This window comes from Hypomesus transpacificus, chromosome 17 (assembly GCF_021917145.1).
Source record: "Hypomesus transpacificus isolate Combined female chromosome 17, fHypTra1, whole genome shotgun sequence".
Lineage (NCBI taxonomy): Eukaryota > Metazoa > Chordata > Actinopteri > Osmeriformes > Osmeridae > Hypomesus > Hypomesus transpacificus.
Genome location: NC_061076.1, coordinates 3,745,047 through 3,814,142, shown reverse-complemented (window position 1 = coordinate 3,814,142; position 69,096 = coordinate 3,745,047). Strand labels below are relative to the sequence as shown.

At 42.7% G+C, this 69,096-nt stretch overlaps 6 protein-coding genes across 9 annotated transcripts; 1 reads left to right on the top strand and 5 right to left on the bottom strand.

Moving 5' to 3' along the window:
* Window positions 1-8,814: 8,814 nt before the first annotated feature.
* micall2a (mical-like 2a) lies at window positions 8,815-18,357 on the bottom strand. Of its 2 annotated transcripts, none has more exons than XM_047039158.1 (18): window positions 18,007-18,357; window positions 17,416-17,464; window positions 15,535-15,676; window positions 15,214-15,389; window positions 14,924-15,054; window positions 14,326-14,835; window positions 13,995-14,179; window positions 13,784-13,841; window positions 13,097-13,287; window positions 12,877-13,005; window positions 12,666-12,773; window positions 12,413-12,477; window positions 12,166-12,289; window positions 11,131-11,233; window positions 10,905-10,978; window positions 10,463-10,577; window positions 10,234-10,280; window positions 8,815-10,144 (listed from the first exon to the last, which is right to left on the bottom strand). In XM_047039158.1, exons 1-18 carry the CDS (start codon window positions 18,147-18,149, stop codon window positions 10,062-10,064), a joined length of 2,433 nt encoding a protein of 810 aa, XP_046895114.1. In that variant the 5' UTR covers window positions 18,150-18,357; the 3' UTR covers window positions 8,815-10,061. The 2 variants fall into 2 exon arrangements, with proteins under 2 accessions (XP_046895114.1, XP_046895115.1); XM_047039159.1 differs by having other exon boundaries at window positions 13,995-14,167.
* A 627-nt stretch (window positions 18,358-18,984) lies between these two features.
* Window positions 18,985-22,001, bottom strand: si:dkey-43p13.5 (retinal homeobox protein Rx1). The gene is made up of 3 exons (XM_047038350.1): window positions 21,401-22,001; window positions 20,910-21,067; window positions 18,985-20,765 (listed from the first exon to the last, which is right to left on the bottom strand). Exons 1-3 carry the CDS (start codon window positions 21,633-21,635, stop codon window positions 20,349-20,351), a joined length of 810 nt encoding a protein of 269 aa, XP_046894306.1. The 5' UTR covers window positions 21,636-22,001; the 3' UTR covers window positions 18,985-20,348.
* Window positions 22,002-26,803: 4,802 nt separating this feature from the next.
* On the bottom strand, window positions 26,804-41,946 carry ints1 (integrator complex subunit 1). Of its 2 annotated transcripts, none has more exons than XM_047038229.1 (47): window positions 41,595-41,946; window positions 41,099-41,383; window positions 40,801-40,997; window positions 40,588-40,725; window positions 40,314-40,473; window positions 40,120-40,225; window positions 39,834-40,020; window positions 39,513-39,658; window positions 39,288-39,429; window positions 38,999-39,175; window positions 38,766-38,880; window positions 38,554-38,674; window positions 38,360-38,437; window positions 38,123-38,280; window positions 37,927-38,023; window positions 37,726-37,817; window positions 37,562-37,622; window positions 37,274-37,471; window positions 36,942-37,071; window positions 36,668-36,847; window positions 36,422-36,571; window positions 36,152-36,331; window positions 35,834-35,938; window positions 35,433-35,600; window positions 35,217-35,328; window positions 34,907-35,065; window positions 34,647-34,793; window positions 34,460-34,558; window positions 34,251-34,375; window positions 33,743-33,997; window positions 33,460-33,619; window positions 33,228-33,359; window positions 32,476-32,644; window positions 32,134-32,257; window positions 31,874-31,989; window positions 31,676-31,763; window positions 31,084-31,328; window positions 29,871-30,000; window positions 29,609-29,742; window positions 29,273-29,465; window positions 28,910-29,034; window positions 28,653-28,762; window positions 28,322-28,435; window positions 28,155-28,225; window positions 27,956-28,047; window positions 27,697-27,806; window positions 26,804-27,547 (listed from the first exon to the last, which is right to left on the bottom strand). In XM_047038229.1, the coding sequence occupies exons 1-47, from the start codon at window positions 41,647-41,649 to the stop codon at window positions 27,432-27,434; spliced, it is 6,552 nt and encodes a 2,183-aa protein (XP_046894185.1). In that variant the 5' UTR covers window positions 41,650-41,946; the 3' UTR covers window positions 26,804-27,431. The 2 variants fall into 2 exon arrangements, with proteins under 2 accessions (XP_046894185.1, XP_046894186.1); XM_047038230.1 differs by having other exon boundaries at window positions 38,772-38,880.
* Window positions 41,947-43,228: 1,282 nt separating this feature from the next.
* On the top strand, window positions 43,229-52,954 carry mafk (v-maf avian musculoaponeurotic fibrosarcoma oncogene homolog K). Of its 2 annotated transcripts, XR_006957350.1 has the most exons (4): window positions 43,229-43,436; window positions 49,071-49,149; window positions 49,256-49,797; window positions 49,900-52,954. XR_006957350.1 is itself a non-coding variant. In XM_047037511.1 (3 exons), the coding sequence occupies exons 1-3, from the start codon at window positions 43,249-43,251 to the stop codon at window positions 49,688-49,690; spliced, it is 702 nt and encodes a 233-aa protein (XP_046893467.1). In that variant the 5' UTR covers window positions 43,229-43,248; the 3' UTR covers window positions 49,691-52,954. The 2 variants fall into 2 exon arrangements, 1 of the variants encoding a protein (XP_046893467.1); XM_047037511.1 differs by having other exon boundaries at window positions 49,256-52,954.
* A 79-nt stretch (window positions 52,955-53,033) lies between these two features.
* On the bottom strand, window positions 53,034-63,411 carry tmem184a (transmembrane protein 184a). The gene is made up of 9 exons (XM_047037510.1): window positions 62,966-63,411; window positions 62,401-62,625; window positions 59,789-59,954; window positions 58,529-58,619; window positions 58,110-58,185; window positions 57,207-57,298; window positions 56,860-57,029; window positions 56,486-56,683; window positions 53,034-54,680 (listed from the first exon to the last, which is right to left on the bottom strand). Exons 2-9 carry the CDS (start codon window positions 62,623-62,625, stop codon window positions 54,454-54,456), a joined length of 1,245 nt encoding a protein of 414 aa, XP_046893466.1. The 5' UTR covers window positions 62,966-63,411; the 3' UTR covers window positions 53,034-54,453.
* Window positions 63,412-63,745: 334 nt separating this feature from the next.
* psmg3 (proteasome (prosome, macropain) assembly chaperone 3) lies at window positions 63,746-64,873 on the bottom strand. The gene is made up of 3 exons (XM_047037512.1): window positions 64,779-64,873; window positions 64,173-64,408; window positions 63,746-64,078 (listed from the first exon to the last, which is right to left on the bottom strand). The coding sequence occupies exons 2-3, from the start codon at window positions 64,386-64,388 to the stop codon at window positions 63,926-63,928; spliced, it is 369 nt and encodes a 122-aa protein (XP_046893468.1). The 5' UTR covers window positions 64,389-64,408; window positions 64,779-64,873; the 3' UTR covers window positions 63,746-63,925.
* Window positions 64,874-69,096: the final 4,223 nt, after the last annotated feature.

Here is a 69,096-nt window from a genome sequence, read left to right as displayed (position 1 = left end):
TAAAAAACGTCAATACATCAATTTATTTGGATTCCTTTGTCCCTTTTCTACTTGTAATGATTAACATTTTAATTGGCTTTATTTGTGATGAGTAAAAGAAATCCACACTTTATTTTAGACGGAAAAAAAACAGAAATCGAAGCTTACAAAGATGCTCATGAAAAAAACATCAGAGAATGTCCAGAGCATGCCCACAAACACCCCTTTACAGTTTTAAATGATATGCAGAAATAAACCTAGACAACTTGTGTAGGACTATATGTAGTATTATGGGTTTCTGCTGCAGAGTGGAACCTCTATGATGGATTGGACACGGGATGTGTTTGTGTGTGTGTGTATGTGTGTGTATGTGTGTGTGTGTGTGTATGTTATCAGCAGCCTGCCTAAGTTTTATGTATACCTGGAGAGCAGCTTAATATCCTCAGGCTACCACTACATGGCAGGCCATAAGAAAGATCTGCACACATAAACACAGAGACAGTGGCACATCTCTGGCCCCGGTGGAGCCATTTACCTTTCTCCAAGTAGGTTCAAGATATTAATTAAGATAAATCTACCTCAATTCACACATTCTGCCATCTGCTTATTTATCAGAATTATGGTAATTATTTCTGTAGGGCATGAGAATGATTACCCACTTTGTGTATAATTCATATTAATATTCAAAATTAAATAATTCCTTATTCCAGTCCATATGGACAGTTTTCACCCTAAACATATTTTCAACTGAGTAAAAAGAGGGAAATACAAACACACGTAGTGCGTGTGTCAAGCATTCTCCCCCAAATCTTCTCACAAACAATATGGCAATACATAAACTCTAATCATATGCAACTGCACTGCCTTAGGTCATTATAGTGTAGTTTGTACTTTTCAATAGCTGTTTACCAAACCATTATTCTAATGGCATACCCATTCTATTCCTTTAAATGTCAGAGAAACCAACCAATAAAGTGATCTGACAATGATCCATTCTGCCTCAGTTGCAAATTGTTTGGGACATTTCAAGGCAGCATTTTGGCCGATGGATGAGGCAGTTAATTAAACTCAGAGGAGATAATTAAGACACGATGACTGCTTGGATCACTGGCCACCCTGCCATTCTGTGGGGTGGGCCTGGCAGGTGGCCCTGAGAGCCACAAGGTGACAGCTCACCCACGTGATGGTGCATGCATTTAGTCACAGTGGTTCCCCTGGTTCTTCCCTCACCTTAACCCCCCCCCCCCACACACACACAAACACACACACACACACAAAGTCACATAGAGCATCGTATTAAGTTGTTTGAACTAATCTAGCGATTGGAAATGCAATATAAACCTGAACCATCCCTTTAGTAACGTTGTAGTCATCAGAACCACATCTATAATTCTAGCATCTTGGGACAGCGGCAGAGTGAATGCCTGTACTGTAACAACAGTTCTACATGATGCTGTGGGTGGCTTTGAGCTCCACTTATCTTCAGCTGTTTGGATGGTGGATGGTCACGTGCCCAGAGCAGGGGCCAGAGGAGGGTGTGCCAGAGCTGAAACAGGGCAGATCACACTCTTGCACAAGCCAAGGACTAATGAGGGTGAGGACAGGGCCAGACAACGGCTATGTGATTAAATTTAGATCTGGGGGGGAGATCTTGACCCACAGTGGCCCACATCTAAGTGACATTTACCCAGGATAACCACACTGCAGCCGAGGCTTATTAACCTTTTATAGACCTGAGCTTGTCTGTCTGTCTTAATTGGCAAATGGATTATTAAATAGACCAACTTCAGAATGATTTTACATCTCAAAAAATCGATTGCACAGAGGCTATTTTAGGAAGTTGTGTGACCATCTGTTTATTTGCTTTTTATAGTAGCTACATGATCTGATGTAGCTGGCATTTTATGTTCCTGTGATTATATTTTTAGGGCTGACTAGGACATTGGTTCACAAGCATCAATGGTTCCCTGTAAGGAAATGCTTTTGCAAACTTTCAGGAAGACGTCAGTCCACTTTATCAATAAGAAAAAGTCCTTCCATATCTTTAAGATGATGTTATGTTCCTCAATAAAATGTCAGAGAAAGCATACAGTACAATGAAAACTCACAAAGCCCCAGGCCTGATATCATGCTTATAACAACCATGCTTCGGATGCAGACAGTCTGAGAGTGTCAAATACCTTAATGCTCTTCATAGTCACAAGACTTTTTTTAAGTCAAGTGTTTAAGAGTGCTCTATCCACCAGAGCCTGGGGTGCTTTGCCATGTCAAATCAATGCTTTCGAGTCGTGGAGGACTCAGTCATATATTATTCGGTTCTGCATTTACTAGTAAGTGGATCATATTTTAGGCATTACCATGCTTGTGTGGTAAAGGCTTTCTCATATTCAAATAGGAGATTATGGCACAGCATGTGATAAATGTCACCTAAGAGCAATGACCTACATTATGTATAAGGCTTCTTCAGGAGCTGGTGACTCCATGTCTAACCTTTTCTCAAACAACTGGCCACACACTCGATGTGTGAAACCGTAGCCCTCAGCCCAGTCAAGGCTTCCCAGCAACTGGACAATTGAGCTTGAAGCAACCATTTCAGTGTGAAGAAAGCGATACATGAAAGCAATGAACAACAAAACACACATTTTCAGGAAATGCTCCTGTGAGGCGTTACTTGTTTATCTCCTCCGCATAATTCGGACGGCAGACTTGCGATGCACTAATTCATCTGTAGACCTTGTTTCTCTCTGTAGTCAGAGGAGATGACCGACATGCATTGAGAGCATTAGTTCAGAGCCACAAGTCCCATGCATCAACTGTCGTGCGATGGCTAAGGGAGGGGGATCAACATACTCCAACTGAGTAGGCATAATCCCACTGAATATAGAGTTAAGCCATTTCATAATTAGTAGATTTTCTAATGTATGCCAGGTTTTAATGACCTTTGCAGATGAGAATGGTTGTTTGAATATCCATCATTCCCATCGTTTTCTCCCCTCCATATCTGCCTGATGGAATGAGCACAGGAACGTCTGATGATATGCATGAGCTTAATGAACAACGTGTCCGAGGGTAGGAGACTGCACGAGTGGCTGTATTCAAACTGCAGAGCTCCAAGAAGACATAAAGTGGATTTCTGCACCATACGCATTTCCATGATTTTGTAGATGATGCTCAAACTCCCTAACAATACATTACAAGATATACAGCATATCATATTACTATTTCACTACGACTATGGATGATCCAGTGTAATATCAAGCCAAAAGTTTTGATTTAGCCACCATGAGCCAACATGACTGTAAACGTGTACACTCACCTTAACTGGACTACAGGTACATTTATGGGTGTGTCAATGCATTGTTGAAAAAAACATTGTCCCAATCGGAATTGTCAAAGAGAATGCACTGCACCCATGTAGAATGAAAGTCATTTTACAATGACTGGCAACGTGGTTCATCTCAGAGCTCCAAAGTCAGCCTAAGTATGCCATCGTCAGATGTCTGGTAATAAACCATGCGGACGCCTTCACGAAAGCCATAGACATTCATCTTGGCTTTAAGGCTATCAAACTCTAATTTGCCTGGGATTTCATGTGTGTTAACACAACTACAGATGCAGAGAGCAAACACTTCAACAACACTACAGAAATGTCTAGTATATTAACCAGACAATAAACAACCTATTCAATTCCAGGGATTTGCATGGGAAATGTGAGCATTAGCGAACACAGAGGGGTCTCCTTCTCGGGAGCTACTTTGAGGAGAAGGATGACTTCAAACTTGATCCTACGAGTGAGGGGAGAAGAGAGGGAAGAGGAGTACAGCCTTACAGAGAGAGCCGTGCCACTCAGTTTTGGCATATCTGAGCCTACAATGCCGTAGATTAGCACAGCCTCACTACAGAGCTGAAATAAGCTAATTGCTTAATTAGCTGACCCAATTCGATAAGCTTCTTTTAGCATATTAACAAGAGCTATGAAACAAATACTCTTGCTCTAATTCATGGAGACTGTGTTTATTTATGGCATTACAATTAAAAGGGTGTCAAACACAAAACACATGGTCAACGATGCTCCATTCAGACGTTTGTTTTATCAAAAAAATTGGCACTTTATTGATTATTTGAAATTATGCAAAATGCCTTATCCAACTTTTAAGGGTCTTTGAAATATAGCTTTCACCTGTATAAAACAACACAGTTAACTTCAATGTATAAATGCCTTACTGAGCAAGCAGTTCACAATTTGTACTGGGAAAACCTGAAGCTACTCATACTTTGACAAAGAGAACAGCTTTCTGAAATTACAAATCATAGTCACAACTCTTCCAATTGTGTTAGTGTTCAATGCTTTCCACTTGTGTAGTTACAGTAGGTTTTTGTAAGGGTTAAGGTCTGGTTACAGGCCCAACAGGGTACCCCTTGTGCAGGGGGTAACCTGTTGGGCCTGTAACCAGTTGGGCCTATACTTTACTTGTGCAGTTTGTAGATGCATTGCGTGTAATTAAATTAAATATGAAGACTTTGAAAGGAAGACATTGAACACTTCTCTACACTGCACCCATGTTTATTATGTACAATGTTCAGCATCCAAGACATCATTTGTTATCCAAGACAATTTCTTGCCCTCTGTGTCTCTGTGTTACTATAAAAACCAAAAACAATTAAACTAGGTCAGATAATAATTTGTCTGTGTTCTCAATCATTTCGGACACTGGAGCAATGAAGGATAAATTAGGAAAAGTTCATATTAGATTGAATGATGATTGAAAGGGATTAATTTACATTTTCTCCCAACACTTTACATATGTGATATTTTCTTCAGTGCAAAGAGTTCTGGGCAAAAGAGCACTATTTGTATAAGATTAACTCATCTATATGCTAATTCATTGGCATGTAGACCTGTTTCATTTCTCTGATTCATTCCTGTTTACCCATTAGCTGTTTTAGATGCAAAGGGAATTGAAATATTAAAAAAACTAAAGGCTTAGGGCCAAGAAGCATTAGCAGTACATCACCTGTTATTATATTCATATTAGAGTGCCATTCCTGCCCTTTGTTTAAGCTTTGCCCAATAGCCAAGCTCTAAGAGACTTTTTCACAAATGAAATGAGCCATCTCTTTCACTTAAGTGAGACCTGCTGCACCTGGCAAAGATAATAGGCCTCCAATTGCTCTTGAGGATGTCCCATTGAAACTGGTCAAATGCGTCTCCAGACAAGTAGGCCAAGAGATAGGGGCAGTCTGAAACTGAAAACAACTCAGTTACTCAGAGCATTGCAACACAAAACTGTGATCAACAACACTGACATAAGTAAGAATGCCAAACCCTTTGCTAAACGATGGAAGGCAACATAAACATGTTTAAAAGGAGATGTGTGACAGATTATATTACACCAAGGCCTAAATGCTAATGTAATTTCAGATGAACTAGGCTTTAAGAGATGCAATCAACCATTCCTGATATGCACTACTGTTGTGTTTAAGAGGATGACAACCTCCCTCTTATTGTCTATGTAATTCACCAAAATTGCCACTTACAGCCGCTCAGAGTCGGACGTTTCATCTCCAAGCTTCTTCTGGTCTTTGCAGCTCATCCCATTTCTACTTCTTCCAAAAGCGCCACCACTTCATTAACCTTGCCAGGCATGAGATAAGAGAGGCAGAGCATCAAAGCAGTCTGCCCACAGAGAGAACAGAGCCAGTCTTCACTACACAGCAGCCATCACACACAGGCAAACACAGACACACTCCACAGTCCATGCTACATTCAAGAGGAGCTTTTGTGTTCTTAACTGTCATTCAAAAGCTGAGTTACAATGCAGCAAACCCCTTATGACAGAAAAATGTGTCATACCATTTTTGGATTGAAGAAAGACTTTGGCTGGGGACACTTGCAGGAATTCAGAGGGGTCAGTGGATCTTGTAGGTTCAGCCTGGAGGTGTGCCGAAGGTAACAGGTGATATCCTATCATAGGGTTTAGAGGTGTACACACAGAAGTGCAGTGCCAGTAAGATGACCTCTGACCTTACAGACATTAAAAAGTGAGAAGAAAAACATAAATTAGACGTACCTTTATCTGCTAGATAGGGAACTAAATTATTAGAAGTATGGTGAACATTGTTTTATTTCCACTACATAGAAATATCTGTTGCATTTAATCCTTCTATCCACATTTTCCCAAAAAAGGAGGATAGAAATTATTTCCCTTTTAAGGAACGTGCAAATCCCTGTCTGGATTCTGTTAAAAGGCTTAAAATGTCACTAAATGCCAGGGCTGAGACTCCTGCTAACACGTAGGTCTTTAAGACAAGATGTTAAAGCGTTGAAAGTTACCTGAAATTGATGAGGTTAATATTCTTATCTCAAACTGGGAGCTGTGTGAAACTGGATACTGAAAATGTAGACAGCAAAGTAACCCTTCCTATTAAAAGGTATCTAAGGGCTTATACAGTGTAAACAACAATTACCCACTTAATTGTTTATCATCATACTAAACACATACTGTATTAATACACAAATGCATAATTTTTTGGTACATAATACAATGGGAGCCATCTTTATTGTAGGCTATAATTGTCTTTATATGTGTGGTTTGCTTTTTTCCGATGATAAACAGTAATGTAGGATTTTGACCAGTAACCCACATATCACAAAAAATGTATGGCTTGGTCTAAAGAAGCATAGTGCAGTTGAACATCAATATCACATTCTGCCTTTCTTTTCAGCAAATCTGAGGCTCAAAATGCCAACGTTTTTGTCCACATGTAGGCCAGCAAGCACATGGCAGAATAGTTTTCTGTGGATCCTCTACCATCCTCTGGGTTGTCTGCCCATGTGAATAGGAGGGGAAATGCAATGCTGTAAGTTATCCACAGAGCCAGTGCAGAAGGAGGGTAGAGTGAGACATTCTGCCATCTTTTAAGACTTATTTTATGTATATATTGTGTTGTGAAAGAATTTTACTGATCTACAAAACCAGCAGGAAAGGATAAGTGTGAGTCTCTAAGACCATGTGGTAAGCAACTGCACTGCAGAACCTCAGCTAAGTTAAAAGTTGCTGTGCCGTTGAGTAGAAAGTCAGGCAGAATCCTGCATGCCCGCTGATAACATGGTTGGATTAGGGATGTTTAAGGGAAGTGAAAATTATTCATTTGAGATGGATGAAAGCTGCACTTGTCAAGTCTACCAGTCATGCACTTTATACATTTCATTTCCAGTAGCCAGCATGCATAATTTCCCCTCAATGCAAATTTCTACACTCTGAAATTGTGAGCATATTTATGCCGCTCTCTCAACACATTCTCTGATACAGAAAAGTGAAAAAAATTAAATAAAATTAAGCACAGAGCAAAACAATGCCTTTTCCATTGTTCAATTTGAGTTGTTCAATTAGAATCTAGTTTTAAACAGTGTCCCAATGGATAGTGTCTTTCTCACACAGGAACAATAATGCTTAAATCCCATATCAAATGAATGTGATGTATGGTGGTCACATTTTATCACAGATTACTGTGTTCAAACAGATCATTTTAGCACACTCAATTATTAGAAGTTGGTCCACTATTAAGAGTGTAATAATTGTGTAATTTAACAAAAGACTCCTCTTTCAGCGTCAGTATTATTGCCTACTAACTCTGAGTGCATGTCTGTCTCTGTACAAATATTATGATCTCTCTGATGAGAATTAAGTCTCCAGCCTGGATGGCCAATAAATTAGTGGCACGCTTCTCGTTTACTCATCAGAGCTAATGAGCCTGATAAAATTACCTCGAGGATCATAATTACAGGCTAGTGGCAGAGACTGGCACTGTAAATGAGATGACACACACACTCACACACACGCACACACAGTGGAAAGTTTAAACCAAAAGCTAATATTTGGAGAATGATATCAAATGGACTTACTCATGCAGTTATGTACTTGATGACAAAACAAAAATTCTATAAAGGCAATTTATTAAAAATAAAAAATAAAAATATTTTACAAAATCTACTATGTGAACGATTTCAGAATGTTCCAACTAATCTTAGGAAGAGGACATTTAAATGGCTAAATGCTGGGAAAGGCTGTACAATCCTGCATCCCTTCTATAAAGATGAAGTGGGTAATGGCATATTTTGATGGGAGTGTGGACATGAGAGCTCACCTCCGAGGACTTCATTTCATCACACATTCACAGGATGAATTGTTTTACTTATGAATATTAATGTCCCTCTAATTTCAGGCTGTTGTTAATGCTTGTCGCTAGGAGCTTGGCAAATCAGGTCCCATTCCTGTTAAAACCATGTATTAGACACCCCCCTGACACTAAGCCCTCGCCTGTGATTCTTAATTGCAGAAGCGCAAGCATTCGCAGTAGATGGGGCGCAAAGCTTTAATTAACTCTAATATCACACGTATTCAGTCTTGACTGTCACCCGCATCACGCATGGCATTTTTGCAGCAGTATCATCCACAGCTCTACTCAGCTAGAAAGATGGTGTTCCAAGTTCATGATCACAATTTCATGCATCTTAAATTGGTGATATGCAGTTTCTAAAGTAGCTGCGATATATTGACGTGAGGAAATGATCTTGATGCTTTTTCCTAAAACCCACATAAAAATGGGCTTAGCTCTGTGTATTATCATGGCTGGGTTTTGAGAGTGTAAGAAGGAAGTCCAACACAGTGTACTTTCTGAACGGGGAGAAAGTGAGCACGAGATACAGGTCATGCGTTGTTTTTGCTGTGTACTACATTAGTTAGAACATTCTAGCAACGTGCAAGCAGGTCGTGTTTAACAGAAACTGAAAACAAGAATACTGTATATGGGAACAGCCAAAGTCTTGTTAAAATAATTTATTAAACTTCAAAAAGTAATTTCATTTAAAAACACAATAAATACACACTGTCCAGACATTCATTCAACATTCCATCTACTTTAAAATGTCACTTGATTTGCCTGAAATTCTCACAAACAGACGTTTGTTCATGTGTGACTATGCGAGTCATACATTTTAAAAGAGCAATAATGAAATGGGTTAAAAAACCTATAGTAGTCCTATAGCAAATACATTGTTATACCAATGTTTAATTAAACCAGGTGTTACGATAAAAAAAGTTTAGATAAATAGCTCAATACAACCTAGTTTATAAGCCTTGCATGGCCATAAGCTATTGCTCTACATAATCCGCTTTCATATAACATTATTGCATCTTTCATATAACATTATTGCATCAGAAGACTAGAACATTTTGCTGCATTTATAAAATTACCAAATAAATTAACTGTCTGTACTATGGCAAATTGGATTGTCAGGTTTTTGGACACTATGCCCACGCTGCCACCTACAGCATGAGTGTGAACTTACAGTCTGGTTTAACATCGCAGTAAGTGCCACTGTATGCTGCTTACTATATTCTGTTTTAGATGGAAAATTAAATGTGCAGAGAAAACCATTTCACAGAGGATCAACAGTTTTTTTTGGGGGGGTCAAACATCCATTTAGAAGGAGTCTTAAAATCAAAAACTTAAATATAGCAGGTAAGAACAAAGGATACACAAGTATCAGAATTTGAATTTCAAATAATTAAATAGATATTCGTGAATCAAAGCAAAGATGCATTCATTGGACAAAACCAACTTTTGAATAAAGTTGCTAAAACTAAAGTAACAGTGGTGAGAAATAGTACCCCAAAAAAGTGTGTATAATACTTTGTGACTCAAAAGGAACAAAAAAAGATGATAAATGTGGAAGAACCCGTCAAAAGTCAATTCCAGTGCCTTAACTTAACTATGAATAATTCAACTGAAACGTCAAACAAAAGTGATTCTGAAGCTGAAACGTAATCGAACATTGAACACAACACCAAAGTGATATACATAATTAAACTAATATGTTGACAAATGTGCTCAGATGTTTAACAATATAAAAAACTCAGCCTCTTATGCTTTACCAATATGTTCTCCCACCATTGACACGTGATACAGTACAAGTCCCACTACACCCAGTGGACTTTCATAAATACAGGCGTTTAAAACGTTAGAGGACTTAAACATACTTGTGTTGTAGATCCTACAGTGAACACTTCCCCTAATGATCACTCCGTGGCTGTCTTTTTACTTCTTCTTCTGAACAACTTAGAAACTGAAGACTTCCTCTTGTTTTTTGATTTCCTAACTCCTGTCAACCACAAACAAATATGGACATATTAAATTAGGTACTAAATCTGCGACATGAAACATCCATTTGTGGTAAGTATATACACTCACCAAGACTCTGCATCATTTCATTCAATTGCTGATCCTCCTCTTCTTCCCTAAAATAGTATTTTTTTTTTTTTTTTAGATCAGACAAGATTCCAGACTGTAGCACCTGATATGAATGATTATGTTAATACTTCTTTCCATTGTGACCATCCAGACAACCAAATCTACAGCACACGTCATTTCCCTCCAAATGCAACAGGGCTTAAGTCATCAAGATATAAATGCACCCTACCTCCGCCTGTCCTTGTCTAGCCCCTCCACAATGGCATTTCTTCCATTCACGATGTCCACCAGTCTCTCCATCAGCCTCTGCTCCTGCCAGCACTCCTCCCTGGACTTCAAATGATCTGCCGGGAACACCCAGATATCTGTCAGACAGGGGAGCCACTGTACCAACTGCCGATCTCAGTGGTACAAGCGAGGAAGTGAGTAGAGAATTTGTAATGTTCATTTTTATGTCTTTGTATTTTACATTCCGTTTCTTAACTTCATTAAAAATGTTATGGAATTCTACAACGTCATAATTTTGAAAAGCACTGGGAATTTAATTTCCTCTATTGTGAAGCCCTTTCAGGTGCATTTCTTATTTATAAAAGGTGCAATATACATAAAGCTTATTATTATCCTTGTATAAAAGGGGCCTGCACGCTTGGATGAAACCTGGAGCCTCTAACCTGGTTTCTCTAACAGCCTCCGGAGCTCCACCTCCACCCCTGGCTGCTGCTCCTCCAGATCCTGGGTCTTTACACTGCAAAACAACGCGTTTTAATCAAATCATTTAGCAACGCTTTAATCCAAACGCTCTTCCACTTAGCTGTCACCATCCCCCTAAGTTACAGGGTAAGTTGTGTGATGAATCGACATGGAGTATACTTTAAAGTAAACAGGAGAAGTACTTACATGTACACAAGCTCTGACTCCCTCCGAATATACATCTGCTTCTTTCGGATTAAGTTGAACCAGTCAACCATCAAAGGATCCATCAAGATGTCCCCGTCACCCTCTGAAAAGAGATGCTGATTGAGCCCCAAACATGCATGAGAAACACTTGTATCCTATGCCAACTACCACATCTCCAAAATAGCATCACTGTGTTGAGTTGGAACACAATGCATTACAATGTCCCAGTTCAACACGATCATTTATTTCTACCTAAGGCCTGTTCACGAACAACCACCACATATTCATTAGATAACGGTGCAGGCTAGTCTGGCCAGGGACTGAGAGGCGAGAGTGTCCCATTAACTTCCACTGCCGACTATCAGCAAGACAGGTGTGAGGTTTGGACAGGGAAGGGCAGCAGTGGACTGCAGGATATTACTGTGCCCCAACCACGGTGACCTTGAGCAGAGCAATCAGGCCTCCTTACTCCTACTCTGTAGCCTGTCTCAGGGGATGTGGGCACCCCACCACTCATTTCGTACCACCCCCACCTCTCCAATTCCAGAGAGGAGGAGTATAAGGCAGGAGGCTTCCCTGTGGGTTCAGCATGCTTCTTTTGCTTATAGCTACTGGAGATGGAAGCTGGAAGCTGGCCCACCTCTCCCCTCAAGGCAGTGGTTGTGTGTGTGTGTCCCATACAGGACCAGTGGGATAGCAGCCTCATCGTGAACAACTGTACACCAAGACACATTCACTGGAGTAGAGGAGGAACGTGACTGCTGAAATTGGAGGGCCAATAAGTATGACTTCCAACTAGATGTTCAATTTAAAAGTTTATTTGGATATTGACTTCTATAGAATGAGTGTTAAATGATTTAGTAGTAAGTGCAAGTAGACATTTGGGGCCATAACAGTCCTTGATAGTCAGGTCCATCCTCAAAAAGGGTGCAATTCTGGGAAATCCCATATACAAAACAATTTCACAGTGGGTGTATTTGTGTGCATTACAGTAGGTAAGGAAAGGTTGGTGAAGGAGAATTTCCTAACAATTACCTTCCTCACAGGTGCGGAGATTCTTCTCCATCTCCACTCCCTCCCTCTCCAGATCACTCAAGCTGTTCTCAATCCCATTCAGCTCCTTCACAATGTCATTCATGGGAATGTGATGATTTTGGCTCTGAACAAAAACACAGGAATGAGTGACAAAAGTTTGAATCCTATAACTGACATACATCTAAAACATAAGAAAACACATGAACATTTACGGAAGGAGTGTTTACGCATGAGAATTTAAACTTACTAAGGGTGACCTCATTTCAGACCCCGAGGCATTTGTGAGTGACAAACGCTTTCCATTTTTAGAACCTAAGAGGTCGGTAAAACAGGATTAATAAGACCTTCTATGGCTGTTGTGAGGCGTCATTGTCTCATAAGACTGTTGCCATGTTTTATTTTAAATTAATCCATTACTCATAAAATAGTACAATTTAAATTCATCCACATAATGATTAAGGCATCTGGGATTTGTGATAAAACTCAAAGCTCAGTCTAACCAGAGGTGGTAAGGAGTCTTCTGTAATTGGTTGGAGGAGAGCCGATGGACTGAATAGTTGGCAAACAGGAGGGGGATTGAGTCGGTGACAAGCTCCCATTCTCTTCACCTGACAATGTCAATTAATATGATTAACTCCAAATGTGGTAAATACAGACTTTACCGCAGAAATAGATTTAAAAAAAAAATACAGTTGGAGGTCTTGGCATTACCTGATTCTCCTACATGGAGCTGTGGCTGCCGAGAGGAGGGAGGTCTGTGCCAGATAGGGACAAGGGGAGGAGAGCCCATGGGGGAACAGAAAGAGGAGCTGGTAGCTGGATAGTTGCCATTTGAAGTACCTAAAAAGCGAGGATTTGAACAACAATTACATTTTGATGACGAAAAGAAATGTAAACTACGTTCAACTTATGGTTTTGCAAAAGGTCTTACCCGGTCCTCCAGAGCCTTGTTGAAGCAGCTGGGAAGAGGGAGCTGAGTAACCAGCAGGAGGAGAGCTGGTGGGGGCCGTGGGTGGCAGGCAAGAGGGAGGCTTTACGGCCTTGCTGGTAACAGTAGTGGAGGGGACTTCAGACTTTGGTTTCTTAAGGCTGATTGACTGACCTTCAGAAGAGCATGGGATCCTGGATGGTAATCATTTTAAATGAAAACATTTACAATTATTATTATAAAAACATACCTCAACCACAGTATGTAAATAAATGGATCTCTTCTGAATAATATCATTTTACATTTAAGAAAAGAGTTACATACATCAATAGAACACAAAACCTCACCTCTCATGACACTGAAATGATGGAAGTGGGAATGACTGGAGGGCTCATCAGGGGAACTCAGTAACTATCTAACAAGGCGCTAGGGCTAATGTCAGGCGTAGTATTCCCTGGGGCTCGAGTAGGTGGGGGAGAGGGCTAGCGGCTGCACTCTGAGCCAGTCAACAATTACAGAGATGGGCGACGTGGGATGAATCGGTCTGCTGCAGAGTGAATATGAGAAGCCCACCTGTCAGCTCTTTGGACCAAATATATCAGGCACTTTACACCCAGGTGACTGAGCCCGCTTCCCCTAGTGTGGTCTAAAGTGACTGGGTTAATGGAAAAACTGCCAGTAATTACTTACTGCATTGCTGGTCCATTCTTAACGGACCTGAGGTTGGACCGCCAGTCAATAGGGCCCTCTGTACGGACAGATAATCATTTAATAAACTTTCATACACCAATTGTCATGGGAGTAATAGTTTCAAGATTTCGAAAATCTTTGGGCTGCTAGAAACATCTGCAAAAGGTGAGTTTGATGGAAAAAAAAGTCACTGGAATTTTAGAGATCTTGCCTTTGGTGTTCACAGATACAGCTGTTGGTCCGGAGCTTGCTTTGTTGAAGGATTTTTGCCAAAGTGATTCCTTGTTGTGGGTGTAGTTATTAGCTGGCTGGGTGGCTTGCTGTCCTGCTGTGTCTTGGCTACATTTAGCCAGTCTGTCAGCTGAGTATGGCTCCTCTCCAAACCTAGGGAAACAACTTATTAAAGTTGTCAAAGATTTCAGAATCTACATCAGACAAGTGATGTAGATCAAGCTGAACTGTTAAGATACTCAGCAGTGGTAGCTAGCGTTATTACAGTGGTAGCTAGCGTCATTAAAGTTCTACTGAACTTTGTTCCTCACCTCCTTCGAGATGATCTAATGACAAACGGGCACGAGTTATTATTGTTGCAGTTATCCTCTGACAGTTTCCTGCCAACCACTGAGGTTGTCCTGCTGTTCAGCTCCTTATGACTCATGGACACCCTCTCCCCCGCAGGGACGTCTCTGGAGAATGGCAGCTTGGTCCTGATAGGGGGGGCTTCCGGGGCAGCAGACTGGAAGAACTTCTGTCGGGCAGCCTGGGTCCTCTGGGCTGAGGCAGTCCAGGGCTGGGGAGCTGGGCTGGTATCCACCGGCTTTGGAACAAAAGCCACAGTGGAGGACAGCACAGAGGAGTGGTGTGGGGCAAGGCGGGCTGTGCTGCTATCCGTTGTGGGCCGCTCAACAGAGCCAGCAGGCCCGGTTCTGATCCCAGCCACAGGAGGCTCACTGACGATCTGGGTGCTCTGGTGGGCACTACATATGAAGCTGCCTGGCTCTTTCCCCACTTTATAGGCCCCAGTGAGAAGGATGTTTGAGCATTCACTGCACCTGGTTTGAAGGTTTAACATGCAGCTTTAACACAATTTATTGACATTAGCACTGCCGTTTGATCAAGGTGGTTTGGTCTGATTCTTACTTGAAGCAGCTGCGGTGATACAGCTTCCCTTCGACAAAATGCCTTTGGACCAGGTGGACATGGCTCTTGCACACAACACACTTGCTATTGAGAGTGCCTGTCTTATTAGAGTTCTCAACCAGAACTGTCTTCTGTGAAGGGATGAGAAAGAGAAGAGTAGAATGTATTTAATGTTAAATGTACATACAAAAATAAACCAATTGAACCCAAATAGATTAGCAAACCTGCATATACTGTGAGTAACGTCTTCTAGACAGCATAGAGATTAAAACTAACCAATAATAACCAACCTTATCAGCCGCCCTGGGTAACTCAGGCGAGGTTTCAGCCTTGACACTGGGAGGTGGACGGTTCTCTATGGCCGTTTTAGACACAAAGGATTTGACGACCACTGGGATATTCTTCTTTTCAGACGGCTCCTCCTTTGAGCCCTCTGCTGGCCTCTTCACCCCACCTACACCCCCAGCTGGGAAAGCAGACACGGTTAACAGAATCACAGAATAACTCTGCTTGGTTAAGTTTGTTGTTGAATAGAACAAGCCCAAAGGAATCCGTCCATTCGGATGAAAAAGAACCAGCTAAAGGAATACAACGTAAATGTTATGTCTCACTGGGGGATCGTCCGCGGAAGTAGTTGTGGTACTGAGACACGTATGTGAGGATACTCAGCCTGTCTGGGATCCTCAGGGCCACCATGTCCTCTGCATCCAGCAGCGCAGGAATCCCCAACTGATCTTCTGCAATCTGGAAGGCCTGGTGAGGAAATAAAGATTTGAACAGAACAGATTTTTAAGCAATTCTGAACCCATATATAGATCTAACAATAATTAAGAGGGGGGAAATGCGACTAACACAGAAGAATATTTCTGACTACACCTTTCCTTTTGAACTAAAGATATTTGGCTAATCACTTTTCTTGATGGCCATGAATACAAATATGTATCTGGGTTTTGTATATGCAAAACAGCTACCCTATTTCACAGTGAACAAGCTAGAACAAAAGTATCTACTATAAATAGAGAATGTTCAGCAAGCACCATTCTGTGGCCCAATGCTGGGAAAGTCTGAGCAGGGGCTGAATAATAAATAGCACACATCCTGTGCACACTCAGGCCTGGAAGAGAGGACGGAGGCAGGAGGATAACGGGGCATTGTTTAGGAGCAACCTGGATGTGCTCATTAAAATCTACAGGACAGCTTGGCAGAAAAGGCAAATCCACCAATGTCAGAGCAAAGGAAAAGGAGGTCAAACCAAATATGCATCGGTGAGATAGGCCTGTTCTTCCTCTGTCAACTAAAAAAGGAAGAGACCAGCGACGTAAAGGATAAGAAAAAAGCAACACAAGGCTCTCTAAATGATAAAAAGTCTCTGAGAAACACGACACACGACGAACTGGGGAACACAAGTTCATCAAATATAAAGGAGGTGCTGTGCATGTGTGAGATTACCTCAGAGGCAAAACAGGAGCTGTACATAACCATGAGTTCCTCCATGAACATGTGATCATCCAATTGGTCAAGAGGGAAACCAATCTAATCTGTACTTTAAACAAAAGGTCCGAATGTTGTTTTAAAAATACCAACACAATTCCTGACACAAACGTGTCACTTTACTATCCGATGTTTGTAAATGAACCTTTATTGTTGGGATCAAGTAGCCTGGGATGATAGTACACCTCATTCATAATAAATACTCTGGAGAGCCTCTCCTGAGCTCAGGTTCTTAGGGGATACTGTGAGGGGGAGACGCAAAACTATCAAGAAGATCTATAGCACACTGAGTCGATTTATCCTCAAACTGTGGAAATTGAAATAAAATAACCCCCAAATCATTGACCAGATGCTCTGTGTGAGTCATTCTGGTTCTGTCATTCATTGCACGCATCCTTGCTTAAAGGAAATGGGGGGCAACTGTAAAAATAGGGTCAACTGTGCCGGTCGAGTAAACATGCTTCTCATGAATATTTCAATTATAGAAGGGTTAAAGAGATGTTAAACATTAACCAAGGCAACTCTTTTGTGACATGGAACTGTTGGTTGTCATGTTTTTGTCAAGAAATAGCAAGTGTTACCTTTGCTTCATCTGAATTTAGACCACATTTTGTTCTGCCTTGTGCGTTTAAATGCATTCAACCACAGCAATGTTAACAGAAAACCATCACCATGTTGGTCAATTGCTGTATATGTAAAGATGCTATAAAGTACAGTGGCTAATGTATATAATACAGCGACAGTGCAGTCATACACACAGCATCCCTACAGCTATTTTCAGTTCATCTCATTGGCCAAGTCACCAACAAATACATACAGCTGCAGAGGGCTGTGGGCATATAAACAATGTAATCAGTTCAGACATAAACCAACTAGCTTCCTGGTAATGTGGCCATAAAGTTCAACAAGATCCTGTTAAATAGTTTGGAATATAACTTCCTGCTCAAATACAATGTTCTTCTCTGTGGTTGGAAAAAAGAAATGCTGCCTCATCAACTTACCAAGTTGTTGTTCTCGAAAACATCATCCTTACTGAGGGAATCATAGTCTCTGGAATTAGGAAAACAGGTTTTCATGACTACAAATGCACATTTAAGGTTTTTTGAGAAATAAAGGCAACATTCATAATTATGTAAAAAAAAACTGCTAAAAGCTAGTTAATTAAATAACAATACTGCTTTAGTAGCATGTTACTTGACTCCCTATTTGATATTTAACTCAGCTTATTTTATTTATCCATATACTGTGTGGCCATGTGTGGCCATGACATCATCACCATTAAGGATGCTGAGTGGGGGATTCCCGCCACCATTGTTCAACGTGGAGTTTTAGCCATACTATTTGATAACATATTCAGCATGTGTATATTGCCAACTCATGAAATGAAAAACAAATTTCCTCGTGATACTGCAGTTTATGACATGTCCATTGCATACTACAGGCTAAGAATTAAATTGATTCCAGCTGCACTTTCAATTACAGCAAACATTACTGTGCAAAATGTATTTGTAGTTTCTATTAAGGAGGTTGAATATCTAAACCAAACAGTATTTTAGTAAAAAAATAAAAATAATTGTCAACACCATTCTTACATGAGATCCGGTCGGAATTTGTGTAAAAGTGCACAGAACGCCAATCCATTTTTGAATGAAGTTGTCATGTTGGTTATAGCAACATCTCGGTACCCCTCGCATTGGATTTTGCACCACTGTTCCAGTGCTTTGATAGCGGCCATCCTTCCGAACGTGTTTTGTTTGGTCAATGAAGTAACAAAAGGACAGTAGCAAAGTTGGAACCCTGAACTGCGAAGCCCACTTTGAGGTACTATATTCTAGTTTGAATCACGAGGAGGATCATTAAGTTGTTATTTCTCTTAGCCTTGACAATATTGTTTAAAAACAGACCACTTAAAGATGTTAGTCCATCTGTCAACCACAGCAGTCATTTTCTAATGTGGCACCTGAAAAGGTCTTCTTGTCTCCTCACGCGAGGGGGTGGGGTTTGGAGTTCACGAACTTGAACGCCCATTGTTTTACTCCACCAGTGATAGAGAATATTTCTTTTGTAAAAATGTGATGTGATTGCACTTATATATTTTAGAAATATGAGCAAAGATCAGACAATGCGAGGTAATTTGTGTGGGATAAAGATGATCTCATGACAGCAAAGTTTAATGGCCAAAGTGAAACAGTGACCTGCAACACTACTATGCAAACAAAGCATAAAGCTGGGCTGTTGTTTTGCAACATGCATTAGTGTGTGTGTAAATCAATTCAAATAATGGGAATTGATGTATAGGATCTACTGGAGGTAGTACAATGGTTGAAGACACCGTTACCACTAACCTACTTTGAGTATGTTCTAGATAGACTGACCCATTTTAAAAGGTGGTTTAAAATTTGACCTAAAGCCAACCATCAAATCAAACAGTCTGTGACTTGAGGCTGTCTCTAATTAGTGCTGTACTGGAGAAAAACTTGAGCGTCTGAAATTTGATTGGGACCAGAGAGAAGCTGACCATCAACTGAAGAGATGGCACAAGGAAACATAAAACATTTATTTGGCGCAGAATTATGTAATCATCCCATTATCCCCAAATATATAACTCTACAAGCAAAACACTTGTTTTGGAATACAATACTTAACATTTTTATCTAATCAATATTAAAGTGGAGTAAAGCTACAGTATAGCTGTTGAGTATAAAGTAATACTGGGAAGCACAAACAATTCTGTAGTCTGAAGATTGTTATGATCATATACAGTTTGGGAAAAAGGCATTCTCATTGTCAGAGGGGTGCACAGTAAGGCTATGGAAATGTATTTGTCTGGATTGGTTTCGACCTGTCCAACTACTAATACTCTATTCTATTATAGTACAAAGCAAGCTGCTGTTTTTGTGCATACGTACTTGCTGACTAATTTTCAAATGACCCTGACATGTGGTTCATATCACATGACCCTGACATGTGGTTCATATCACATGACCCTGACATGTGGTTCATATCACATGACCCTGACATGTGGTTCATATCACATGACCCTGACATGTGGTTCATATCACATGACCCTGACATGTGGTTCATATCACATTCTCCACTCCACTCGTCCTGGCTGTTGGACAGGAGCTTGGGCGTAAAAAAAGGATGTGTTGTCTCTGGAAAGCTGCTCTTTCAATTTGCCCAAATAATGTGATAGATAATCCCAACATGCGGACTCTGTTAAACCGTTTCGCTGTAAAACTAAAGATTGCACGGAGTTTATGTAAATCCCAACAATGTTAATTGCCCAAAAAAAAAACAGCATTACATTTCAGTTTGTTTAGGAGTTCATCTCTTGCAGGAAAACAACAACAGCATGTGTCTGCTGTGTTGTCTATAGAGTTTCCTTGTCACAGAGTGCAGCCCTTTCTCAGTCCATTTCCATTGTTTCCTTTGAGGGCTTGTGGTGGCATGCAGACATCCTGCTCCTCTGTCCATAGCAACCGTAACAGGATAGCTCACGGATGGCCTTGTCATCGGTGAGATCATTGAGAAGTCATCAGAGCGTTTCCTCTTTCAGTTTTACCTTGATCCTTTGGCTATCACAAGAGCTTTTAGACACCGAGTAAAGAGAAGGCCACATGAAAAACAAATGCCTATGAAAGTGTAATCAGGAATTAATGTCTGTACAGGAAAATAATGTAAGTGTTCATTTAACACCAGCGCTCATGGGTCCATCTTGTGAGTGGAACTAGAAAAACATTCAGCAAGTAACATGAACACTCCTGGGATTAGATTTACACTTTGAAATTTGTTGTGGTAAAGGCACTTTTGTGGTTTCAGCACCAGCTGCGCATTCTAAATCACCTTACACTCAGGCTAAAAATGTGATTAACTTACATTCTAACACTCAGACAATGGCTTATAATTAGAATCGTGTTTGGAGTCATGCAGATCAGTCACTCTCTCTGTCATCAGTGTCCCGTGTATGTGTTTGTCTCTTGCCGCCTGACTTGGCCACAGTGCTGTGGATCTCAGCCTCATGCTCTCTGGCCTTGGCCCGCAGCTTAGCAATACTGCAGGAGCGGAACACTTCCGGACTGGGCCCCTCCATACCCTCCCATTCCCCATGCACCTGGGCAAGTCTGTGGGCAGGCAGGGTCACTACAGCACTGGGGACTTCAGTCCAGGGGTAGCTGCCTTTCTCCTGCCTTCTCTCCCAGTGCTCGCTGTCAGAGCTCTCTGGCTCCTGGGAGATCTGGTTGGACTTGTCTTCTACCTCTTCATTGTCCTTCTTAGAAAATGGCTCCCCCAGCTGGCCTTGCAATTTTAGCTGCCTCCTCATCTTAGCTCGACGATTTTGAAACCACACCTGTGGACAAATTAAGTAAATGCAGTTTTAGTTCAAGAGAGATGAAATCAAGCAGTGGGTACAGTGTGTTCCTAGTGCTGAATGCCACATTATGATGTTCCATGTGTGTTCCTAAATGGATGGGGTGTGTCAGGAGGATTTGACCTGTACTCTGGCCTCTATGAGGTCCAGTCTCAGGGCCAGGGCTTCCCTCATGAACACATCAGGGTAGTGGGTGGTCTCAAAGGCCTTCTCCAGCTCCTCCAGCTGACAGCTGCTGTAGTTGGCTCGAGCGCGACGCTGCTTCACTGGCCTCTGTTCATCTGGAAAGCATAGCACAACCAACAATTACACAATTGCCAACGGGTGACAAGGAACTAATGGCTCTAGATTGGATAATTAGCGCAGCGTTCATTAGTTCCATTTTAACTGTGCTTGCTTGATAATTGATTGTTAGTTGCAAGCTGTTAGCCAATCTAAATATGTGCATGGCCATCAGATGGTGCTCAATGAATGTCTTGCAGAATGGAGTTCACTAAAAACAATTACATTTTTCTAATTCAAAGCACATTGTGACATCCACAAAAAGTAATGACGTTGGTTCCCATACACTCCTCAGCCTTGCAGTAACTGACAATCTTAGAAGTAGAGCTTACCCATGGTCTCTGTAAGATGGCACATCCTTGCTGCTTGTGTAGCCAAAAGCAAAGCCTCCTTGCATGGCTCCGGCTGTAGGTAACTCCTCAGGGACTCATAGCTAATCAGGGGCCCTGGGAACAGGATCTGAGGAGGGGAGCCCAGTCTAGTGGGGAAGGCAGGGAAGAATTGAGCTGCAGAGGAGTGAAAAACTGCAGGTAGGAGAGTTGACACCAATTGTCCAGGGCCAAACATATCCCAACTCTTTGAGGAGTCCACACAATTCAATCCGGTCAAATCAAAAGTGAATTCTCCAACAGGGCTCGGAAACTATGAAGATCTCGGGAGCTCTTCACAACTCCTGAACGAAGACCTCTGGAGCTGATTCTGCCTCAAAATAAAGTCAGGTGATGAAGTTGCATCATAGTGAAGATGCTGATGGAATGGTGAAACACCTCAGAAGGTTCGAAGTCAAAGACAAAAAGGAGCCGAGCTGCTCTAGTTAAGCTTTAAAATGACAGCTAATCCAGGTTGGGTGAGACCCTGGAGTTGAATAACAAGGAGCTCAGCTGAGATGCAGGTGATGTGTGAAGAGGTAAGTGAGGACTGGACTCAGTAGTGGCTCACCTTAGCCTACAGTGGATCTCTGCTACCTTTCCCCTCCTTCCTCAGTCACATGACTCAATGTTGAGGAGACAGGGCAGGGCTTCAGAAACACATTGAGTCTCAGGAATCCGGCCTAGACCGTTTCACAACGTTGATTGATGACACATAATGTTGATGAGGAATGTAAACGTTTTGTGTAGTTTGTTGTATATTTTTCATCATCATTTTCAAGATTGTGATTGGTACAAAGAGTTCATTTAGAGCCGCATTTTAGTTTGAGTCACAATATAACAAAAGTTGAATGGAAATTAATCTTGTGGTTGATTGCTATTTTAGAAACAATCTAACATTCATTAAACCACTATCCACAATGTCCTCAATCACACTTAATCCCAACTCCCAAGAATGTTCTGCCAACTACTTATACTATACCCCTCTTAATGTGCTCTGCTTATCTTGGACATGTTGTGTGCCTAATGTTTACCTAGGACAAGTTAAGACACCTTTTAGCTTCTGAAATTGCAATCAGTGTGATGGATTAGATATCGAGGTGTGGAAAAAATAAAAGATAAAAACTGTTCATACAGACACCTAGAACATTCAGTAAATCACGTAGAGATACAAATGTTACATATGTTTGCCTGTCTTACTGTCTTAAGTACTTGTCAAGTGTGATATGAACTAATTACTTTTAAAAGGGACATGAATCAATGAAAACAGATAGTTGTAGATCAGGCACCCAACGCAAACCCTTCATCTGCATAGTAAACACGTTCATGCAAATTATACTGCCAAATTGACATCAATTCGTAAGCTCATTTGCTGAACATAAATTTGTTTCAGACTTTTTTCTCTTATTGTACCCATCTTTTTGCAAGTGCTGCTAATGAAGCTATGGTCCACATATAGAACAAATATGCAACACATAACTATTTCAAAGAAAGTAGTTGGTATTCATGTTTCTCCTATCTAGATTAAAGACTGTTTGTGCCCACATTAAGACAACATGATTACTGAGAATTAGCCTGATTGTCTCCAATCTGAGATGAGATCACCTGTACAAATAGGTTGCTTCTTAGAGCTCAACTGGGAACAGAGTTCACTGACAATGGTTGTGGGTCAGGAAACGTCTGGGCATTGAAAAGAGTTAACTTTCACAGATAAGCCTCCACTGGAATTTGGGGTGTATTCAATATCACTTGGATAAATAACTGCTGTTGTTTGTTTCCGATAACCTTAGAAAGACGATACTTTAATGCAGCCACAAGAAGAGCATTAATCTAGTTCTGAAGTGTCATTTGATTCTCTTGTGATCATGCCAGTAGACACTGGGCCAATCATAGAATTTGTTCGTAATAAATGTTTACACCCATAATGATCATACATACCTGCATTTCAACAAACTGTGGAGAGCAAACTTTGTTATAGTAGCACATTTACAGTGAAAACCTCATACATCGGTTTTGATGTACAAATGTGATTAACAGAGTCTTTACTTCTAGACACACTATACTTGTGAAAATTCATGAGAAACTTAATCCACACCTTTCTCAAGGGACCCAGCTGTGGGTGGGTGTTGAATGATCTCTGATGGTTCATCATGAGCACCCTCTATGTGAATGTAACACAGGTGTGTCAATTAATACGGAAATACATATTGCTTGACAACACATCTGTCTAGCTGCTTTTCGGATCAGACGGAGGCAAAAGTACAGCACTGTCATCATTTTCACAGCTAAATGGTGAGTCAAACCGGCTTTGATCAGACCAAGACCTTTGCCGGAGACAGCTGGTTTCAGCCAAGCTCCAAACACCAGGCCGGAATGAATCACTGGTTAGTCGTTCCACACAAAACCAATGAAGAAAGAACCTGTCTCACCTGTAGCGCTTTCATCTGCACCTGTCCAAACACAAAAGATAAGCCTGTGCACAGATAATGAAGAGGTCAATATGCAAACATGAAAATATCTGTGCAGAATCTATGCATGTGTGTTTGTGTGTGTGTGTGTGTGTATAACAAGGGGGTATCTATATTCTGGCAGTCCCTGTCATTTCCTGGCTTCGCTAATCCCAACAAAAAGGCATAATAGATTAAAAGTGTCTAGTTTGAGTGGTGGCTAAACAAACACTGTGTGCGGTAGGGTAGCTGACTGAATGGCCATCTCCTCTGGTCCCTGGCACACAGGTAAACAGAGGGATTTCTGGCACGTCTAAAAGTAGATCCCCCTCCTGCTGTGTTTGGTTTGTCCCTGATGCTGCTAATGCCCATTGATCCAGATAATCATGGAAGAAATTGGTGAAAAACCAGTGGGGGGGTGTCAGGCATCGGTTAGGGACTTGTGAACAAATGAGCTGCTGGGTAATTGAAGGGGGCATTAGGACAACAATAGCAGTGGTTAACACCCGTCTCTATGAGCCTCTCAGGTATTCCTAGTTCCCTGGATCACATGACAGAATCTGAAATCCACAAAAGGCTTAAACAACAATCATAGTGTCATTAGCCAGCCTTTAACAGAAGGGACAAAACTCCATGGGTTTAGAAAACCCACCTACGATGTGCCCATTTTCCATTAGTGGTTTTAGTTTGAAAAGGACTTGTCTAAGCGTGTATCCATCTGATTAAGAAGTAAAAAGAGAGCAAAAGAAATCTTAAGAAAGTGGACAAGAAACATTGTGGACTGCCTTTTCAGATTGAGATTCCTTTGACACCGTTTGATTGGTAATGGTTTGTATAGGTCATAGGCAACCGTATAATAGTGTCAAATTGTTGTATTTTTTCTTGAAGGACTTTTGAAACAGTCTCGTATATCACATGAAAGCATGAATGTGTTCGAACCGGACCTTAGATGACATAGACTGTTGAACAATGCACAATATAATTAATAATCATCCATTAGAATGGCACTTAAGCTCATAAAACAGAGGTTCCGCCACATGTCATGTGAAGATGGATGATTATTGTTAGTTACAGTGTCATGGGAAAGTAAATCTGTCGGGTATAATTTGCGGTCTGGAATAAAAAGGAACACTGATAAGATCAATATTTAATGAGACAGACGTAAAGCTTAAGGGTTGTCACTTGTGCTTCTGCGATTAATGACATGTCACATCATCACGCTCATCAGATAGGGTTAATCTGAGCTGAAATTACTGAGTTCATTTTTCTTCATAATTTATCAGAAAAGTCAACAATCTCACTTCACATCTGAACAATCAGATGAAGAATGTCTGATCACTACTTGCTTCCAGGGGGTATTTTCTTACATTAACCAATACTTACTTTGAATCCAATAGTACCAATTGACACAATTGAATTACCTTCAGTTTAATGTGTTCGTGACATAGAGAAGACAAAGGGCTGGTTGTTTCCTAGCTGAGGAAGCCCCCATGCTTGTAGAATCACTCTCTCTGGTAACAGGATCCCACAGTGAGGAGGCTGATTGGTTTAGTCCTGGATCACTGGCCAGAGGATAAACCTGAGAGCAGAGCCTGCTTTTCATGTCAAAACCTTCAAGGGAAAGCAGCGACAATCCAAGAGCAATCACACTTCAGACTTCAAAGTGTCGGGGAAAAGAGAGGCGAGATCCAGTCCACATTTTTGTTCCACGCCGGCCAAGTGCAATTCATGCGTGGAGGAAGGGGAGATGATCTGAGGGGAAGCTGCCACTGAGAGGAAGACGCCCAGGCAGACAGGTGTGCCTGGGCAGGTAGCAGCACATCAGGGCCCCTCCCAGAGTTGAGTGAGACACCAGGACACCACCACCCTCCGCTTCATGCACTAGCACATATCTCGGCTATAGGATAAACGTTTTCCTGATTCTCATCAACACGCATACTGATAACAAGAAAACTACAATCGTGCTGCGAGGACAAATGACACGAGACATCTCATCAAGCTAAACTGCACCGAGAGACAGGCACCTGCATTAGGGTGTAAGGCTAGCGTGATGAATAACAACAGAGGTTGTTAGTATGTCAGTGGCTCATCAGGGCAACTCAATGACAGCCCCGCCTTCTCCCTCCTCATCTTCGCTACCTGTCACTCATCTCTGTTCCACATCACTGCCCACCAGCCAATGGTATGCTGGCGCCTCACCAAGAGCCCAGGCAGCTATTAGAAGCATCTGTTGCAGGCTGACGGACAACCACAAACAGAACATTGTACTCTTGATGCAGTGAGTTAAAAGACACCTTACAGGTGCGAGGAACACATCCGTCCCAAAAAGCGGCGGGAGGACAGCGTGGACAGGTAGGTCTAGAACAGTGAATGGGATCTATTTGTGTGTGTGAAATGTGGGCAACAAAAAAAAATAGCTTGAGAAATTCCTTCCCCTAGCTTCAAATCAATTATGACATCTTAAAAGGAGAGTGGGACGCAGATCACTGGAGATGCATGGACCTCACTGAGGGAGGCCGCTTTCATCGGTCCTGAGTGAGCAGCGTGGTGAGTACCCGACAGTCCTGATGGAGCCCTGTTTTCCCTGACCCACTGGTGCGGGCATGCCTCACCCTGACACATGACCCTCCTCTCAACATACAAGAGCTTCCTCTCCATGTCCCCACATGTAATGCAATACCAGTAAAGTCAGTTCCAGTATTGGGCCAAACAGCCTGCCCGCATACAGCCTTCAAAGGGGCCCTTTGGTCTTAGTGATTGAACAATTACGGCCTCGGTTAATTTCCCATAAATGGGACAGGACACTTCCCTGGGTTACCTGCATGCCTGCATGTCGTTACCCCTACCCACTCTGACTCCATCAAGAGGTTTTCCGATGAAGTCAGTGGCACTGGGCAAAATAACACACTTTCATGGCAAATTGGTTTCCATCACAGCATTTGCAGCATGCCTTTAATTTGTCTGCTACAGCTCAGTGAAAAGAGAGAACACGTATGACAGCTGTTCCCAGCTTTATCAGGATTCAGGAACGACTGGAACGAAATGAAAGGGCAACAAGCCTTGTTCTATTAACAGGTTCTCGGTTCCTCTTGTTAAAATGTGGTGAAATATTGATATGAAAAACAATAATTAGGTCTACCGGATTCTGAAAGCTTATTCGATACAATTTACTGCCATACAAAATTGGTTCACCATGTTTGGTGTAGATAATTGGCAAAAGTGAGAACTTCTAGGGATGCCTTGTCCTTCCTAAATTCACTTTGAAAATATTTTTTATTCAAAATACACTACAGTGATTACTAGCCGAACTTCTAAACAAGTAGAAAGCAGAACCTGAAGATTTTTAATCATATGAAAGCACATGAGGCCAATCTAAATTCAACACGTATCTTGCATATACAATGTTGATTAAATGAAAAGAGCATGGGATGTCGCACCAAGCAGTAAAACATGAGTCATACAACAAAGCATACATGTAACACTGCAGTAGCAGTAACAGCTCCAGTCTTGGTATTTTGTGATGTATTTGTCTCCGTGTTGTTAGGTTTTTATGTTGTTGCATCCATGTGAAGGACCTTCATGGACTCAGAGATCATAGAACTGGTATCAATCTGTCCATAGACCCCCACCAGGAAGGCCTTGTGGAGCAAGATGTCTGCATGCTCTGGAGGAAAAAAGCATAGTCAAAACACACAAAAACATGTGACTTGGCCATGATCACTTCCGTCTTTAATCTGTTCACACACAAAGACAGGAGCCTAGAGCATGTAAAGAAGTATGGTCGAAAGAACGAGCAGTCAGAGAAACACTCACCTTGACAGAGCAGCACGAATTCTGGAAGGTTTCTCAAGGCTGTCTGTACCACATCAAAGTTCCCGCTGCCCATACAGTACATGAAGGTAGGAAGGAAGTCTGCTGCCATGCTATTCCAACGAAACAGACAAATGTTGCTCAAGGACAACATACATTTTGTGGACTCTTATCTTATCAGACAAGACATAAGCACTTCACTCTTTGGCTCAACACCACGGTGAAGGGTGAAGTGCTTGGTCTGGCGTTAGGGCGTTCTTACCGGGGGTTGTTCTGGATGCAGCGCAGGGCCAGGCTGAAGGCCATGTTACGACACAGCTCTTCAGAGGAACTCATCAGTCTCTGGAGGTCGTTCTGAGGACGAGACAACGCAGGACATTTTAACACACAGTTCGTTGCCTGTACTTACAATGAAAGGTTTTTATTAATTTACTTGTTACAAATGTGTCCACGTGACTTACAGCAAAGTACTGGATGATCTCCGGGCTCCGCTTGGACTTCTCGTCCACCTCGGCCAGAACTTCCAGCATGTCTGCAACACGAAGTAGGAGGAGACAAGTGACGGAACGGTGATCAAAACCTTGTTTTTAATTGGTTGAACCGTCTGTTGTGACTGACGGTTACCTACCTTCCACTGCTTCTCCTCTGGAGATCTTCTTCAGACACATGGTCATGTCAGCAGCAGTCACAGGAGAAGAGGCCGATATACTGACCATGGGCAGCGACCCCGCTGAGGAATCATCTGAAGAAGAAAAATCTGATCAAGTCACAAACCACTAATATACCTACCCAACCATCTATTTCCATTGACAAGGCTAATGGTGAAAATGTCTAGATTTCTATTTCTATTCAAGGACAGATGATGTTGTGTAAGGATCGTATCTTTCAAGAACACCACTGACGAGGTGTTGTCGTCAGCACTGGAAGGTTGTGGGTTTGGTTCTGGGGCTTGGTCTTACCCTCTCTGTCCTCCTCAGAGACCTCAGAAGAGCCTGCCTTCACAGGCAGAGTGAGCCCGGCCAGCAGGGACTTAAGCTGACCCAGCTCTGGGTTCTCTGAGGAGAGACCCCTGGTGGGACACACAGGAACAAACCACAATACTTAACACACTTCAGCTGGGAAGAAAAATACTTTGTTTATGATGCCACTACTTTTTGCCACGTACATTTGAATAGACATGTGTATTTCTGTATTTTTACTCAGCTATTCGACTTACTGCAGGATATCAGAGTGCTTCTGTAGGTAGGGGATAGCTGCAGCCCCGTTATGGATGATGTACTTCTGGATGAATTGCACAAACTTATTGAGGAAAACCAGTGGTGAGCGAGTTCGCAAGAAATTCTGTAAAGGAGACAAAGGATGAAATGTATGATTTCAGAACTAAAAGATGGATGGTGTCAAGGAAACAATACAAAAGGCATATTGGGCCATGTGACAACCAAATAACAGGTAAGCATCCTCTTCTGCAATGCGAAACATACCGAAAAGCTTGAACAAACATCGGATAAACACCGTCCTTAACCATGAAGGTAGCTCGGTGTATTTGTCGTCACCATGGAGCTAACAGGCTGTGCCTCACCTGAAGAACCTTCATGAAGGAGAGCAGACAGTCCTGCAGCGCCCTCTGGTGGTCGCTGTGGAACACCAGCGGCTGCAGCAGCTCGAGGATGGCCAGCACGTTGAGGAAGAAGGCCAGGTGGTTCTGCTGCCGGAACTCCTGGAAGTTGAGGTGGATGCGTCCATGTAACAGTCCTGCGACCATGGGCAGGTGTCTGGAAACAAGCACAGACAGAGAGTTACCAGCGAGACACAAGCTGTCCTCAAAACCTCTGTTACATCAATATCACACACACAGAAAAACGGAATCCAATTCATCATTCGTGATTACATGAACCGTTTCCTGAACAATCCTCACCTTAGGAGGAGGACTGGGTGGGACACAGCCAGCTTCCTACAAGCTAGGTTAGCATCCGACATGCTGTTCTCGGCCGACTTGGAGTCTCCCGTATCGGACAGTAACGTAACCAGGCGATGGACCAGGATGTCCATCTGAAAAGCAGCAAATGAACAGGCAGTCATTATAAAAGATGTCCATCACCTTACCTACATTAACACTGCATGGCTGGAAGGTGAAACGGGTGCCCCCCCGGGAAGCGTGACGCCAATCGGAGCTGTACCTTGCAGGTGCTTCCGTCCGCAGCCCCCTCGCTGCTCAGGGTGGCTTCGGGCAGGGTGACGTGCTGGATGACCTCAGGGAAGTGCAGGTAAATCTGGAGCAGGAGATTCTGACAGCGCTTACTCATCACACTGCCAACACAAGAGAAGTTTAACAGGAGAGATGTTCATCTCTATTCGTTTCAGTCCCAGTGAAGGAGAAGGGGCACACTATACGGTCGATGAGGGAATACTAGATGGTGCGCCATCTACCGATTTAAAAGGTTTAAGTTGATCCGTATTGGCAGGAGGATATTTGGTAGAGAAGAATGACCTTGACCAAGAGAGTCAAGACTCAAAACTGCTTTTTCAACAGTCGATATGTAATCGTGGCGTAAACACCAGCTTATCTGCCTATGAGCCTAAAAGAGGTTGCTGTAAAGAGAATCCCATGCATACAACAAGCACATGTTTATCCTATACAAGGCCAGTCCATCTACTTTGTAGGACGGTTTTAGCAAACAATGTTTTTACTACCAACAATTTTACCAGACAGCTTAGCTGTACTTAAAATATTGTAATTCGGAAGCTAATTTCACTTGACCTTGGCCAAAGTTTCCTCATTAAAGTAGTTTAATAACCAGAGACATATTCATGAAAGAAGGTTTTGCCGCCACAAAGAGTTGCACCCTGATCTCTGACAGCTAAGTCGAAGCAGGAATTCACAACACAGGGAAGTTTAGAGCTTCAGCCTTAATCCTCTTGGCTTCATTATAATACATTGAGCTTTTAAAGAGATCACAGCACAGACGACTTCTGCTGGTTTTAATTTCACACCAATAGACCTAATTATCGAGTTTTCCCTGGTCCACGGCATTGTGCTTGACAGAGACCGTTCAGTCTGAAAAATTTCATCTGCTCCATGTGGGAGAATCTAGTGTGATATGCCCCGAGTTTATCAGTACATTCCTTTTAGAGGCCAAAGACCAAGTTCAATACGTGGGCTAATTGGAAAGAGAGAAGAAGAAAAAAAACGATGTTTAACTCCATGACCTGTGGGCACTTGGGGGAATTTCATGGGACAAAAATATACATATTTTTCTCAGTTGGTCTAGGAAGTGATGGGATCCAGAAGAGAGGGGGACAGATGCACAGACAGAAAAGAAGAGGGGGGCAGACGCATGAACTGACAAAACAGCAGCAGCCTCGTTCTCTGACAGCCCCTCTGCTCCATACCTGTCTCCCCATTTCTTGGAGTAGTTGATGAGGTACTGGGAGACCTTCTTGACATCCTCCAGGTCCTGGCAGCAGGAGTGCAGCAGGGGCAGGCGGGCCTGGATGAGGGAGCAGGAGGCCTGGTCCAGCGTGCCGCGGCCCTGGGGCGAGTCGCGGCTGTCCAGCTCGGACTCGGACAGGATCAGGTCCACCAGGCTGATGAGCTCCTCGGGGCTCAGGCGCAGGACAAACTTCTCTGTCCGCTTCTGCGGGGGGGGGGGGGGGGGGGGAAGGGAAAGGGGGAAGTTTGGGGTTTTGGGAGGAAGCGATGGGGTTTCCTTACTATTAATATATAATATAAACTATTCTACGTTAGTTTAAATGGGACTTGAGGCCAGGCGGAGCAGTGTGGTTTACCTGCCATACATTTATATTTACTCATTTATCAAGAGCGATTTACAGTAAGTACAGGGACATTGATTCCCCTTGGGCAAGTAGGGTGAAGTGCCTTGCCCAAGGACACAACGTCATTTGTCACGGACGGGAATCGAACCAGGAACCTTCTGATTACCAGCCTGATTCCCTAACCGCTCAGCCACCTGACTTGCCATACCTGCGGAGTCTTCTGGTCGCGGCCCTGCCAGATACGAGGGATGTGGCTGCAGGCCCACAGGAAGTCCAGGGCCGAGGAGGGGTCAAGTCTGAGGCAGAACAACGCATCGGGCTATTAGAAACATCTAGAATGCTATTCAGTCCACCCTGTGCTAACACGTTTCCATAGGGGGGTGTTGGGGTGAACTGCATGTCCCACCTCTGGTCTTTGGGCTTGCCGAGGAGAGCACTAATGCACTGGTGGAGAGTGGTCCAATTGGACTGGTGAGTCAGCAGAGCCAGAAGGTAGGGCCTGTAGGAGGGGGTTCCTCTCGCCTGCAAGACAACACCCAGAGGGACACGATGAGCCGGACCACTCGATTTCAAACAAAGGAGTTATGAAAATGATAACGCCACACTGATTAGGGTTAGCGTTACCACAGAGCAAGCAAGCGACAAACAATGACAGCTGAGGTTCACCTTGTTGAGAGCAAAGAGTAGCTTCTGCTGAAGGTCAGGACACACTGAGGTCACCTCCGGGTCAAGGTGTTCCAGCCAATCAACCAGCAGACCTGAGCAAGACCCCGTCTTTGTCTCTGAGCGGCTGGGGAGGAGATACACAGCATTAAACACACGACTGGTGTCCACAGGATTCTCTGGAGAGACACTCAGTTTCAAAAGAACCATACGGACCAAAGAGTCCATACTTGTTTTAAAAAAAAGGTTGCACAAATAAAAGGTAATTTGATGCACATGACAGGTCTATGATCAAATCTATGCCAGCTCTATGTCTCCAGGGGAGCGTAGAGGCGCTTTGCTCACATTCTAGAATCCGCCTCCATTTTCACGGCCTGCTCCTCGCTCCCTTGGAGGAGCAGAGATATCACCATGGTAACAGGGCCCGCTGTTCCCGTTTGTGTTCCGACGGTCATTAACAGGGACAACAGCTCCTCCAAGTACAGAGACTTCACCTCCAGCAGCCCCTGTAACACTGGCAGAACAAACAGCATGTCTCGGTGATCGTCAGAGGGGGTAGTGGGGCTATTTCAAGGGGATACGGTGGAATACTTGGCAGTTCCAAAACAAACACCGAAGACAGCAGGCGATTGGGTGAAGGAAAAATCTCGTGATTTAAATGGAAAAACAAAGACTCATGGGAGCAAGGAAAGCCAAACCCACACACCAAAAATACAGACTACCATTATCACATTTTTTGTGTAACCTAAGTCACAAGCTTTGCCACAACCAGATGACTGTTGCGACATCTTTCATCGTTTTTGATGGGAACTTGAGAACATTGGACATAAACAAGGTCAGAGTGGCCAGACCTCACTCTGGAGATTGGTTGGGTTTAAAGGAAGGAACGTTCTTCAAAGATAAACAAAATCGAGAAAAAAGAACAAAAACTGACATGGGGGCCTAAAAACAGGTCTGGTGCTATTGCGAAACACCGTCCGTGCCTTTCAACACGGCAACAACAAGGGGATAACATTTCCACAGAGCCGTGATGGGTTTCATTTCCAAACTGAACAGACATTTTCAAATAACACATAGCCCAACACCCACTGATCTACCTTTGCCTATGAGTTCAGGCTCTGCGTTACACCACTCCCCTGCCCTCAGGGAGGCGATGATGGCTCTGACTGCCACCTCAGAGTCCCGTCTGTAGGCCAGGTCCTTGTCCAGGTGCAGGAAACCTGTGCGAACTGCAGAGCAGAGACACGCAGTTATCGCGACTTGAAAAAACGCCATAGCGACAGTGGAGCGGTAGTAGCCGGATGTCGGACTGAGGCGATAGGTGCCCACCATCGCTGAGCCGATGTTTGTGAGAGAACTGTCCAGCGAAGGACTTGACCAGGGTCTGCATTGGCCCCGCCTCCACAGAGGGGTTCTCCAGCCAGGTCAGCATCTCGATGATGGCTTTGAAGAAGAGCGAGGAGAAGGTCACGTCCTGGGTGACCAGCCGCTGGGGGGGAGGGGGGGGGGGGGAGATCACAAGGAGAGAGACAAGGAGAATAAAAACAAGTCCAAAAATGCCACAATCGACAGACAGATCTAGTAGAAGCTAGCACTGCCTGGTTGCACCGACCTGGTAGAGGTGAAGCTGGCGCAGCAGCGGGCAGGAGAGGGTGTGGCTGCGGTGCATGGCCAACACCAGGGGCCCCGCGTGGGCAGAGCTGAGCAAGGTAGCGAGAGCCTGCAGGAGACGGACCGCCACACCGCCCAGCTGGGGCTGCCCCTGCCTGGTGCGCATCAGCTCCTGTGCCAGGGCCTGCTGCAGCCCCAGGGAGAGCTGGCGAGGCGGCGGGCCGGGCCAGCGGGGGTCCACCTTCAGGGGGAACATCTGTGGAGAGGGGAAAACAGATGAGTCACACAGAAGGTCTGCAGACTACACTACCCCACCACACAGCTCTGTTAGCAGACAGAATCAATTACAGTGTGATTTACAAGGGCAATGTGGTGAACAAAACAAAAGAAATGCTTTGATCTTTATATTGGCTTTTTATCAAAGTTTATGAGAGAGAATCCTAGTCTGTAACGGTCAAATTGAGTGACTTCAGACGGGTTTTCGTGAAACTTGAGAAAAATGCGCCTACCTGAGCAAGTATGCCAGTGAGGTCATCGTCCGGACCAATTGTAGGTATCTGATTGGCTGCTCTCATCTTAACAGAACTATGAGGGGTTTCCACGGTGACCTTGGCCCGGCTCACCTCCGCACTGTCTGTGAGGGGCGACAACACAGTCACTGGTTAACTGGCACAACCCAAAACGTACGAGTCGCACGCCGGGGGTGGCCCCCACAAACCTCTCCGAGCGGGAATGGAGGAGCTGAGCAGTGTGTGGAAAGTGTGCCCCCCGGTGGCACCTCGCTCACGCTGCACCTCAACCAGCTGGGCCATGTACGCTGCGGGGGAGACACACAGAGCTATAAGCAACCCTCCTGAGGTAGCCATGCAGAGGGGACGTGAAGGCAGCGTAGAGCGGAGGCTCACTCTTGTCCATGATGTTCTGCTCCAGGGCCTGCGGGTCGTGGGACACGGCCTGGTCCAGGTACTGCAGCAGCTTGCTCATGCTGGACACTGGGATGCCGAACGACTGGACGAACAGCAGCAGCTGCTGGGGCTCCAGGTCTTGCAACGCTGCGGAAACACACGCCAGTTATACGAGCGCGTGTTTTTCATATCGCCGATGCATCGCCCGCCCCCCTTTTAAGAAAACGGACGCCGCAACGTCGGGATCGTGGGACTCGCACCTGCATCGACCAATCGCGCGACCTCCGAGCGGATCATCCGCAGCTTCAGCCAATCGGGCAGAAGGAGGGCCTCCTCGGAGGTGTCCACCAGGAAGGCCGTGGGGAGGGGCTTCTTGTCAGGGAACCAGATGTCAAGCAGGTTGTAGAATTCATTCTCCCCTGAAACAAAAGCACAGATCATGCGTGAACCCCCCAACGTCCGACATCGCCGCGCATTTCCAGTACGACGTCCACAGTGTGACAGCAGATGTTTGTAGTAGCAGAACTAGTTTGATGGAGAGAGTGCTACCCTGACGCCTACGCTCCATACCTTTCGCCGGCCCTAAGGTCAGCAAGATGACCATGGCGTGCACCACCAGGATGTGCATGGTGGCCGTTTCCCCCGTGGTCCAGCGCAGGAACACCTGGTCCTGAGACTCGGACTGAGGCAGTCGAGAACACCGACACACGTTACTACACACAACTCTTGAACGACAAACGTAGCGACACGTAGAGACACGGGCCCAACGTCCGCGCGAGTCCTTACCCAGCTGTAGAGGTCTTCTCCCTCCTTGGTCTTCCTCATCCTCCGGATGTAGGTGGAGAAGATGGTGAGCAGGGCGGAGAGCACAGCGTGGGACTCTGGCCTGTAGGAGTGCTTGGAGAACAGACTGTTCATGATAGTGGAGCGCTCCACGATCAGCCGCGCTATATCCTGAGACACGACGACAACAGCAACACAGCAGTCAGTGTCTCACCAGGAGCGGGACACGAGCGCTACAGGACGGCTGTAGCTCGGTGGTGTGAGAGCGTTTGAACGCATTTTAAGAGGTTGGCAGGTTCAAATACACCCCTGTACATCGCTTTAGACAAAAGCGCCTGCTAAATAAAGGCATTCTCAAGTACAGGGGGACGTGTGACTGAGGACATGCAGTAGTCATGGGTTACCAGCGCCAGGTCGTTGTGAGATGACTGCTCCTCCACCGGGGCATGCTGGGATAGGTAGATGAGGTAGGCGCTGATGGTCTGAGGGTCTGTCTCCATGTGTATGGCCTGGGGAAGATCAAACACACCCATCAGCTGGCCTGTTCCCCCTCCACTAGAGGTTGGAGTATTATCAATAATACATTAAATAAGTGGTTAGGGTGATGAAAACTGGTTGGGTGACTTATGTTGTATATAACCATAACCTAAGGTATTCGTATTCTATGTATTATCTGGCCTCATGGCATGACACTACTGAGAGTTGTTCTGGTGAACACAGACCTGCTGTAGGGCAGTGGACGTCATGCCTCGCACGCTGTCAAACAGCGGCAGTTTGGGGAGGTCTTGAAGCAGCCACTGGTAACCTGGCAACAGCTCACCGTCGGCCGAGTCTTCCTCCATGGGCTGGTCCCTCTCCTCTCCATCCTTCAGCCCGCCCTCCGTCAACACCAGAGACAGGCCCTGCGACGTCGGACGGTTAGCCGCTGCCCATACCATATAGGCATTGTGTGGTTGTGTGTGTGTGGTTTACTGGCGTGTGAGACACCATACCTTCATGGCCAGTACTCTTGAAGCCACCTGCGAGGAACTGAGCCTGCGCAGGAAGTAGTCCAACACCTCACACGTGGTCTGCTCATCTGCTTTAGGACCCAACAGCAGGTCCTGCAGCCTTCCAAGCAGCTGCCTCTGTTTCTGCTGCCTCTGGCAGGGGACACACGCAGCCATTGGTGACTTGTCCTGACAAAACACTCAAATATGCAATGGATCTGGCTTGGGGGACACAATATCCCTTCATACTTGTCGCTTTTTGGCTCTCTGCTCTTTGCTCTCTGCCTCGTCCTCGTCTTCGATGGGCATGGTGTCGTCTGCAGCATCGTGGAGCAGGAACTCGCACAGGCACTGCACAGGCAGCACATCCAAGGACCCTTCACTGGACTGCACCAGGTCAGCCAGCCAAGGCATCGACTGGGACGAGGCCTAGGATGACCGGGGAGGAACGGTTAGACGCCGAGCCCAGGGGGATGGAGACTTGGTGAGCCAGTGCTGAGCGAGGGTGCCACCGCATGCTAACCTGTCTCTGGATGATGTTGAGCAGGAAGTCGGGGTTGCGGCTGCGACAAAGCAGGTGGCCCAGACGCAGGGACTGGTTTAGGGTCTTCACTTGTTCCTGGACCTGGGGAGGAGGTCTGCGAGGAGGGCCCCTGGACACACACACAAACACACACACACACAAACGTGTTCAGCAAGTCACAACACCACTTCAAGTCCAGTCAAAATCAAAGACACTTTCCCGGGAAATCCGACTGATTGTTCAGGAAATACCAAGCCAGATACCTAGCATTCAGACCCAAAAGGAAGGAGTGCCCGGGGGCTAGGATGCGAGTAGTTAAGCAGGGCTCTTACTGTGGGTCCAGACTGGTGAGCTGGCACAGCAGCAGACTGTTGCTCTCTGTGATGGTCTGCTTGGTGGAAGCTGCTGCCAGGTGGCTCTCAAAGGCCAGAATTTCCTGCTTCTCTCTCTGGGAGATCTGCAGCTCCCGGCTGATCATCTCATTCTTGGTCTCCTCGTCCGCAACCGTGCAGGGAGGATAGGAGTAGTTACTGTCCGGGTAAGTGAAAAGGATGAGAACACGTTTGTTGGGTTGATAACTGATATTTTGAGTTTAGGCTTGTGGGTTTAAGCATGCTTACTTGGTCATGACCATTTCCATTAGCATTTTCAGTGTGGGATAGCCATCCCAAGCTGCCAAGCCTGACGAAACAAAAAGGAATATTCAGGTAAAGAGTACTGAAAACACATTTGTATAATCCTGCATGTGAAGACTTAACAGAGACTTGCAGGTTATCGGCCATACCTATCTTCTGAGGATTGAATGCAGCCACAACAAGCAGTAGAAGCCACGCCTTCCAATATAGAGTAGATATGGCCAGGTTTGGAGGTTGATACCTACAACAACAATTTGGTTGACTTTCCGAAGAATAACTACTAGTTCTGCTACTGTAGTAATCCAGGACTTCCCTAACGGTAAAAATTCACAGAGAAGCACTGGACATACCCTGCAGGCAGCTGGATGTTCTCAGGGTGGTGATATGTACACAGGTTCAGCACTGCATCGATAAGCTGGATCCTCTCCACTTTCAGCACATCCAGATCTACAGCACAACATCGAGTCAACTCAGTGTCACGTCATGTCACGCGGCTCGAGCGATACGGAAGGTCGCATCGAGACCCTGTCTGGGTCAAAGACGTACCATCCGACTGAACCCCGGCTGCCCTCTTCACCAGGTGGTCAGCCAGCTCCATGGCGTCAGCGGGGCCCAGGGGCAGTTCGCGTGACAGGCCGATGACCAGGATACGCATCAATGTGTCCTCCAGCAGGGGCACTTCAGAGCACAGACGAAGGAAAAAGCTAGCGAAGAAAAGAAACAGTGTAATTAAAGACCGGCACAAACAGAGGGAGGGAGAAACGCTGTCGTAGAAACGCTCACTTCCTGTCGCTCTCAGGGGGCCAGTTGTCCCATTTGTAGTAAGTCTCTGGCTGCTCTGTGAAAAGCACCTTGTGAAGGCTAGGGAAGAGAATCAGAGAAGAAAAGAGAAGTGCATGAAGGACACGTAACCAGTATTTCATACCAACAGTGTTTCATCAACTAACAAACGCTCAATGTACTAGTCCATTACGTACCAGTGGACATAGTCCTTGGGACCCGTTTTGCTGATAGTGGGCACGACCGTGTGAAGCCACCACACAGCATCCCTCTGGATGGCTGCTATCTGGTTCTGGAAGGACCTCAGCACCTCGAGATCTGACACAAAGCGGGGTGTTAACTGGGGTGTTCAAATTTGGCCGGAAAATAAACGTCCACATGTAAAGCGACGGTTGACAGGTCAATTTACACGCACTCTTCTTCTCTCCTTTGTCCCAGGCGACGCCGGCCTCCTTGACCTGAGCGGTGATGCCCAGCATCATGGACACTGTAAGGAGGTCAGTCACCTGGATGACAAACCGTTCCTGTGGGACAGACAGACAACGTAAGACCCGGCAACTTTCAAAAAGCTGTAGGTAAGGCACTGGAACAGGACTTTAAACTGAGATTGCATTGGTCGTCAACAGTCTGCACGTTGCTCACCTTGAACTCCAAGTCTACATAGGTGGCCTCCTTCCTCTCCTGCATCAGGCCCAGACAGAAGGACTGGAAGTTGATCTCGTGCTTGGTCTGTTTGACGATCTCCCTCAGTAAAGCCCGTGAGGCTCGGAGGTAATCGTCCTTGTTAGTCAGCAGGTCTTGGAACACCATGGCAAGAAACTGGGGCCAGGAGAGAAACAAGAACAGAGAGAAGGCAGGTGATATAGAAATGCACAGACATGATAAGGCGAGCTTGTTTATTTCCAGGTGTTAATATGGGGTATTCTCGTACCTTGGGAGCCTGCTCTGGGCTGTGTTGGAGAACCGTGTGGAGAACCTGCATGTTGTTGGGGTTCCTGGCATTGGACAGCTCGTTAAAGATCACCAGCTTCACCATCGTGCCGAGGTTGTCTCTGTGTGCGTTCAGAAGCTCTCTGGAAACCAAACGCAAGCACAGCACAGCGGTTTGATTTTTTTTTCTTTTTTTCTTCCTGGATCGAAAAGACAGCCTACGCACCTGACACAGAGCATGTAGTGATTGAGCAGGACTTTGGGCTTGAGGCGGATCTTGATCAGGTTAGAGATCACCTCCATGTCATCCGCTCCGTGAGAGTTGCAGTTCATACACAGCGACATGAGGAGGTCCTGAGCCGGGCGAGTCAACTGCCGACACATCAACGCACCGTTAAACAAGAACGATTTTGTGGAATAACAGAGCGTACAAACATCTGAAATAAGCAAGGAATTGAAATCTGCTGAAGAGGAGCAATTCCCAACTACCATGTATGATGGTTGATGGGGGATGCGTTGTGTAAAGTGGCTGTGTTGCACCTCTCACCTTTGGGTTCTGCAGCCACATCTCCAGCCTCTGCACAGCCATGAGCCGCACCTCCTTATAGCCACAGGTGGCAGTGAGCAAACGCAGAAGGTTCCGGGAGACGTTGTCCATGGGCTGCCTGCGGTTCAACTGATCCCTCAGGACGTCCAGCACATAGTCCTCCACGCTCTCAGCCAACTCCTCATACCTGTTTCACGGCAAAGAGGAGAATGAAAGACAAAATGCTTCTTAAAGCGATATCATCTCAACCAAGGCAGAAGAGACCAACGTCTTCAGAAAACAATACCTTGGCATAACTTGACCATCGTCCTCAGGGCTAAGCTTCTCTTCGGCAATCAGCAACTCAGTCTGGCTATCGTCCTCATCCGGGGTGGACGGATGAGGACTGCTGCCTGGAGCACGACAAGTTAGACGTCAGTTCACGCTGAAGCCTTCCATGGCAGGATGTCTAGATGAACAAGCTGGCCCACACACTCCTACCTGCACTGAGATCCCCTGCAGAGCGGCTAGTGTCTGTCTGCAGCAGCATACTTTTAGGGGGCATCTTGGTGCCAAAGGCAGTCTGAATGTTGTCCACAAAGTTCTTACAGTGGGAACTGTCCACCCAGATTCTCTCCCCCAGAGAGTCCTCTATGTACACCTGAAAATCATTATCATCATCATCAAGAAGTTCCAATTAGTCTAAACAGATTTTGGATTGTTTTCATTGGATTGTTGTAGACAGCTGACACAATTAAACCCAAAAGATGCTCACTTTGACAAAGATCTCTGGCCAGTTCTCATCCTCCTCATAGGCAGCCATCAGCAGATTGCAGGCGAGTACAGACACAAGGCTGTTACCTTTGGCTTTGAAGTTGATTGAGGAATCTCGCCGCAGAAGACTGCACAACGCCTGTCCACAAAAACAGTTATGAACATCCCGTGAAACTGAATGGAACTACATCGAATAGTTTGTCTCAATTCTTACCTCAATAATGCCTTCCGTGGCAAAGACGTTGGGCTTAATTTTAGCCAGAAACATGAGGCTGAGATACAGTGTGATGTCAGGCTTGGCTCTGTTCATTTTCAGTTGTTTGACGGCCCCACACAGCACTCCCTCGATGCGGTCGTCGTTTCCCTCTGATTCTGCTGCTTCGATCTCATCTAGCAGCACAGCTGGGGGGACTATAAGAATGGCACGGTGTTCAAAGAGAATCAGATACAGTTGAATATGGCGGGACTTCTACCATTTCCGGTTAACAAACATAATAATCTAAGTGTCTTACCTTCTAAAGGCACCACTGAGGGTTCCTTGATAGAGGGTGATATAGCTCTCTTGTCCACTGCAACCACGTCAGCCAGTCGCCCCAGAGCACTTACGGGAGGGGTAGAGGATAATTTGGGGCGCTTCACAAGGCTGGACAGGCCAGAGGAGGAGGGGAGCGATGAAGAAGCCTCTCGTTTACGGTCAGAGGGGGTGGATGATGGCTTCAGAAGTACCGCAGGTGCTTTTGACTCTCCACCCTGGCTCTTTGACCCCAGTGCTATGAAGTCCCCCGGGGGAGGGTGCCCTGGTAGAGTAACAACATCATTGATAGTTATCCACTACAGAAAATGAGTATTTATCTAACACTACATCTTTAAATTCTTTCCAAAGTCAGCTAAGAAGTAATGCGATCGGGCTGTCGCACAAAGCATAATAAAACATGGATTGTTAGCAAAGTTGATACAATGTTTTAGACTATGTGTGTCTAGACTTTACAACAGTTGATTGCTACATACCTGATGGTTTTGCGGCACTGGGACGCCTTAGTGCTGTGGGCTTTGGACGATTCATCTTAACTTAGATCATGTACTGTACCTGCTTCTTTGTATGGGATTGGCTAGGTTAACAAGCAAACGAGATAGCTATAATCAGAGCGGAATATAAAAAAACGCCATGTAAAGCTCTCTTATTGAGCAGTAACAATAAGTGGAGTTCATACGTAACTGTCAAGTTATCTATTTGTAGGGCAAAGCAAGCTATGTCATTTTTAAATGTTTTAGGTTGGGATCAAAATTAGTTTAGCATTGGAAAGCTAGCTTGCTAGCTAGCTTGAGGGCTAAGATTGTTGAGCGGAACTTCCTCCTCTGCAACGTATTGTATTCAAGAACGTTAAATATGCGCAAGATGCGCACGGTGTGCTGCCCCGTATCTTAGAGGTGCGTGTTCTGCTTTCAATCATGAGCTTGAGGAATGCCTCGATTGAGCGGGGATTTCATCTGTCTGTGTGAGTTTCATGGGATTCATACACGAGCCAATGTCTGGTTGTTGTGTTTTACAAGCTTGAATAGCTTTTCAAAAGCTATTCATATACACAAATTATGAGTATGATAATGCTTTTCTGGAAGTTTCATTGTAGGCTACCACACCTCTTTTTGTACCACACCACACAACACAAACAAAAATAACTTAAACTGCAAGTAGCCTACTAACCAAGCCAGGGTTAGACTGTCTTGCGTGAATCATCTACATTCTTAAAAAGTGAACGATAAGAAAGGAAGACCATACTTTATAGTAATAATACACAGCTGGATAGCATGGAGATTTCTTAAGGTCAACGGTAATGGCAAAATATGAGACTTAATAAATATTGTGCCTATATAAACATGTCCTGATCTGTTTACAATAGGCAATGTAAGCTACTTTGATTGGACAATATTTAGTTTAGCATGAAAACTCAGAGATTATATGATTATTTATTAGATAAAGTTGGTCCCAGCACACCGTTCATGTGTTCAGTCAACCATGTCGCATTTTCAAAAGACGTAGGGCCTACTCTGTATCCTATAGTTCAACTAATTAAGTTTCAGTCATGTAAAATATATAACCTTTCGTGATTATTTATGTTTAACATCTTTGTTTCCATGCAATTAAAATGTAAATATTTTACAACCGTTTACACACATGCACAGAATGTTGTTTTGTAAAAACGATTTCATTTAATTATTGTGAGAAGTGCAGTTCTAAAAGAGAAAATGAATTGAGTGTAAGCCGGGAGTTTATAACAAAATAGAGCAATCGTTTTAAGCATTTAGGCAACGTATTTTTAAAAAAAAAATTATGATGTAAATATTGTCCATGAGGGACTGATGGGGACAGGTGGCGCTGTTCACTCCTCATAGAATACGTTGTGTCTGGAAGGCTTTAGTGGATGAGTGGACAAGTGTAGCCAAAAAACACTGTATTTTGTTTCCTTGCAGCCTAAATCCAATAGTCGTCATCAGCAGAATGCCTCTAATCTACAGATTAATTTCGCAAACTCCCTAGAATCATGCATTTGCCAGCTGCGTCTCATTTCTATTTCTGGCCTTCCCTAGTTTCCCACTTGACTCACGTCAGCAGAAAGTTATTTTCATGAATGGAGGGGGCGGTCACGAGGAATTGGTGACGTGAATGCTGTCGGAAGCAAAGCGTGGAATGTTGTTACATTGTTGTTGTTTTGTAGTTAATTCAGAAGGGGGATACATTGCAGTCCGACTGCTGGACACATTTGATAATTCGCGACAAGTAACTTCAAACCACTATTGGAAAGCAACTTCTAAAGTTGTACGCATCCTTGGAAGAATATCCGCGCTCACAAGGTGAGGAAATATTTTTTTCTGGGAAGTTTTTTTTTCCTGGGAAGATATGTCGACATTCCTATCTAAATTGCTGATGTTACGTGACAGATTGTAGGGTACGCGTGTGAGACTTCTTAATTCAAACGTAAAACATGTTTTTAGATTGTTTCATTACAACGTTTAAAATACCATTTAATAGTGAAGCTTGAAGATTATTTAGAATTAAGGATTTATTTTAGACACGTGCCAGGGAAGACTTTGCTATGCCAAAAGCCAGTTAATTTAGTTAAGCTATATTTTAAAATATGCCTAATGGTTTAAACTCTATCATAATTTGCCAAATACTATATACTCCGTCAATTTGTCTTCTGATTTAAAGGCTACATTAGGTATTTTAACTATGTTGGGCTATAAACTTTCAAAACTTTGATATCATAACCAATTGTTGACAATCCCCCAACGTAGGTTAGAAGTTTTCATAGTATCCTACTACGTATAAAATAACACGTGGTCTATAATTTAGAGTTCTAGGACAAAGGGCAAGATGTCAGGATAGACCACCAGGATAATTCAAAAAGGGGCCGCAAAAAGTGCCGCTTCAAAGGGACAAAACAGCATCGCCCTAGACAAGGCTACAATTCAGCAGTTTTTTCTTCGACGCGTTAAATCTGTGTCCACTAAAGAGACGGTGACGTGTTTATACAATACGGTTTTCTTGTACACCTGAACTGTAAACATCTGTCAGCTTCATTGTCCGTAGCTATTTTATTTTCGTAGCTGCATTCGTATATTTTGCTAGTATCACCAGACAGTAAATTGCATGACATTTGATTATCCTACTTGATATGAACTCAGTGTTGTTTTGTTTAACTCTCCCAACTGCTTAATATGACAGTACAGTGTCTTGCAGTGGCCCTGGCTCAGCAAAAGCACTTTGCTGTCACAGTATAACACATCATCCAAGATGAAATCGAATCTACTTCCAGACCTACAGTGAATGCAATCATTTGAACGTCAAAAAAAGCTTGTTGCTGGGTATGCTTGGCCAAATTGTGCCTCCCCCATAGTAAAAATAAATAAGACGTTAACAATATAATTGTATATTTAGTTTACACAATTTCTATGTCTGGACTCAGGACCTTTTTACCTTTAAGGGCATTGTGATTTTGATGGAAAATATGATACAATCTCACTTACTTACTTAAAAAATAAACATTCCATAAAGGGCCCAAGACCTTGCCCGAGGGGCTGGCTGAGTCATTATTGATGAGGTATCTGTGGTTAAGACCTCCTACATCCAATTGTGCTGGATCTCTACTTTTAGAAATGCAGGAGGAGTGTGTGTATTGCACTGTCATGGGGATAACGCGTGGCTCAGTGACTGATGTGATGATGTCAAAGTGAGAAGGAAGCTAGATTCCATTTACTTACACAATATGCCTTCTCAGCCTTTTCTTAATGCAGTGAATAATAATCTGGTTATATTTCTCAGGATGGGATTAAGAGAAATCCGTTCAATTCATAGACAAGGGGACTTGCATGTTTTATTTTTCTTCTTTTCTTTTTTTCTTCTGTGTTTTGAAAATGAAAAGCTATGATTAGGGAAGGTATGACTCAAGGCAGTGGCAAAAATCTGCTATACATTTTGGGGGGACAATTGACATTTTATCCAGAGTAATTCCTGAGGAAGACACCACTATTACTGTTGTTACACATAGCCTACATTGTAATATGTTACATATATATTATCAATATTATTGACATTTCCTTATGTTTACAGTGATTTATTGGGGGGGGACAAATCACATGTTTCCCAGGATGGGGGGGCCGTGTCCCCCCCGGGATTTCAGCCTATGACTCAAGGAGCACAATTGATGGTTTCATCATGTGTAACATCCTTTTTTTACTGGAAAACAAAATTGATAGTGTTCATACCCACAAATTGGAACTTATTGAATTTATTTGAAATTCAGGATTGGGCTTCACATTAAAGTTATTATGAAGCACTTTTCCCAAGATATGAGTCATAAGCATTTTTCAAACACATGACAGACATACTAGTCTGTACACAATATATTGCATGTTGAGTCAAAAATCAGTTCAAACAGGTTTACACTGCATGAGGTATACATTTGCCACCCACAGTGATATGCTCTCTGCCCATTCCTGCTTCTCAGTAAGAATTCCTGGTTCCAGACCAGAGTTTACACCACTCTGTGGTCTGGGGTCTGGAGGAATCATCTGGAAAGGAAAGTTTCTTGTTTTTCCTGATTTGGTGATTATAGTATTAACGGGTGTACAGTAAGAAAGAAAAATGTATTGTTTTAATCAGAGGTGGTATTATCGAAATAAGAGTTACTCAGACGGAATAAAACTATTATCGACTTAATAGAGTGGCAGGGTTGGATTAATGTGCGTAAAGATTTTTCTTGCTGATGTCATCTCAAGTCTCTTGCATAAACTAATCCCACACCCAGTCTTAGGAAATGGAAAACATGATCAATTGTACTTTCACTGCACTGGTATTCTTATGGATGATTGTTCCTTCTGTTCTATGTCATGGCTTCCGCAAGGTGAAATTAGGACAGGATTGTCTTTGTTTTCTTTTTTAAATGTTAAATTCTTAACATTCCTTCAAATCCCTGAGTCTCAAGTTGGAAAGTCGCTTCGCTCAGATATCTTGCTACCTCTCCTCCCTTTCCGCTGAATGTTCCTGCAGTCATGCCAGTTGTTTCCAAGTTTCCCTGTACTTTTCCTTCCTCCCTGCGAAACAACGGGATTTTCCAGGAAACGTCAGTTTCGGGAGGGTGTGATTCCCTACTGCCTGTCCTCATTTTTACCAGTAAACAGCATGACTCACAGCACAGTTATGCTCTCCATTTCCTTTACATAATATCCCACCAAATGTGCTGTGCTGGAGAGAGAGCTAAGGGCGCCCCAGTCTGTAGCGGGATGTCTCCTACACCCTGAGAACAGGGGACACAATCTTAGGAAAAGGAAGCTTCCATCTTGCCAGAGGAACGTAGAAGTGGGGCGTGGAGGGGAGAAGCAGAGTAGAGCTGCTCACTGCTGAACCCACACTCCAATGGAGAAGAAAAGAGAGGGAAAACAAACAGCAAGCACAAGACAACACTCCATATATTACCGGAACACAAGAACTTAGGTCTTTGATCTTTTTTTTTGTCTTGGTGAAAGGTTGGGGCCAAAGCATTACCTGTTGTAAATGAAGCACAGGCTTGAATTTGAGTCGATGACAACAAAAAGTGGCAGTTATATGTGAAAATCACATAACAGACGTTCAAAAATAGTTGAATAGCTAATAAATGTGCATTCTGTTTAGTTATCCCAAACCTAAAACAGCATGAAACCCCTTCATGTTATGTACTGTGTAACCTAAGGTAACAAGAGGATGAAATCATCCCTCTCCTCTTGCCAGCAAATAGTTTATTTTTCTTGCGTTTTCCCCCCACATACCATAGTATAAGAAGTCATGAACTCCATAGTGCTCTCTCTCTTTATGCTTTATCACTCTTAAGTCATTACATGTGAGCTAGTAGGGGACATGAGAAGCATCTGAATTCCAGAGATTTTGTAGTTTAGATCAATGGTTTTACAACTGGGACTGTAGACTTGAGTTCCATTACCAGTACATAGTCTGAACGCATTTATCTGCCCAAATGAGAAGAGGGGCCCCTTTCCTTTCTCTCTGTGTGTGTGTTTAGTCAGGAATGTGGTTCAGTTATCCACACTTCACCCACCTTCTATGGTTTCTCCAAGACAATGTTTATAGGAGTATCAGTGTTGCAGATACATCCTGAAAAACTACCATTGTACCTTTTCATAAGTATAACTGAACCTGAAATAGTTTGTGACTTCCAGGAACAGAAAACTGTAAAACAGAGCTTGAGCCCTGTCCCAGCTCTGCCTTTTCTCACTGAAGAAAGCCAGATGGACCTTGAGAGTCCATCAGACTAGCATTTCTAAAACCAGAGAGCACATTAAGAAAGAATTTCAAGGAAACAACGTGGCCTCTGAGCTCAGAAAATTGTGGCCCCTCTGTATTTCCACCTCACTACCGTGATTCTTACAAGGAGTACACCCAGGGTTTCCCTGTGATGCAATAGTGCAAGCCAACTTTCTTCATGTTTTTCTGTCTTTCGTTGCATTATGCGATTCTTTTCTGCTCAATATTCTTGTACGTGGTTTACCAAAACACAACGTCCTTTATTGTTAGGTTGCATATACCTGCATTAATATATGTTTAGATATCTCAAACATGAGTGAACTCCAGTTAAAGCTATCAGAACCTGCTACGAGGCAGTGTTTATTTTAGGGACGTTTAGAAAGCGCCGATATTCCAACACAACCGCACCCACTGGTTTCTTGCTGGAGATAGTGCAGCCCAATGGGCTTTGGAGAATATGTTGCCCCTTAATGGGGTATCACTTATCACCAGTTCACTTAAATTGTTTAGTTAGCAGAATTTTGTGTCAGCACGTTGGGCTAAATATAACCAGCAGAGTTAAATAAGGGCATGGAGCAGCTTAGGAAAGCCCAGTGTAATAAGATCCAACCAACCAGACACAGGCCTAAACCTGATAGAGTACATTGTCTCTAAGCAAAAATACACTTGTGACTGTAAGGGAAACTATGCCTCTGTGACATCCTATCTACAGGAATTTTCCACATGCGTATCTGCTAGACTGTAAAGTTCAGTATAACCTTAAATGCAAGCTAATGCTTGTGAGTAGAGCACGTTTTTCTGCTGATGGGTAATTTCTAAGAACTGGGCTATTGTATATCAGAAAAATATATAGTTTGTGTGCTCAGAAGTAAGAGGCAGATAATTGTTATAGTGAAAACATGTCGGGTTTGCACCTGTAATGCACTAACTACACAGTTTGTTCATTATATTCACCAAGTGGTTCAGACTGGATCGGCTCTTGTAATTTCTACCATGTGTAGGTTATGGCGGGCTTATGAATGAGGCTTGTTTACCCTTTGGCAGACCATGTGACTTGCACTCCCACGCCCAGTTGCAGGGCGTTTCCATGGCAGCAGTCGACTACAGAGCAGTGCACTCACAATCAGGCTGTTGGATGGGGCCTAAAATGGAGCCTTGGGGACTGTTTTTGTCTTTTCACCAGTTCACAGCAGTGTCTCTTTTTTTGGACCATATGGCAGTCTCAAAAGGCATGCATTTCACTGTAGTGAACAGATATGGCTTTCTAAAAACTGCTTTCATAAAAATAGCCCCAGCAGAGTGTCTAAGCAGAGAGATCAAAAGCTGTGTGGGGAGAGCTGACCTGTTTCTATTTTTGCCGTCTTGCTACGGTCTAGTGAACTACATTGTTACGGCTCGCCTCACTCAGCACGTAAACAGGGTTGCCCAAGAGTTCATCCAAGCATCTCCCAGCAATATACTGACCTCTGCTGGTGGTGACTGTTTTTAATATTTCCAGAGCATGGTACAGTGACGTAACTCTGGAATGTTGTTTTGGTATTTATTCTGTAGGTTTTTTGGAGAAGGAAAGTGACTCTTTGCTTCTCTAATGTCACCAATGTCAATTCTACACCATTTAGGATTTCTATTTGAAGTAAATATGTTGATTCAATTGTAAAATATCTAATTTGTTTTTCTCTTTTTTTTTATAGTCTAAATTTTGTGGGAGCCTGGTCATTTGTATGCATGCAGGGTATGATGACTCTTTTTAAAGCAAGCAAAGCACTAAAGGTAAGGTGTGACCAAAGAAGAATTTGCCTTTAATGTAAATGGTCTATCAGAGTATTGTGTGTTGTACAGCAGTGTCAGTGTCTTATTCCTTGTGCCTGTGCTGCAGGTTAAGAAGGAGGCAGGCGAGAATGCCACGGCGCTCAGTGACGACGAACTGGTGGCCATGTCAGTGCGTGAGCTCAACCAGCACCTGCGGGGGCTGACCAAGGAGGATGTGGTGAGGCTAAAGCAGCGGCGACGGACCCTCAAAAACCGGGGCTACGCCGCCAGCTGTCGCATTAAACGTGTCACCCAGAAGGAGGAGCTTGAAAGACAAAAGACAGAGCTGCAGCAGGAGGTGGACAAACTGGCCCGCGAAAACGCCAGCATGCGGCTGGAGCTAGACGCCTTGCGCTCCAAGTACGAGGCCTTGCAGTGTTTCGCCCGGACTGTCACCCGAGGACCCCTCTCCCCCGGCAAGGTGGCCACCACCAGCGTCATCACCATTGTCAAGTCGACAAAGCACGGCTCCAACCCAGCCCCCTTCTCAACTCCCTCCTAGTGCCAATAGGACTGGTCTCTTCCTGGTTCTGGCAGGTTCTGACCCAGCCCTAACCCACCCCGTCTCCATGCTGAGAGGAAGCTCAGTAAAAGGACGGGGGAAATGAGGTGGGGTGGCTTGCTATGTGTGATAACATTATGCTGCATTCATCACTTTCTTTCTATCACATAATCAACATTGTCTGTTGCACTGTGCTACAACCCCCCCAGCACCGGCAGAGCTGACCCCTCCCTCCATGACTGAACGACAGCAGAGATGAGCTCTTACGGCAGTGAGATTGAGTACTTGATAAATCCAGTCATGGCAGCACTGGTCTGAGACAACTGATGCCTGTGGTATCTAGGATTTGCATCAGAAATTAAAGTAATATATAATCATTGTAATACAGTAAAATAGAGCTATTTATGCAAACAAATGCCAATCTAAGCCTGACAACACTTGTTCTATATGTAAAAGCACAATATTTACCATGTCTCAGTGTAAATTGAGCCATTGAAGCATTTGCCTTAAAGTGATCTATAAGTGATCTCTGTAATATTTTCGTTTGTTACACTCTTTGATATTTCCTTTTTCAGTTGCGATTTTATATAAAGCTTGTTCATATTTAATTTTTGACCAAGGCAGGTTGGATGGTCCATGTCCAGGGCCAGAAGAACCTTTTTGTTTTGGTTTGTTTATTAAGATTCAGAATGCATGTCTTGAATACAGTACATAAACTTCCTTCTCAAAGTTATGAGAAAGTAAAGCTAACATACGGGGGAAGTCAGTCCATTACATTTTTGAAAACTTGACAAACATTGCTGTTTAATAAATAGCACTTATTGTGAAACTGTCAAGACACAGTATAAAGGTAACAGAAAGCACTTTCTGTGCTGCTGGACCCATGCAACTTCGAAAAAGAAATCAGAAATCTAAGGACACCTCAAGCTTTTGATAGGGGGATACCACCCATTCTAGTGTTAGAGTAGGAATGGGGGATGGTTTTATAATATGGTGTGTGGATCATATTTAGTGGTCAAACCTTTCATTGCTTAAGGTGTGTTTAGTTTATTACTTTTGCCAACAAAGGCACATTTATGATGTTCTATTGCGATGTCAAGCACTTATCTATGATCTTTTGCCTCTAAACCACCTTCTACATGTCATTTCATGTTGGGTAATCCATATTGGATCAAGTGATAATGTGAGCTGTCCTGACTAATGAAATGCAATTCACTTATTTCCTGTATATTACAGAGTAAGACTTAAATCTCTATATTAATTTCAGTGTAACAGAAGGAAAAATGAACCGGTCAACTGCCTCCTTTGTAACTTTACAAGAGAATCCGTCCTTAGAAATCATTCCTTCTATTAGGTTAATAGAATGTGCTGCTGCCGGTGTTGGCAACTCTGAAACAGTATACCTTGAACATAACCTTTGACACAGACTCTTAGAAAAGAAAAATCCTGTCCTCAAACACAGACACAAGGAGAGGTCATGACCAAATCCAGTGACTCTCCTTTCTCCAAATGTACTGTTTGTTCAGTTGAACCGGCAGTTTTAAAATTTAAACTGCCGTTTTAAATTTAGTCAGTTTCAGTTTTATTTGGGATGAAAGTTTCTGGTGTCAGGATTTTCTCTTATTTAAGAGAATATGACTGTTCTTACCCTGTTTCTTAGCTGCAAAGAGCACTAAGAGGTGACTTTGCTGCTGTATGGCCCTCAGAGTTTTCAAGCAGGGCCATTGCTGTGCTCTTATCATTCTCATTTTGTATTTTCAGCCCATTTATAACGTATGTTGATTCACCTGTTATTTCCTCATATTTAGTTTTACTGTATGTATATATGTTTGTGTGTGTATATAGATATATAGCACGTGTGTATTTTCTACATGTGTGTCTTTATTATTGGGACATTCAATACCTGGGAGTGGTGTGATCCTGTAATAACTTTTAAAGGTATATGTAGATACTGCAGTGGGATGGTAATGTTTCACCTACATATCATGAATCAGTTCTGGTCACTTTATAATCATGATTTTATAATTTGGGACCAGATTATGGTTTTCCGTGAGAATCAGGTTAGTCAGTAATCTATTAGTAATGGGTGACAAAAACACTTGAATTAGACAACGATTGGCCCCTTTACTAGCTGTTTGGTGACCTCTGGTGGTAGTTTGTGTGTTGTGAAAAGGAGGGACATGATCAATTCTTGGTGACACGTTTCAAATCAATTTGGATATTACATTTTGATTTGTATTTTTTCATTTTAAAACGCCTCCCATTGCATATAAAGAAAATGGAGAATTCAGTAGTGGCTAATTCATCTATGTATCATACTGTAACTTTATTTACAGTAAGAGATAGCAAATATTATCTTACTTGTTGGGACTATACATTTACAATCATGTCTATTTATAGGGACAAGGCACTCTAACAGCAGTACATTTCTAACATGGGCTGTTGCCAATTTTTCTAATGCCAATTACAATGCAATGATAAAGACATTGGTGGATGTTTTAATTACTACGTGGGTACTACTTAATTACTTTAGGTTTGTTAGTTTTTTCCCCTGTAGGAGGCCTTATAGACAGATAAGTTAGGATTATTATATAAATAGCCTACCCTTAGTGTATCTATGTTTTAAGCAAACCTTATATACTTTAACTTCTAAAACGCTAAAGTTTTACGCACAAAATACATTTTCCACCCTTACTGTTAAAACATTTTTAAAGCTCTAAGACATATGAAGTATGCTGCTCCAAAATGTTACTTTGTACGTGTCATGTTAAGAGTGAACCCGTAAGGTGGTTGGTGAAACTGATCCAGCATCCTACATTAGTTATTAAACTACCAGTCGCTGTCTTGTATCTTCTGCCATGTTCTGGTTAGTTATCTAAGGAATAAGTTATATTGTTGACTGTCAATATGAATGGGATTTTCACTTATGTAGACTAGCAAAACACAATCTACAGGCCAAAACTCTGAAGCCGCTACCCTTCCTCACGTCTTTACTCTGCTCGTTAATTTGCTCATATGTATGTTGTTTTAACTTCAGTATTTATTTGATTTTCTGTGTTTTATTTTCAACATCTAAATTATTTTAATTTACATTCATATATTTACATATTTTCTCAATGAACTACCCTTATGTATAAATACAATGTTATTTCAGTTCTCATTGACAATAAGGAGGTAAATTATTCCTGTAAATAGGTCTGCTGTGTCTGTTTTTGTACTTTTAAATAAGTCTTTCTCATAAATAAAAAATTCAGCTAAGAATAATATTTCTCATTAATCCTTATACTGTTAAACTGAATGCTACCAATAGGACTCACACACAAATCCTATAACCCTCCAGTTTATATAGGTGCTTCTTTGACCATAAAGCTATGAATCTCAATTGTTTATTTTGACATGGGTGCAAAATGTCACAAGGAAAAAGGACACATTAAAATGTAATCTGCAAACACATACAAATCTAGCAGTCAACATAGCTTCATAATAACCTTACAACGGAAGGGTCACTTGGTACCCACCTCGGTCTGTTTTCCCTGTAAGGCAGCAATCATTGGCACATGAGGGCATCAGTGAGAAAATGATCCCATGTCTCCAAACAGCTAATAAAAAAGTACAATTATTATCTGAGCCCACATCTAGTGGGTTATGTTCCTCTATGCACCATATCTGGTACAGTATATACTATACAGCTGTTTGCCTTGAAACAAAAATAGAATTAACAAATCATAAACCAACAGTGCTCTATATAAATCTGGCTTGTGGAAATTACACAAACAATACTACTGGAATACCATGCATTTACATAAATATCAAAAGTTTTAACTTAAACAGCTGCTAATAATATAACTGAATCATGCAAGTAATTTCTGTACAACTTTCCACCTCAATAAACTGAAATATCAGACAAAAGTTATTATAGAAAGTATTTACAATAATGCAGATGTTGCATACATTTAGGATTGTTTTAAAGGCTGTTGAACCATTGTGTGAGTCAGCTTGATTATACACTCTATTGCATGCTGAGAAAATTAATGAGAATACCATAACCTTCCAGTTGGTGGGAGCTTGGCTTATCCCCCAATTTGTCCATTGCATGTTAGATACAAAGGATTTCAAAGCGTCAAAGTCTACAGTTTGAAGTGCTCGCTCCAAAGCCAGCATGTCTTTGAAAGAATTCTTCCGTTCGTTGGGGAATCCAACAGAGAACTGCTGAGCAAATAGTTCAAACAAGCAAATGCAAGAGACAGTCCCAGAAGTGTCAGTCCCAGCCATCGCCTGCTTGCTAGGCTCCCTCCTGAAGTCTCACATTAATCAGCCTTTCTTTGAAACAGACATGAATCAGAGAGGACTACATACTTCAGTGGCCAGAGAGCTCATTCACAGCTACTGTGATGCAGAATCAGGATCACGACACCCTTGAATAAACTTATGGAAACAATTGCATAGTTACAGCTATACCTGATATGGTTCAACAGACAGGCTGCCCTCCTGTGGAATAACTAGCAGGCAAGAGACAAAACCCACCTCATCATAGGAGCCAATTAAAAATCCTCATTTCATCCACCTCTTGATCCCATCTTTGGGTATTATTCATAAAAACAGGACAAAAGTAAAGAGTTCATTTTCCCAACTCAGATGAAACAAGATGGAAATCGAGCACACAGATTCTACCTCATGTCACGTCCTGCACAGGTGTTTACCTGGGGTGGTGAAGAAAAGCAAAACAAACAAACAAGGACACCACTGGGCAGGCAGACGGCTCCCTAGAACTCGTCGTCGGAGGTGATCAGCATGACTTTGTCAGACTTTCTGGAGCCCTTGCTGTTGCCTGCCTTGCCATTCTGGCTGGGCTGCACCACCTCTTGTGTGGATTGCTGAGTATACTGCTGGTAGGCTGGGGAGAAGTTGTGGATGGCATCCTGGACCATATCTCCAGGGTTCATTGTCTCCTTGAGGCCACTAGAGATGCTCTGCATGGGGGCGTTGTTGTCTACGAAACAAAACATGAACAGCACATCGAACATCACGCCAATACATGTACGGTGTTGGCAACAGATTCAATTTATACACGGCGAGACCATTATTCTCAGTGCATTTAGAAGAAAAATCCAACACAATATTGTGATGACATGCAGCTTTGCAGAGACTTTTTTTAGTTGTTGTTGCTGCAAATGCTTGCCATACAAACTTCTAGTGAGGGAAGCCCCCTTCTGGGAGGTGATGAATGAGTGTATACACAGAGTTGACAGGGGAACGGCATAAGTGGAGAAGAATATGCGTTCTCTCCTCCTTACTGTGTTGTCAAGGAAACCGTCTTCATGATCTCAGTGCAAAGAAGCCACAACCCTACACTTCCAAGGTGCCTACACCCAATCCCAAAGAGTGCTCTGGTGCAAGCAGGCCAGCGCAAACAGACACAATTCAAAAGGTTTTAGGGTCAGCATGCGGTGCGTAGCATACTGCAAAGATCCCCTGGAGAGGCAGCAGGGAGGGTAACGTGTTCTTCTGGGTCAGAGTAAGGTTAGGCATGCTTCTCTGAGCTTCTCTTCATAGCTGGCCTGTTCTGCAGGGGCCGGACTCCGGCAGGCGTCTGAGAAAGGACAGCCTGGAGGGATGTCAGCCTCTCTGACCTCTACAGTCACAAGACACCTTTGCACAAGGCTGACATTTCTAGACGGATGCGGGGGTGGGGGCAGTGATACAGCAACCCTGACCTCAGTGTCAGCAGCTATATGGGAAGGCAAAAGACTTTAATGACGGGCATTCAGGTTCAGAAAATAGCATCCAATATAATTACGGATCATCACATTTTGACCGTTGCTTCTGATATGACAATTTGTCTAAAACCTTTCGGTAAAACACAATCAAAATTGCTATATTACTTTTCAGCAGCCGCATTAAAATGATCATTAACCTAACCCTAACTGAACACCCAAATTATAAATGTTTCGGGGCTTACAGAGGGAAAAAAACTCAGAACATGATAAATCACGTATTCGTTCTGTTATTTTTTTTTATCTTGAAGCCAAATGAAAGCAATACTTTTACCGCTCAAAAGAAATGGAGAACGGACACATTCCACACTTTATCAGCACTTACACATTCCCTTTCTCTCCACACGTCCTTTAGCTGCAGGCCACAGCGGGATTGCTATTGAAGGGAAAAGCGAGCACCAATGATTGATATCTCTGCATAAGGCTCTTTCTTGGTCTCCATTTGTCTTCGGCTCATGTGAACGGTATTGACGTCAGAGGGCTACCTCTCGCTCTTTGCTATTCACACTACACTGTAGGCTTCATCTTCCAATCCTGTGCTGTGCTAGCAGCTGTCCTATGAGCCATGAGTAATGATGTATCCCCAGGGGATTGCGGCACCCTTTGCTGACCTCAGGCCCGGCTCAATGCACTGTTCAAAACACTGTTCACCCTGGCCATTCTTCTCCTGCCATTCCCCCCTGACAGGCTGGAAATGTAGGATGTGGAATCTAAAAGCATGTACTTTCAGCTCCACCTCCCATACAGAGAAACATCATCCTAATTTGGCTTGGTGTGTGACGGTGTACTATATGTGTCATTATATGGTCTCTAGCAATGTATGCATGGCCCATTGTCCTACACTGTAGCAGAGAGTATTTGTGAATGCAGCAGGTGTCCATCAACTGTTATTTGTCCTGTGGCTGAGGGACCACTGCTTGCTGTGTAACATTTCAACCTAATCTTAAAGGGTAAGGTTTATTTAAGCAGCTCATTTTGCATTTTATCTACCCAGCAGATGTGAAGGAGAACCGCAAGTTACCTGGCACTTCGTTCTTCTTCTCCTGATACACCGTACAGGTGAAGGCGTAGCGCAGGGCAATGGCAGCGAAGAACATCTCGATACAGATGGTGAAGTTCTGCCAGCCTGCTGCCACCGTACCAGCGCCCACTTCCTGTCCGTCGATGAATAGGGCGTTGGGGATTACCCCACAGCGCTCCAGGATGGCCAGCACCATACCTACACGACATTCCAATGTTTACATCATGCTATGAGTATTATGCTAACTGACGTAGCCCGAAGCTAACTCCGTACATGGATTTGTATCTTTACATACACAAAGTACAGTGCAGGAATGTTGCAATCCGTCATCTGGATATTAAATGTTATACGTGATGATTGATGTACAAGCTTACCTTGCCAGAAGGACAGAAAGATGACAGATTTGATAGTGAGGAACTTGAGCACGGGTTCGTAAGGCCTCAGCAGGTCACTCGTAGCAAAGAAGAAGAGGAAGAGAGCATAGAGCGACAGGCTGACAGAGAAGTTATAGATAATGGTTATGTAAAGGTAGCCTCCAGTCACACTGCAGAGAAGAACAGAATCAGGTATGATGGTTAGAAGACATCTTGACTCAACCTGCTGTGTTTCATAGTCTGCCTTTCATCTACAGTAGAACCAGTGTGGCTTCCTGCCTGGTGACAGGACAAATGTGAACAAGTCAGATGAAGTGAAATGATATGAAATGAAAAATGCTGCTCACTTAAAGTCTCCGTCATGGTATTTGCCAAAGGCCTGCAGGAGGATGGTGATGACAGCCATGATGGGTTTGACAACACAGAACTGGAGAGTTGCCTGGGTAACAATACAGGATGAAATGCAAAATGAACACAGACACAATACATAAATGAACACAGACACAATACATAACATGCTGTTATTCGGATAGATTTGTCTCCAAGATTAAAATAAACAAGACTATTCTTGAAGCAGAGCAGTCATTAACGGAATTCTCAAACCAATAGGTCTTTAGACAGAACTGATAAAGTTTCTAACTTGTAATTGTGCTTTAAAATTGAATCATTTATCCTCCTCTGGGTAAACTCAAGTATTGATCCGCCTTGACATCCATTCCCACAAAGAGAGAAAATATTTCCTGTTACTTTGGAACTGTGCCGTCAAAGGAACAGCCAAGTTGTGCTTTAAAAACACCCCACGTAGGACTGTCAAAGCACACCAAGTGTTTATCACTTTCCATTTTGGGGGAAAATATATTTTCTTCGTCTAGTCACTGTTTTGAAGACATACTGTTCTGATTCAATTTCCATCACTGTTAGACTCAGAGTTCATGCAGCATCCCAAGACGCTATAGAGGCAGTTCGGAACTGACAGCTCCTATTATTTCTCCATGTTCATTACAGAGCTGATTTTACCTGGCTCAGATTGTTTTTGTTTTCTTTTCTAACCACAGAATGTGATCTGTAGAAAAGTGGACAGCCAATTATAACGGTTGTCATTTTGTCACAGGGGGTAGACCTAGATAAGAAGCTATACAGGATATTCCTTTAAATTCTAATTTAAAATCCTTATCTTCAACGTACATGAATGCATTTGCATCCAAACTGGGAAGTGTCTAGCATGTTAAGGTTAGGGAAACTTAACTCACCTGTTTACAGAATCTTAAAAAGCCAATAGAGTAGCTCATTCCAACCAAGCAGCAGGTACCGTACAGACAGCTTGACCTGGGAGAGGGAAAAGGGTAGAGGAGCTTGAACAAAATCTTCAGCTGTGAGAAACACTACTTCTAGTGGTATCATTCTTTTTATACAGCCCTTTACAAGGTGGACGCTTAACAGATGTTTCAAGTGGTGTACATTCATGCTGAAAATACAGTTTCTTTCAAACAGTTTAAAAGCCTGACTGAGGGCTTTTCTACACTAACTTTAGCGCAAAGAGAAAAGTTCCAAATGTCTGAATGGGACTTTTTAGTGGAACTTACATAACTAGTTCGATGCCAAAGGTATCAAGTCATGGTAAGGACTAATACATTATTTTTTTCAGTAGGATGGGAATGAGTGAACTCACTGAATGTTCTTCCCTCGGATCTCTGACATGATTGCACTCTCTCCCCCGAGATATTCAAAGGACAGGCTCAGGAAATTGTAAATGACAAATGCTGCAATGAAGAGGGAGGATTACTCTAAAACATCATGTTTAGTTTCAGAATCAGAATCAGAATTGGTGTTTATTCGCCATGAAAGTTTGCACAGACAAGGAATTTACTTTGGCAGGAGAGCCTACCCAGGCAGCCATTTTCAGCGCCTGGGTAGGTCCTGGGTAGGTGATTCCTTGTACATACACTTCAGAACTATGTGCACACATTTCAATAGGCTTATTGTTTAAACTTTTTTGCATAAACTGCCAAACAGGAATATTTTTTATTAATTCTGTTTTCCCTTCCCAATGCTAATAGGCTTAAAGCTTCTGTCCTCGATATCCCATCTAATCTTTTGTTGCTATTTCAGGAGGGCTTAGACAAAGCTAATGTAGGTGGTGTCCACTCAAGATTCACATCAATGTCTTGCTCTAGGCACTGAAAGTCACTTTAAGAGTTATCCTACTGTCTGAGACTGCAAGCAATTGTCATCGACCAATAACTTTTTTTCTAAATATGAAATGAATTCCTTAAATAATGTACTTGATTTACAGCTCACCATCTTAAATTACATTCACCTCTGCATCTGTGAAAGTTCTGTGGCATTTTCCTATTCCCTCAGTACATAATGACTATTAAAAAGAAGGAAATTCTAAGAGCATCTGACGGTACATTCATTATTCAATGGGGGACGACTTGTAGCTAGAAAGACGAACATTTCCATTAAGTTTGAATTAAAAGACACAATTCTTTTATATTGCTCCATCACTTAAATGTATTCCTTCTGCCATCTAAAAAAGACACACGATTAAAACCCCCTCCTTGTAAAAGAAAAGTAGAAGGTCTGAAAATAACACCTGCTAGGAAAAACACACCCTGAACAATAGGTCCTCTCACCTAATGGAGAACCACAGAGAGGTGAGAAAAACAAGTTTGACGAGTTACTTTTACTGTTGAGTTTTTCCCCCCTGTTTTTGGTATCAGAGTGTACGGGCTAGATATCAGCTTTGCTTGTTTCCTAAACTCACAGAAAAAAACCCCTCACAGACTAACCACCATTACAGAACCAGACGGCCCCCTCCCATTGCATGCCTGATGCCGGCTGAGACGGCCTATCGGGAGTGGGAGAGGTTTGGGGAGAGGGGAGGCTGGAAGGTTGAGGTCAGGGTGATGGTGCATTTTTACCATACCTTCATAGCAATCTCGAACGGAGTCAAAGTAGACGTAGTACTGGTCGTTGCTGATGAAGAGCAGGCTGAGCCAGGAGTCGAAGGCGTAGACTGGCACGATGAATAGAATGCGAATGATGTAGCGCTGCTCGTTGGGAACGGTATATGACCTCAGGTGTGTGTAAATCTAGCAGGGCATCACAAAGAAATGAAATATAATACCCATGAATCAGACAGGTAAACAAGTACAAACCCATTCTCCAGAGTTGGGGATTAGTAATAAAGCTCATTCTTAGGCTGTCTAAAACAGAGGGACATATAACATATATCATTCATAGTTTTATTTGAACACAGCACCTGTCTGTAACCGGATATATAAGGTAAAAACACAGTTGGTGGCTAAAGAAAAATTGTATTCCTGATCAAAGAGTGTAACAATCAACTCTGCACTAACACTTTTTTGTCAATGTGCTTTTGGTCTCATGCTTTCTATTGGGCGTTAACTAGTTTGACAGGTAATGCTAACTGAATGTAAAATCTCATCATCCAACCATCTATAAAACACGAGCAACATCCATACTAAAATAAATTAAATCTAGCAATTTTGAGCAGCATCCTGGTGTTTGCTGGAGTTCTGGCCCACTCGAACAAATGCCTGTACCATGATTAAAAGCCCATTAAAGGTTAGCCTCTAGGGCTGAATCACTAAGGGGCAGGGTCATGATGCATTTGGTCCTCTTCAGAAGTGAAGAGTGGCAGGCTGCAGACTGATGTTCTATATTTCATCTACATGGCTGAGAAAGAGCTGTGATCCTCCAGGCTCCATAATGCTGACTTGACAGTAAGACAGAACTGTGGCATGTGTAATGGCTCGAGTCAGACTGCAGCAGAGCCGTTGGCCCAGTTGGGCCCTGGCTGCCTCAAGTCAGGCTGTGCTAGGTTATAACTCTGTTACCCCTTCATTCTGACAGCTCTGAGCCTGTACGTATCTGTGTCCAAGCCTGTGAGAATGTTGTGGTGTCACTGTTTATGATGACTGTGCCACAGACAACATGGAGGAGACGTAGGGGTTATAAGTTATAATGATGATTTGAATGATTAATTGACTAATTTCAAATCACACGAGGTCTGATGATCTATGTAACCTTTTAATACAATCAGTGCCTTCCCTCACCCTATAGCTCTACATTTCTTGCAGTACTTGAAGCAAAGGAACATTTAAGGTCAAGGTATATCAGAGTTCACGTACTGAAACCGAAAAATACCACCCCAGAGAACATCTTGAGGAGGAAATCAAAGGAAGTGGCGAAACACTAAACCTTCTTCTGAAGGGTATTTTACTCATCTTAGATGCATATGCACGTCTTATGTAAATCTGCCAGCGCTTGCTGGGACTCATGACATGTAAAACAGTTCAGGAAATGCATGGAAATGTTTTGCGTATTGCAGAGGAAGGAAGTGTTGTTTCTGTTCAGCTACAACACTGTACTGCCATGGATGTCAGTATCCCTGCCAGGTAAATGATAGCACATCCCTGGTTTCAAGATAGTTAGTTGTTGTAAGCATCAAAACATGACCCACTCCACAGTTAATATAGTGGCCACATTTAGGGTGGAATTCCATAATGAAGTACTCAAGAAAACAACGATGAACAATACAGAGGACATCCTTGTATGGGGATGTGACCTTTTGAATGCAATCATATTGAACTCAAGCCAACACAAAAAGATTCCCTGGAGCCCTTCTGTCTATCCGGCTTGGAAGGTTGAAGGCAAGCATATTTAGCAGGCAGGTTTATCGGTTCATCAGCACAATGTGAGAGCCTTACCGACTGCTGCATGGCATCAAAACACAACACATTCATCTTCTGCTGATAGGATCGTGTTTTAGTAGGACTATCATTTATGGCGATGCTGTAAATGTGAACTCCCTATTGCATGAACTTCCTTGCTGATAAAAGATCACACGCCATTCAACAGTGCTGATGATAAGCTATCGACATTGTCTCTCAAACAAAAAGGACTCTCTTGTAGCAGTAATGGAAAAACAACCTTGAACATATACTTGGAATCATAGTGCTTGGTTGGACCTATGTTCGGGCTAGCTGCTAATCGTTTACTGCTCTGTTTGCATTGTGCTCTTATCAGTTAGAATGGCATGAGACGCCCTGTGTTACAGTCATAGTTAAAAGGAGGAGCTTGTATTAAACCACAAACTAATGGCTCTAGTAGTGACAAGAAACAGACAACATCCTGTAAAAACAAACAAAAATTAACAAAGGACATATTTTAACTCCCTATTGTGGCCGTTGGTCTACAAAGTTGTAGCACCAAATTTAGGTAACAGTGAGGATAAAGTATTTATGTCTGGTCATTATCTGACACTGACACGCAATACTGCATTAAAGTGAAAATCATGATATTGTTTGACTTGTCCTCCGGCAAGGGTGGAGAAAGAGAACCAGAGGTTCCCTCCTAGCTCCTATTACTCATTTGCATTTATTTAAGAAAACTTTACTGTTGTTAAAGGCTGCTCCTTCCCAAGCCATTTGCCACATGGTTGTGCTGTGATTTCTGATTGCAAGCAGACAACCAAATTCAGAACATTGAAAGTTGAAGATGAATGAGGCCTACCTGATGGCAAGTGATCATAAGTGCGGACCACACAAATATCCCTGACAACACTTGAGCGGCTGTAGTGTTGAGAAACATTTGATCCACTATTATTGATCCATTCCCTGTCCGGATAATAGTCATGTTGGAAATGTCTGAAATGTCTGGCAGGATGGGTGCTGCTAGATGTACAATTGTATCATTTTCTGAATAACTTGGATCCATGTACTTCAAAGAGCTGTTCATCTGAAACGATAACATTGTTTTGGTGAAGTAAGAATGTCATAATTGCATTGTGTAATAATATTTTACAATTACTGTTAATGGCAGAGACTTTGCCTTAAGGGACACCAAGTCAACACTCAAATAAATTAATCTGTTAGGATAAACTCCTAACTGTTTGGATAAACAATAGCTCTTAACAACCAGTTATTCAGAAGGCTTTACGGCTGCGCACGGCTTCCATACCTAGCTTTCACTACGCGCACCACACCTGTTGAACATTTAACTTCTACATTGGCAACATATTAGGAGTTTTCGTACAATAGTTTATACATTTTCTTTTTCACAAGCATATACAGCTTACCTTGCTCAGATTGGCTTCTTAAACAGATTGTGTCCTTTGAGTAAATTCAACTTTGAAGAATACAATTTAATGGCACGACAAAGTGACTGTTGAGAATTTGCCACCATTAAATAAACATTATTTGTTTTTCGAACTAAAACTCAAGTCGACTGACAGTGTGAAAAGTCGGCGTTGTCATTAAGAAATGGCCACGGGTCGATGGAACCAGAGAGAATGCAACACTTCCTTCCTTGTTCAGTGCACAGGTAGACACCGCTGTTTTGAGGTCGAAGTCCACTACCGATTGGATAGTCACACACGATATAAGTAATGTTCAGACTAATATCAGAAAAAGGGATACATTGTCCTTAATGTCAACTCGTATACCAAGACTGCATTATCAATTTCAAGTAAACACATTGAGGTAGATGGATGGATGTCACGTCATGTGACACTGGACGTAAGCGACATAAGTAGGCTGTAATGTAACCGCCTCCTTGCTTGTAGGTCTATGTGCACCAGATTCTACTCAGCGTGACACTGAATTAAGAGGTCAATGAGATTTCCGCTTGACTGTAATCCTTTAAAACATGATTGTATGATCACCAGGAGCGGTGTAGGCTAAATCTTACATTCTACAGAATGTAATGATACTTAAGAACAGTACCCTAACCCTACTATACAAAATAATGATCATGTAATGATTTGATGTATTTATGTTTTATTATTAGTCTTTGTGTGGATGGTGGAGCATATGCCATACATTCAAGTAAATGCTGAATCATAACGTGGAGACTGAAATACAAATTAAATACATTTTTATTCCTCTGCAACAATGACAATTGCATGATGCTCTTCAGCCGGCATGTGCTTCCCCACTCCTAGAAGTATTCCCATAGCTTACTAACCATACCATCTGCATTATACAACTAAATACAAAATAACCTTTCGGTTTAAAGTGAAAACGTTATTTTCCCTATGTCACCAGACTTTACAACATTTTATAACATCCTTCATGTCCTTTATGGAGTCAATGGAGCAGTCCTTGAGTGCCAATCCCAATAGAACAGGTCTGTTGCCAGCCTCTTGAGCCACAAAGGTTGCCAGGTTTTTTGCACAAACATGTGTCAAAGCCTGCACAATGACAAAAACAAACAAGAAAACCACACTGCTGTATTAAAAATCCAACTGAAAATTGACAGTTATCAAACATCTAAGAAATTCTTACGTCATCTTTTCCAAGCAGGACTTTGGTGGAGAACATTGAATTGCTCAAGTCATTCGACTTTGAATCAGGTGTAACTGATACTAACGTTCCAATCTTTCCGTACTGTGTGAGAACTACAAATATGTAGTTACTGAATTCGGTGCAAACAACCTGGGTGGAAATCCCATTAATCGTTTTTTCTGTCTGCTTTGATTTGATGAGAGGTTGGCTTGTCATTTTTCTTGTCACTTTTCACTCTGAAAAAAACCCAAGCGTGTACTTTATTACCTTGGCATACATGTTGTTCTGTATACTTCCATTTACGTTTAACACATGCTCAAGATAAGCGCAAGATAAGCAACTACAGTCTACTGATAATCGTTACTTATTTGAACTCCAAAACCGACACCTTTCTTTGTTTAGAAAAATATCACAGAGCGCACATGCACAAATGGCTTGTTTGATACAGTATTAGCTAGCTAGACTAGCATGCTCATTCTCATTCTCAACGCATCTTGTTCGCTAGCTAGCGGTAGCATTTTGTTTCCTGTGACTAAGTCCGTAATACACTCCCTCGGTGATATTGTAGCATTAATAGGTAACCGGTAAAATCTAGGATACACTAACCATCAGACATGAAATAATCTCCAACAGTCGTTACTTTAGAAATTCCTCGGTTGGAGTCTAGACATGCCACTTCCGCATACAACTTCCGCGCACACTTCAGCAGTTGCGCAGAATGAGCTTTACAAATCGACGGGCAGACAATAATATTTCGCAATTAATTTGCATCTTTATGTTTTTGTTTAAGCTACATTAGGCTACTGGAGACATGACTTTAGTAGAACTTACATTTCTATACTTCACTAACTAACAACCACTTACAAGACACGACTCACTGTCTATAAGGACGAACAAATTAACTTGATTCATTCAAATGCCTTTTGGGAAATCAGCTGTTCCGAAGTTTCTCTACCTCTCAACTCTATGAGGCTTTCACATGTTCATACTGTCGCCTAAACACTTTCGCTGAGTGTGGTATTTATACATTTTACATTGTGTGTCATGTTCACTGAAATATATCAAATATGCCTGATGCTGCACTGGCGTAAAGGGGACACACTTGTAAACGATTACAAAGCTAGCAGTGACCAGGACAGGACAAGCTGGTTCTTTTCATTTGACTAATGATGTGTGCCAGGCCTTCCAGTCAGAATCCCTTTTTTCTATCCCCGTTACAGTACCTGTATGAAAGTTATTTTAAGAAAGGCTATTTAATTTATCAATATAGTCTATAATAGAGCCCATATAACACATATCTATCTTCCCTTTTATAATGTAGAAATTAAGCTATTTTCAAATGAGCTTGTATCTCTTAAACCCATCTTTACCCTGTTACATAGCAAATCCATTTATGACATTATGGATTTTACTTGCTCCAGGAAGGCAGAGAAGTAATATCTTAGAAGCCCCCAATCATTCATATCAAAACGATTCATTGTTCATGAATACCTGCTGTGGTAAGCCCTATCTCTTTAATATCTGTTTTCTGTTCTTGTAGACATTTGAATGGTTCTCAACCCTTTATTTGATAGGGAAGATAAGCGCGATTATTTGGCAGAATTTAATTAAAAGTACATCTCATCCTATTGTAACTTGGAGATTACAGCATAGGTCTACCTACTGTGACTGGCCTCAGTTCTTAGCTGTACATTCTAATATCAAGCAGTTGTAAAGTTGTTTTCTAATGATACAGGAATTATTGGCATGATTGAGGTTCGGAATCCCCTGAATGACTCTATTCATGGGTGAGAATACTTACGGCTGGTACTTAATTGTCTCCTTTATTTTCCAGGGATGCATTGTTTATGCATTGCGTTTACTAGATGTCGTGCAAGTTGTCGATCACTGGTAAGAAAAGTGACCCAGTCTATTCCTTTTACTCCACATGCAATGAACTCTAGCACTTATTGATCCCTGGTGTGAAGGTGGTGTCTGTAGGATATGGAAATATAATAGCATAAAATACAATATAGATATACAATATACAGTAGTGGAAGTGTATGTCTAGTAAGTGTAAATATGCCTAAAGTGTGCCACACAATAGTGAACTCACTAATTCAATAACTTTACAACTGTGTTGTACTAATGGCATGTCATACCCAGTCCAAACATCTCTCTCTGTCTCTCTCTTTCTCTCTCCCCCTCTCTCTCTCTCTCTCTCTCTCTCTCTCTCTCTCTCTCTCTCTCTCTCTCTCTCTCTCTCTCTCTCTCTCTCTCTCTCTCTCTCTCTCCCTCACTGCCACTGCTTTATGCTCTCTTTCCCACTCTGATAAACAGACACATACATAAACATGACGGTTTGACATGTCAAAATGTCATCCTAAATGTGAGTAATTATCTCTTAATTGTAGGACTTCACTTCCTTCCCATCACCACACAGCATTTGAAATTTACATTTAAAATTGTTCTCTTCGTGTATATAGCTCATCAAGTCTCTTCGATAGGGTATGAATGGATATTATGTGCTCTTTCCTTCTTTGAATGACAACCTGCATGAAAATTGTGTGATTTAATTATCTTTATATGTGAAAGAGGATTTCACATATGCTTCATGAGCGCTGAACAATGTGTTTAATTGAAATTGCTTTCCTTACATTTGGAATATAACTTCAGGGAGTCATTTACTGAAGTGTATTGGGAAGAATGGTGTAGCTTCTCTTCATAGTTTTGTACAGCAATAGAAAGAAACACACACACACACACACACATACACACACAAACATTCCCCTTGTGGCCACTAGAGTGCTGTGCTGTATTGCACATAGAACTCTGAAGCTTAGTTTCAGAAAAAAACTGTGCTACGAGCAACTATGGCTCTGTAACTTTCAACCCTAATACTATAGGATCATAGATATCCCAAACAAAAGCAGCAGAATGCCTTTGTTAAGGAAGGATGATGAATTCCATTTTAGGATAGTCTTATCATATGCATGACGTTGTTGTTTATTGCCAGTCTCCAACTTCCAAAGATGAGTTTACCCACCATATGCAGTGTTTTGAGGGTTGCTGTTGTACTGTTTGTAAACTCAACAGAGAAATAGGACCACACAGAATCGGAATATAGTTGGAAAGTGACATTTTCATAGTGGTGCTAGCCATGCTTTAAGTTCTAGTTCACTGCTTAAACCCCATAATATTATAATTGTTTGATATGTTGCGGTATTCACAGTATTCCAATGCAGGTACTGTACGTTTTGGCTTATTATTAGTGACTGCGTACCAGTCACTAGTTATCAGAGTTTGCACTTCACTTCGCTGTTACCAGGGTAAGATTCCCCTCATTATCTTGACTAAAGCTGCTCTGCTTCTTGTGCTCAGGTCAGAACAATAAGCCACTCTAAGCAGCAAATCTTGACCTCAAAAGACCGGGCCAACAGTTAGTTACAGTGCTCAAATGATAATTTGCTGGCAAATATTCATGTTGAATGCAAATTACTGCTCCTATTCAAAATAGAGCACAGTCTTTGCCTTGTGTGTGGCAGTTAATCATTGTTACAGGCCACTATTACCTCTTATCTTAGTTTACGGCTGCCTCTGTTTATTTTACAGGGTGAAAGCTCTGGCAATTACGAAAACATGGTTACTGTGAGATGGCATCAGTGTCAGTCCCCTTAGAGTAAGAAGAAATTAATGAGTTTCCATGACACCTTCCAAATAGTTTGGTTGATGAGTTCATTAACCGTAATCTATTTCAAATGCCTCTTGACATGTGTATGTAAATTAAACTAAAGCAGAAAGCCCTTTGGTATTGTTTAAAATCTTTGAGGTATCTGTAATACCTGATTAATTTAAAGAACTTTGTTAGTTTGTGCCACTGAGTGTCTTGCTGAATTATGATGCAGCACCTCATTAAAATTTAAATTGCTCCATGGCATTATTAACAATTACATTGACGTGTGTGCTTTGAAATATTCAGAGCAATTAATATAAACCTTCAGTTAGCCTATCTGAAGTGTTTTCATATAATTAAATATTGATTCATTAATAACCTGTGAATGATTACATGATACTGTACATGGACAGCTTTGTCATTGGTTTGAATGTAAAGCAGTCGAGAAAGGTAAGATGTTTCTGCATGCTCATTTATTATTGAATGCCTGGAGTTGTGTTGGTATATTATGATCACAGTCTAGCCTCATTCTCACCACCACACAACTTCAAGCTATGCCTTTCAAATCATAGCTCTTTGTCCGCCCTCTACAGCTGTATGGTAATAATATTTTCTCTAGATTCATGTTGCCCCTCCAGTCCTGACAGTTGTCAACACTGACCCATATGGCACTGTCTGAAGTCAATTTGGTTGTTGTGGCTCTTTGGTGATTGTTGTTAATTTATGATCTCCTGCCCTGTTTTCCCAGGCTCAGTATTTTCAGGCTTGTTTAGCTTTATTGCACCTCTAAATGTTAATTTCAAATGAAGACAATTAAAGCACTATATCTGTGTCCCTAGGTATTCTCTGAAACACCAGCCGAATCCAAAAGCAGCTCACTACTAAGAAGTCTCAAGGTGGCTACATTTTTAATGACTTTTGGTTTTTAATTGAACATGCTGAGACATTCTGAAAGCCCTGGAGAGGCTGAGAATGAGGAGGTTTTGAATGTGGAGCATGGTATCGCCTGTTTTATTCTCTCTATTCTCTCAACGTATAATAGATTACTTAATTTCAAGAGATTCACTATCTCTGATTAAGATAAGATAAGATTTGCAAACACAAATGAAGAGTGTAGAGGGAGGTAAACGAAGGGGGTAAATAAAACAATCTGTGGTGGGGTGTTGTATACAGTAAATGAAATCAAAATGTATACTATAGTATAGCAAGCTCAAGTTTGAGTTGAGTTTCATCCTTGTGTCTCGGTGAGTTGTGCATCTGATTACACAATGT

What these genes read in the sequence shown, in the direction of transcription:
- micall2a (XM_047039158.1), bottom strand. Translation starts at nt 18,149, where the DNA reads ATGGCCGCTATCAAAGCACTGGAACAGTGGTGCAAAATCCAATGCGAG. An exon ending in TTTTCGAGAACAACAACTTG is followed by an intron (nt 15,677 to 17,415) that starts GTAAGTTGATGA and finishes TTTCCTCACCAG; the next exon opens with GCCTTCCAGATTGCAGAAGA. An exon ending in CTAGACAAGGACAGGCGGAG is followed by an intron (nt 10,281 to 10,462) that starts GTAGGGTGCATT and finishes ATACTATTTTAG; the next exon opens with GGAAGAAGAGGAGGATCAGC.
- si:dkey-43p13.5 (XM_047038350.1), bottom strand. Translation starts at nt 21,635, where the DNA reads ATGTTTGGCCCTGGACAATTGGTGTCAACTCTCCTACCTGCAGTTTTT. An exon ending in CCATCTTACAGAGACCATGG is followed by an intron (nt 21,068 to 21,400) that starts GTAAGCTCTACT and finishes TATGCTTTCCAG; the next exon opens with ATGAACAGAGGCCAGTGAAG. An exon ending in TCATAGAGGCCAGAGTACAG is followed by an intron (nt 20,766 to 20,909) that starts GTCAAATCCTCC and finishes ATTTGTCCACAG; the next exon opens with GTGTGGTTTCAAAATCGTCG.
- ints1 (XM_047038229.1), bottom strand. Translation starts at nt 41,649, where the DNA reads ATGAATCGTCCAAAGCCCACAGCACTAAGGCGTCCCAGTGCCGCAAAA. An exon ending in GGCCAGAGATCTTTGTCAAA is followed by an intron (nt 40,474 to 40,587) that starts GTGAGCATCTTT and finishes AATGATTTTCAG; the next exon opens with GTGTACATAGAGGACTCTCT. An exon ending in GCCTGAACTCATAGGCAAAG is followed by an intron (nt 32,645 to 33,227) that starts GTAGATCAGTGG and finishes TTGTTCTGCCAG; the next exon opens with TGTTACAGGGGCTGCTGGAG.
- mafk (XM_047037511.1), top strand. Translation starts at nt 43,249, where the DNA reads ATGCTGTCGGAAGCAAAGCGTGGAATGTTGTTACATTGTTGTTGTTTT. An exon ending in AGAATATCCGCGCTCACAAG is followed by an intron (nt 43,437 to 49,070) that starts GTGAGGAAATAT and finishes TTTTTTTTATAG; the next exon opens with TCTAAATTTTGTGGGAGCCT. An exon ending in AAGCAAGCAAAGCACTAAAG is followed by an intron (nt 49,150 to 49,255) that starts GTAAGGTGTGAC and finishes CCTGTGCTGCAG; the next exon opens with GTTAAGAAGGAGGCAGGCGA.
- tmem184a (XM_047037510.1), bottom strand. Translation starts at nt 62,625, where the DNA reads ATGAACAGCTCTTTGAAGTACATGGATCCAAGTTATTCAGAAAATGAT. An exon ending in CTTTCTGTCCTTCTGGCAAG is followed by an intron (nt 56,684 to 56,859) that starts GTAAGCTTGTAC and finishes AATGTCGTGTAG; the next exon opens with GTATGGTGCTGGCCATCCTG. An exon ending in GAAGAAGAACGAAGTGCCAG is followed by an intron (nt 54,681 to 56,485) that starts GTAACTTGCGGT and finishes TTTGTTTCGTAG; the next exon opens with ACAACAACGCCCCCATGCAG.
- psmg3 (XM_047037512.1), bottom strand. Translation starts at nt 64,388, where the DNA reads ATGACAAGCCAACCTCTCATCAAATCAAAGCAGACAGAAAAAACGATT. An exon ending in TCCTGCTTGGAAAAGATGAC is followed by an intron (nt 64,079 to 64,172) that starts GTAAGAATTTCT and finishes GTCATTGTGCAG; the next exon opens with GCTTTGACACATGTTTGTGC.